Source organism: Pipistrellus hanaki (assembly GCF_964339955.1).
Source record: "Pipistrellus hanaki genome assembly, chromosome: 1".
NCBI lineage: Eukaryota > Metazoa > Chordata > Mammalia > Chiroptera > Vespertilionidae > Pipistrellus > Pipistrellus hanaki.
This window is the reverse complement of record NC_140503.1, coordinates 76,393,541-76,465,629: the sequence shown is the minus strand read 5'-3', so window position 1 is coordinate 76,465,629 and position 72,089 is coordinate 76,393,541.

Sequence of the window (72,089 nt, the reverse complement as noted above, 5' to 3'; positions counted from 1 at the left end):
AAGGCAGCTGCCCTAGCCTTCCAATAGAAAGTGCTAAGTATTGAAAGAAAATTAAATAGGTAAAATAAAAACAAAACAGTTTATAGAGATAAAGACAGGGAGGAAGCTAGCAAACACAAAGCTAAAATGTATATGGAAACTTTGAGTGTGCTTATTGACCCATGGACTGAACAGACTTAACTAGTTTAGAAGCTTAAAAAGAGTTTGTAGGAATTATGTAGCCAAAAGAAACTAAGAATGAATTTTTCCAAAATGCCTGTGGTTTTTCATACCTAAACAGTAACTAAAACAACAACAACAACAACAACAAAGCCTGACTATGTAAGCTGCAAGCACATGCACACCCCAATCAGGACATACTCTGCTGTGTTCATATAGAAAATGATCACAGATGATCAGAAAATAACAAATAAGACTCTAAAATGGTGAAGCCAAGGCCCTGTGGGAACAATGGATAGAGAGGATGTTTCTCTTAGAAGTCAAAATCAGAGTTAAGAAATTTGCCTCACAAATCTCCACCCTAAATGTAATCTTTATAAAGCATGCCTAACAAGATATAAAACACATGAAATGTATCTATAATGCTGTCTTTTAATTTCTATATTTTCTTTTGTTATCCTGGACCATCACCACCATCATTTTTTGATGTATCAAGGGCATATAACTGGTTTATTTTGTTATTCTGGACCATCTCCATCATCATTTTTGATGTATTAAGAGCACATTTCTGGTTTATTGACTGCTGGTTCAGGAGAATATGGCGGGACCTACAGAAGCGGCCACTGTATTATCAGTAAATCTTGAGGTAGAGGGAGTACTAGATAGAATCTTGTATTACCTTCCATGGTGAGTGTGTCCTACATTTGGAGGGGAGGTAAAACAGATATTGCTGACTAAAAGACTATGCTGAGACTTCTCATACTTTCACATAAGATTGAAATTCAGCTTAAGAATTATAAAACCTCAATATATTCTTTTGAAGCACATTATTTTTCTCTTTATTGATTAAAGTATTACATATGTGTCGTATCTCCCCATTGCCCTCCCCCACCCCACCCCTCATACCCTCACCCCTCTGGTATTGGATGTCCATTGGTTAGGTTTATATGCAAGCATACAAGTCCTTTGGTTGATCTCTCCCCCTTACCCTCACCCTCCCCTTCCTTCCCTTTGAAGTTTGACGGTCTGATTGATGCTTCTCTGTCTCTGGATCTGTTTCTGTTCATCAGTTTATGTTGTTCATCACATTCCATAAATGAGTGAGATCATGTGATATTTATCTTTCTCTGACTGCCTTATTTCCCTTATCATAATGCTTTCCAGTTCCATACATGCTGTTGCAAATGGTAAGAATTCCTTCTTTTTGAAGCACATTATTAAAGGTCAGCTAAAATAGGTTTTCAATTTGGTTCCTGTTAACTTATCTTGGAAAATGAGTTTAAGCAATCAGAGAAGTTGCTAGATACATTTTTTTTTTCCAGATAGAATTGAAAGTTATGGGAGAACATGAACTTATAAAAATAGGTAATATAACTTTAAAATAATAAATTTTAAATGAAAGTGGAAATTTATTCTAAAATAGACAATACAGTATATAAGAGATCAAATTTATTCTTCAACTATGACTAGTAAATCAAACTCTGATGGAAAATATAATGTATTCCTCTGTACAATTATCATTTGAAGTAAAAAACAGTAGCTTGTCTGAAGGTATTAGTTTATGGTTAATTATGTTTGGAATGTATTTGCTTGGAAAGCTTAAAGTGATGTCAGAGCAATGGCATTTTATATATTGTGACAGACTGAACAACCAGGAGGATACAGAATAAAACAATGCAGAAATCTGCTAACCAGTGAAAAGTCTATGGAAATAATTCTTTCTTTAAGAGTAATTCCCAGTTCCAATTTTTCTTTGCTTTTTAAAGTGAAAAGACATTGCACATCTTGCTCTTACCTTATCTGGTATAATAACAGTGCAGAAGATGCTCAGTGAAGTGCATCGTTGCTTGGAGAGTTTAAAATTCATAGAAAAGAATGTAACAGATAGTTGTCATTCCTCCATGAAATGTATTTGTACCACCAGTGAAGTGGAGAACTAGATGTTTTCTATATAATTATTAGAGACATTAAAGATGGGGTTTTAATTTTTAAATATTAGAAATTTAATCAGAGAAAACAGAATCACCCCAGACCTTAGGCTCTGTGAATATGAGTATACACATGTAAGTATAAATTTAAATTCTGTATCTTAAAAAATTCTGACATCCTTTAATTTATGTATGTATGTACACTAAACAGTTCAAAGATCTCTTATATTAATCAATAATAGTAAAGCTAATAAGTTTTGAAATAGATTCAGCAAGAGAATAATTTTTAAAATAACCTAATATAAATAAAACACAATTTCAAATGAGAAATACCAGAATATTAACTCTCTAAAGAGAACAAGAATTTATAACATAAATGAGCTTAATATTGCTTTCTGAAAATTATGTCTGATTTGAGAAATTTTAATTATTATTAAAGAAGCACAAATATTTAAAAGATTAATATCAATGCATCATTAACAAAAGGGAATGAACAAGAAAACCAAGTGCTAATGCCTTTTTTAAGTATTAGCAATAAAAGCCAAGTTTTTTAAAATTCTCTACTGATACAGATTTATTTAATGAATACCCACTACAATAATTATGATAGGATTGTATTTCTTAAATTTTTATGTTTTAATCTAGGCCACAAAGCCCTTTTTAAAAGAATGTTGTTTTATTTCATTAACATATATATAAAAATGCCCAGAAGGCTAACCTTTAATGTGTTTTATATGTCCTATTCACTGCATATAAGCCATAGAAATGAGAGCAGTATGTATATTAGAGTTGTTTTTAAAGTGTAGAACTCTATAAGTGTGTACAATATTTTAACACAGCTAACTCCTTTGATGAAGAAAAAAAAGCTGTAAACTAACAATTTTCATTAAATTTATCTTAGCCTCTTTTACCAGCAAATGGCCTTTGTTGTAGGTTCTTGGCATCTTTTCTGTCCCGAATAACCTTACACCGTTTTCTATCCTATTTATTTATTCTCTCTTGCTTAAAGCATAATCAGCATTAAGCCAGCTGTGCAATCTTGAATGAATACCATTTCAATAATACAATGATTTTTTAAAAAGCACGAGGCTATTAATTTTACTCGAAGCCCTCTCTCCTGGCTATTGCCTATACACAGTTTTAGAAGCTGTATCCATTTGCTGCCAAACAGTACTATACCTGGTACACTCATTACACCAATGGAGTCTCTCAGAATCTGACAATATGACTGGCCAGACAATTATTAATAGTCAGGGAAGACACCTTTAAAGGAGAAGGCACCCTTATTATTGTGAGTGATTGGACCTTAGAAAATCTTTCTCATGACATAAGAAACAGACCAATTTCTTGAAAAAGAGGGATTTTTTTTCAGGAAGCTATCTCTACTAGGATATAAGTAGTCCATATATTAAGATGACCTATATGTGAAGAAGTGACTGATAGAACGATGTTGATAATCATTCAATCAATAACAAAATGAAATTGCTGGCAGTAAAGGCCTTAAACACTCCAAAAATAAGAACATTAATCATGAACATGCAGTGTCTAGGTCTGAATCTTGGCCAGTGATGAAGCATAGGACTTACAGTAAATGAATTACATGGGTTTTGGCATAAATTCTAAATATCAAATTTCACCTTGGGTGACCCAAGCAGTTTTACAGAATTATGAAGTTCTAAAAAATGATTGTATGCCATCATTCTATCCCAGAGAGGATGTCATAAAATCATTGATTATTAGTGCTGGAAAGAACCTTGGTGATTCAATCCAATTCTTTAATTAACCAATAAAAAAGAAAACAAACTAGGGGAGCTCAAGTAAATTATCAAATATACAAAGCCTATTTCTTTCTGTAAATTTTTCTTATCACCATCATTTCTACTATTATTTTTAACTTTGAATAAAGTCATATATTGTCACATACTATATATATCCTACCAAATAAAAGAGTAATATGTAAATTAACCATCACTCAGCTACAACCTCAAATCATGCCCATCAACCACACCCACCTGCCGAGTATGCAAATTAACCCCAACCAAGATGGCTGCCGCCACAGAGAGCAGGAGGGAGGCTTGTGTTTCCCCACAATGGAGAAAGCCAAGCTTTCCACACACCCTGGCAGGCCCAGGCCTCCACTCAAGGATACAAAGTTTCAATAATAGAAGATAAATCCCAAGAAAAATTGTGGCAGCCACAGAGCTGGAGAGAGCAGTCTAGGATTGCCTCCGGTGATGGAGGAAGCCAAGCTTTCCACCTGCCCTGGCCAACCTAGGCCTCCACTCCAGGCTACAAAGTTTTAATTGTAAAAGATACATAAAAATCAGATACCAGTGCCGCAGCTTGGGTCACGGGGGGTTGGTGGGGGCATGGCTGGCCTGCAAACCACCACAGGCCACTTGCCTAGGCCACCCTACACCCCAAGGGAAAGCCCACCCTGATCTGGGACACCCTTCAGGGCAAACTACCCATGCACCAGGCCTCTATCCTATCTAATAAAAAAGTAATATGCAGATTGACCATCATTCCAACATACAAGATCAAGATAGCTGCCCGCATGTGGACACAAGATGGCCACCACAAGATGGCCAGCAGGGGAGGGCAGTTGGAGGCAACAAGCCTGCAGAGGAGGGCAGTTAGGGATGACCAGGCCAGCAGATGAGGAAAGTTGGGTGCAAATAGGCTGGCAGGAGAGCAGTTAGACATCAATCAGGCTGGCAGGGCAGTGGTTAGGGGGTGATTAGGCTGGCAGGCAGAAGTGGTTAGGGGCAATCAGGAAGGCAGGCAAGTGAGCAGTTGGGAGCCAGAAGTCCTAGATTGTGAGAAGGATATCCCACTGCCCTAAATGGGTAGTAGAACATCCCTCAAGGGATCCCAGATTGGAGATGGTGCAGGCTGGGCTGAGGGACAAACCCCTCCCATGCAGGAATTTCATGCACCAGGCCTCTAGTGTATATATATATATATATATATATATATATATATATATATATATATATATGTGTGTGTGTGTGTGTGTGTGTGTGTGTGTGTGTGTGTGTATTCATAGTATGCAGTATGGATCTCTATCAGCATAAATAATAGTGCCTTCTATAACCACTCCAAAATCTCTGTTCTTTAACACAGAATGGGTTTATTTTTCCTTATAAAAATCCAAATTTAGATTATTTCTTGTCAGATGGCAGAATTCACCCTGGTCAGTTGGGACCCAGGGTTTGTTCACCCTTTGAGATTTACTGTGGAGCCTGTCCTTGGCTGGATCCTCTGCAATAGGCAGTAAGCGAAGGGAGACAGTGTGGAGGATCACACAGAAGAACTGTTGAATCCATCCTGAGAAGTGGGTACCTCTATTGGTCAGAAAGCTGCACCTGCCTGTGAGAGTGGCAGAGCAGAGGGTGTGGTTTTGTTTTCTGGCCAGGAGTGTAGTAGAAGCTGTGGTGATCATTCCTATTCCCTTTCAGGGCGGATTTCTTCAGCTGCTTGGAGTACTAGTAGGAAATAATTTTCTGGAAATTGCTCTCAAGTGAAGATGCCTGAAAGCTAAATTCTTACCCTCACCCTAAGAGGCAGGCCATTTCCATGACCGGACAACGTGGACTGAAAAATGCCTGTCCCACTTGCCTCAAGACAGGACAGTTTGGAGGGGCCTTTCCAGTGCTAGTGCATCCAGTGGATGGCTGAGGCCTTTATGTTAATTCATACCCTCCCTTCACATAATCCTACTTCTGCCACTCCTGTGCAGAGGGGCAAAAACGCACCTGCAAATCTGCATTTCAGACTGTCTCTCAGGAATTGAATCTTAGACAGGAAGGCATAAGGAAAGCGGACTGCATCGCCTGACTTTTATTCAACAAATATCTATTCAAATAATATGAATACATGCACAACTATATTTGCAATGTGGATTTATATTTTTCTTCACCATGTAATTTTTTTTCAGCAAAATAATTATAAGGAAAATATAATTATAAAATAGCTTGTAGGTATTATTAAAATTAACAAAATATTTAGTGTGTAGTTAGGACACATACTGCTTCAAGGAAAAATAAAGATTCATAATTCAAAGTGACATATAACAATAAAAAATTAATTAACCTTATATGTCAAGAAGGCCAGGCATAGAAGATTCTAGACTTCATTAACTCAGCACTCAAAAAATATGGTAAAGATTCCAGGTTGTGTTCATCTCAAAATTCTAGGTATTTCCTCAAACTAGACAACTTTAGCAAATCTATTTGTCATTTCTAGAAATAAAGAATCAGAGGAATGTTTTTTTTATTTTTGTGTCTGGAAGCGTGCCAGACATGTCTCATCAGCTGGAGTGATACTATGTGCCTACAGCTAAACCAATCACTATCAAGAGAAAAGGGACACAAAGACACTCATGATTAGCTCAGACCAGTCAGAATCTACCACTAGAGCAAGGTATTGTGTCAGTCTCCCCTGAAGCACAAACTACGAGGAGAAAAAGGCATACTAAAAAAAAAAAAAAAGTCTCTTTTAGAACGGAGGAAATGGTCTGGAGGATTTAAATTAGGTAGGTAGTAGGCAATGTCAGAATTAGTTACTAAAAATGTAAGGTAGTGAGAAAAACTAGATAATGTTTTATTATTGATTTTTTTATTGTTTAAAGTATTACAAATAGTAGTACGTATGTCTCCTTTTATCTCCCCATTTACCTTCCCCTGCCTCCTCTACCTGCTGGTATATACCCTCCCCCTTCCCTCCAATGTCTTGCATCCATTGGTTATGCTTATATGCATGCATACAAGTCCTTAGGTTGATCTCTTATCTCCCCCATATCTCCCTACCCTCCCCACTGTAATTTGACAGTCTTTTTATTGCTTTACTGTCTCTGTATCTATCTTTTTGTTCATCAGTTTATAATGTTCTTTATTATTCATAAATGCGTGAGATCAGGTTGTGTTTTTCTTTCATTGACTGGCTTATTTCATTTAGCATAATGTTCTCCAATTCCATCCAGGTTGCTGCATGCTGGAAGATTTTTTTTATCGCTGTTTCAATTTCTTTGGTAGTTATCGGCCTATTCAGGTTTCTTGATTCTTCTTGGTTGAGTTTTGGGAGCTTGTATTTTTCTAAGAATATGTCCATTTCATCTAGGTTGTCTATTTTGTTGGAATAGAGTTGTCCATAGATTTTTTTTTTTTCATAATCATTTGTATTTCTGTGGTATCAGTTGTTACTTCACATCTTTCCTTTCTGATTTTGTTTATTTAGACCCTCTCTCTTTGATTCATGGTGAGCCTGGCAAAAGGTCCATCAATCTTGTTTATAACCTTATAAAGAACCAGCTCTTGGTTTTGTTGATCTTTTGTATTGTTTTTATGATCTCTATGTCATTTATCATCTGTGATCTTTATTATTTCCTTCTGTCTGCTTATGGTAGGCTTTTCTTGTTATTCTTGTGTTTTAGTGTTAGATAATTTATTACCATTGTTTGTTTGAGGTAGACCTGTAGAGCTATGAACTTCCCTCTCAAGACTGCTTTCACTGTGTCCCATAGATTTTGGGTGGTTGTGTTTTCATTGTCATTTGTTGCCGTGATTTTTTTTTAAATTTCTTCTTTGATCTCTTTGATAACCCAGCCATTGTTTAATAGCATGCTATTTAGCCTCAATGTGTTTGATTTTTTTAATTGTTTTTATTGTAGTTGATTTCTAGTTTTATGCCATGTTGATCTATGAAGATGCTTGATATGATTTCTATCTTCTTTAATTTGAAGAGACTTTGCCTGTAACCCAATATAAGGTCTATCTTTGAAAATGACCCATGTGCACTTGAGAAGAATGTATATTCTGTGGCTTTGGAGGAAATGTTCTGAAGATGTCAATTAATTCCATTAGTGTGTCATTTAGGATTAATCTTTATTTGTTGATTTTTTTTTGTTTAGATGATTTGTCCAGTGATGTTAGTGTGGTATTAACATCCCCTACTATGACTGTATTGCTGTCAATCTCTCCCTTACTATCCTCCAGAAGATTTTTTATGTATTTGGGTGCTCCTGTATTAGATCATATCTGTTTACCAGAGTTATATCTTCTTGTTTGATTGCTCCATTTAGTATTATGAAGTGGCCTTCTTATCTCTTGTTATGTCCTTCACTTTAGGATCTAATTTCTCAGATATAAGTATTGCTACCCCAGCTTTTTTTGTTTTTCATTTCAATTCACCTGAAAAAACGTTTTCCATCCCTTCACCATCAGTCTGTGTGAGTCCTCTTTTCCGAGGTGGGTTTCCTATAGACAGCAGATATGTGGCTCATGTTTTCTTATCCACTCAGCTATCCTATATATTTTGATTGGGGCATTTAATCCATTTACATTTAAAGTTATTATTGATAGGTACTTGTTTGTCACCATTTTTATTTTTTATGCCTTTTCCTTCTTTGCTTCCTATTTCTTCTTTTTACAGGAAACCCTTTAGCATTTCTTGCATTGCTGGTTTGGTGGTGATAAATTCAACTCCCTTAGTCCTTTTTTGTCTGTGAAGCCACTGATTTCACCCTCAATTTTGACTGATAGCCTTGTTAGCTACAGTATTCTTGGATTCAGACCCTTCTTTTGCATCACCCTAACCCTAACCCAATGTATTACATAATTTTCATTTGTAATTTGTATGAGACATTTATTACCCTTTAAAATGAAAAAAATAATATAGGCTTGATGTAAGAACAGGGTTGTGCAATAAGCAGGCTGGGCATGATAGTTAAGGGAAAATAAAGTCTATAAAATTATAAAAGTGTAAATAAATAAATTATTATTTTAAATAAATGGTCTTTCCTCAAATAGTGCATTTTATCTATGTTATATGACAAAGTTATGACAATGAAATACCTTTTGTCTTGGGGAAAATATAGATGATAGAAAGATAGGAAGATACACGAAATATATTCAAAAAAAAGCACTGAATGAAAAGGCTACAAAAAATGTGAAAATCTGAAATGACTTTAAAAAGAAAGGTGGGGATGAGTGCGTTAGAATAGATCAACCATGTCCCTGTATGCATAACCCATGGACAAAGACAAGAGGGTAGTGAAGGCGTGGGGCAAAGGGCATGGGGTGCTCTAAGGGGTCCATGGGAGAAAGAAAGGGGCATATGTAATACTTTCAACAATAAAGATTTAAAGTAATAATAATTATATATTCTTTATATGATTCCAAAATAAGGGATCTACTTTTTTCTTTATTTTTCTTTTCTTTTAATGTGCTAATGCACTACTAATCCATTTAGTTGAAATTAAATGTAATGTTCAATTAACATGTGTTTCTAGTAGTCAAAAATATTGTGAAAAGCATCATCACATAATACTAAAATCTCAATATATTCAAACAGGGAAATTATTAAACCACCATTACCGTTTATATTGTACCTTGTTCTAATACTAGTAAGTGCTGAGTCTTGCAGCAAATTACACAGATGTTATGAAACAGCAAAGAGCAATATTATATTTAGCAGAGAATCAAAAATAACATGTGTAATATCTATCTTTTATTAAACAACTAGAGGCCTGGTGCACAGATTTGTACAAATCTCAGCTCACGGACCCAGCCTCAAAGCCCCACAGCCTTGCCTGGCATCCTGTGTTGGCCTGTTGCTGCCCCCACACTTGCTCCACCATCATGCCATTGCCCAGCTCTCCTCGGGGCCCATGGGGGCCAGCAGTGCCTCCACTGCCATCCAATGCCAGCTGTGAGTTGCTGACACCTGCCATGGTATGTGCTGCCACCTGGTAGTCAGCACACGTCATAGCAAGTGATTGACTCCCAGTCAAACTTTTGGTTGAAAGACAGCCCTAGGGGGACAATTTGCATATTTGGCTTTTATTATATAGGATTTTTTACTGGCCCCAACCATTCAGTAGAGCCCACTACCCCAATTCCTTCATCCACCATGATTAATGGTTTTTCCCCCTATATAATCCATCCTGTGGGAGCCATTGGGGAGTCAAATCTTTGAGCACTATTAACCTGTGACTCCGGGCTTAGCACCATTTCTTCAACTAATAAATCCTTACTTTCTTAGCTACAAAAAATAAAGAAAATAAAGAAAAATTAATATTATGTAACACTAGTTTTATCATGGCAAAGGTGATTTCCAACAGTTCTAGTTTTATACTGGATAGAAGTAGTCTGTTATAGAAATATTACAACTTCTCTTACTAGAGTTAATCATTGTTAAAGAATGTACTATGTGCATGGTTCAGACCCCTTTGTTGATACTCTTTCTTTCTTTCCGAACTCATGACTATTTCAAACATTGTTAGCATATCCAATAAAATAAGTGAGTCAAAGTGAAAATAGGGCCTAATACAAATAAGTGATCAAAGAGAAAAGGACTGAAAACTTTACTTGAATATCAATTACTGATCATAGCAATATTATATTCAGCAGAGAACCAGTGCTGGCAGTGGGCGGCAGTGGAGGCACTACTGGTATCAGTAAGCCCCAATGAGAGTGGGGCCATGGCAGGATGGTGGAGCAGGAGAGTGGGCGGCGACAGGTACACACTGGGTGCCAGGCAGGACTGTGGGATTTTGAGGCTGTAGCCATGAGCTGGAGGTCACCCCAAGAGACCCCACACATGCACCAGGCCTCTAGTTCTTTAATATACGACAGGTATTATATGTGTTATTTTTGCTTCTCTGCTGAATATAATATTGCTTTTAACTATTGATGAAAACATTCAGAATGCATTACTAAAAGTGACATTTTAAATTATCAATAAACTGAAGCATAAATTATTTGAGTGGTGTATTTCCCTTGAAAATTTCAAAACATTTAAAGGAAGTATGAAGTAACAGAAACTCTACATTACAAGAAATCAGACGAGTCTCTTATAAAATTGATGTCGATTCTCAAATCAGTGTTCTATCATGTCATCCTACATTTTAAGACATTAAGAAAAAAAATATGTTGACTTCTAACAACTTTATTCAGATATAGTTGAGGTAAAATAAATTGTATATGATTAAGTTTTTGCATATCTATATCATGACCACAAACATAATAATGAACATATTCATCACCCCAAGTTCCATATGAATTTTAGAATCAACTTTTCCATTTCAGCAGCAAATCTATTAGAATTTTGACAGAAATTGGACTGAATCTATAAATAACTTTGGGGAAGTATGCCATTTTAACAACCTATAAGTCTTCTAATCTATGACTATAGGGTCTTTCCATTGATTTAGCTCTTCATTTTCTTTAGCAATGTGTTCTGGTTTCCAGTGTGCAATCTTATATCTTATAAATTTGGGTAAATTTATTTATAAGGATTTTATTATTTTTGATGTTGTATAAGTAACTGACTTTAAACTTTTGTCGCAGCTTGATCATTGCTATGTACAGGAATAGGACTAATCTTGTGTCCAGCAACTTTGTTAAACTTTCTCATTAATTCTGATAAGAATTTTTTTGTTGATTCCTTATAGGACTTTATATGTATAAGATCACGTTATTTGAAAATGCAAATATTATAGTTTTACACCTTCCCTTGCAATTTGGATGTTTTCTTTTTCTAGCCTAATAGCTCTAGATAGAAATTTCAGTATAATGTTGTAGATCAGAGGTGAAACTGGAAATCCTGTCTTTTTCCTGATCTCAAGGAGAAAGCTTTCAGTCTTTCATCATTGTGTAGCTGTAAGTTTTTCATAAAAACCTGTGTCATGTAGAGACAGGTTTTCTAGTTTTCTTAAATCATGAAAATCTGTTCAATTTTCTGAAATGCTTTTTCTGAATCAGTTGCAATGATGATGCCTCTTTTCCTTCTTTCATTTTATAATGTTGACTTCTTTTCACACCATGAACCACCTATGCACTCCTGGAAGAAGTCCAACTTAATCACAGTATATAACTTTTTAATGTGCTGATGGACTTGGTTTGCTAGTATTTTGTTTAGAATTCTTGCATCTATAGTTATAAGAGATATTAGTGTGTGGTTTTATTTTCTTGTATTGCTTTCAGTAATGGCTTCTTGTTATGGCTTCATTATCACAATAAATTAGGAAGTGTTACTTAATTCATCTCCTATTTTTTGGAAGATTTCAAGGTCTGTTGTTAATTCTTCAAATGTTTGGTAAAATTTAGCAGTGAAGCCACATCCTCTAAGTTTTTTCTTGGATGAGAGGTTTTTAATTGTTTATTCAATCACTTTTATTTTTATTCAGACTTGGTAATTTTTCTTGAGTCAGTTTCAATATTTTTTGTGCTTCTAGGAATAAGTCTCCTTCATATAGGTGATCTAATTTATTGGCATATAATCATTCACAATATTATTTACAAATCTTTTTTTAATGTATGTAATGTCCCCACTTTTATTTCTGATTTCAGTATCTTGAGTTTTATCTCTTTAATTCTTGGTCAGTCTGGATAGGATTGTCAATTTTATTGATCTTTTTGATCTTTTCTAAGAACCAACTTCTGGTTTATTTTCTCTATTGCTTTTATAATCTTTATGTAATTTGTCTCCATCTTTATTATTTCCCTTGTATTTACATTGTTCTTTTCTATTTCCTTTGTTTAGAAGATAGGCTATTGACTTCATATCGTCTTACTTTTTCTAATGTGAGCATTTACAACTGTACATTTTCCTCTAAGCAGTATTTTCACTGTAACCCTAAGTTTTGGTATATTGGGTTTTTGTTTCCATTCATCTTATCTAAAGTACCCTGTGATTTGTTTTTTGACTCATTTTAACATTTTTTTCATATATCTGTACACTTTTTAGGTTTGTTTCTGTTACTTTCTTTATGATTTCAATCTTTTAAGACTCATTCTGTAACCTAATGTATGGTCTATCCTGGATAATGTTTCATGAGCACTTGAGAATATATAATCTGCTGTTGTTTGGTAGAAGTTTTGTTTTTTAGTGTTGTTCAAGTTTCCTATTTTCTAGTTGCTATTCTATGTAGCTGTTCTAATCATTATTGACAGTGGGGTACTGAAGTCTCCAAATATTATTGTAAAATAAACTACCATTTTAAATCGCCCCTAACTGCTCCTCTGCCAGCCTGATCACCCCTAATCACCTCTGCCTTGGCCCCTGCTACCATGGCTTTGTCTGGAAGGAGGACAAGAAGACTAGAAGATGTCCAGTCGACCCAGCCTAATTAGCACATTACCCTTTTATTAGTATAGATACTGTCCATTGTCTCATGTAAAATTTTTAGTTTTAAATTTACAAATATATTTTGCCTATTTCTTTATGTCTTCTTTCTTTTCTTTTCTTTTTTTTTTTGCTGCTAGTTTCTTCTGTTAATTCTTTTGTTTGCTTGTTCAATTGCTTTTTCTATGTATACCATTTTAATTGCTTTCTCACTTCATTGAATATGTACATAGTCTTTAGTTATTTTCTTAGTGGTTATCCTGGGGATTATAGTTATCTTAAATTATTACTGTCATATTTGAATTAATACCAACATAGTTTCAATAGATAAAAATGTGTATATATAGCTTCATATCCACACCACTATATTGCTATTTTCAAAGATTACATCTTTATAAATCATGAACACTTTGATATAGATTTATGGTTATTGTTTTATGCATTTACCTTATAAATCACATAGGTAAAAAAGAGGAATTACAAACCAAACACATAATAATACTGGCTTTTATATTTACCTATGGAATACATTTTCTGGTATTCTTTGTTTTTCATATGACTTCAAATTACTCTCTACTGTTATTTCAGCCCGAAGAGAGATTCTCTATCTCTTTTTTTCTTTTTCCAGAGAAGTTATACCAACTTGTTTTATTTTATTGTTAAAATATTATAAATAGTAGTACATTATATCTCCTTTTTTTCACCATTGATCTCTCCCTGGCCTCCCCTACACCCTGTCACATACCCTTATGCCCTCCCCAGTGTCTTATGTCCAGTGGTTATGCTTATATATGTGTACACATCCTTAGGTTGAACTCTTGGCCCCCAAACCACCCCCCCACTGCCTTCCCACTTCATTATCACATAGACTATTTTGACAGTGTATTCAATGTTTCTTTGATTCTGTATCTATTTTTGTTCATCAATTTATAATGTTCTTTACATTCCACAAATGAGTAAGATAATGTTGTATTTATCACTGCTGGTGGGAATGCAGACTGGTGCAGCCACTGTGGAAAACAATATGGTATTTCCTCAAAAAATTAAAAATATAAATCCTATTTGACCCAGTAATCCCACTTCTAGGAATATATCCCAAGAAAAGAGAAACACCAATCAGAAAGGATATATGTACCCCTATGTTCATAGCAGCACAATTTACAATCCCTAAAATTTGGAAACAGCTTAAATACCTATATGTCCCTAACTGCTCCTCTGCCAGTCTGATCACCCCTAACCACCTCTGCCTCGGCCCCTGCTACCATGGCTTTGTCTGGAAGAAGGACAAAGATGAGTGGGTTAAAAAACTGTGGTTCATCTACACAATGGAGTACTATGCTGCTGTAAAGATGAAGGAATTTTACAGTGGTGCCTCACACAACGAACTTAATTCATTCCAGGAGCAAGTTTGTTATGCGAAAAGTTTGTTATGTGAAACGCGTTTTCCCATAACAATACATGTTAAAGAAAATAATTCGTTCTGTAGCATAAAATATGCTAAGATGACATTAAAAAAGATAAATTTTTTGTTATTATTTTTATTTAGATACATCTAAAGACCTATGTTTTTCATGAAATAGTTTTGATACTCCTTTGGCTACTTTGGCTGATTTGATTGCATCCTTATTTGTCAAAATGGTGAAAATGGTGGTCTTGCTGAGGCCAAACTCTTTGACAAGGTCACACTGTTTTACCCCACATTCACTCCTTCTAATTATTTCCTGTTTCATTTCAACAGAAATCACCTTCCTGCTTTTTTTAGAAGCCATGATATAAAAAAAATATTGAGTTTAACTTAAAAGGACGACTGCCGTGATATGTGCGTGATTTAATTCATAATGAAGAACGATTGCCGCGATACGTGCTTAAATTAAGCGCAGTGACTAACGACTGCCTGCAGTGCCTGCGTGGAAGGATGCAATACATCGGCAGCGATTGTGGAAGCTCGGGCGAAGCAGTCGTGGAAGCTCGGGCAAAGCGGTCGTGGAAGCTCGGGCGACTTTGTTGTGTGAAACGAAGTTCGTTGTAAGAATCATGAAATGAAGTTCGTTGTGTGCAGCGTTCGCTGTGCGAGGCGTTCTTTATGCGAGGCACCACTGTTTTATTTTATTTTACTTTATTGATTTTTTTACAGAGAGGAAGAGAGAGGGACAGAGAGTCAGAAACATCAATGAGAGAGAAACATCGATCAGTTGCCTCCTGCACAGCCCCTACTGGGGATGTGCCTGCAACCAAGTTACATGCCCTTGCCCGGAATCAAACCCTGGGTCCTTTCAGTCTGTAGGCCGACGCTCTATCCACTGAGCCAAGCTGGTTTTGACAAGATGAAGGAATTCTTACCAATTGCAACAGCATGTATAGAACTGGAGATAGATTCTCTTTAGCATTGCTCATATGGAAGGTTTACTAACAATGAGTTCTCACTAAAAATATTATAATTTCTCCTTCATTTTTGGAGGATAATTTTGCCAGATATAAAATTCACGTTTGATACTTGTTATTTGCCAGGACTTTAAATATGTTATCTAATATTTCTTAAAATATCATTTATGCTCCACTGTTCTCTCATCTGTCTTTCTGGGACTCAGACTATATATACACTGGGATACTTGATTGTGTACTACATGTTTCTAAGATTTTATTTATTTATTTATTTATTTATGTTATTAATCAAACTGAATATCCTCAATTGATCTTTCTTCAGTTGAGGTTATTCTTTCTTCTGTCTGCTCAGATTTAATATCAAAACACTCTAGTGAATTTTTTATTATATTTAAACTCTAGAAATTCTATTTTCTACAATTTCTATCTCTTTATTAAAACTGTCAATCTTGTGAAACATTGATTCTCCTGGTTTCCTATTGTTTTCAATATGATTTTCTTTATCCATTTTTGTATATTTAAAACAACTGATTTAACATACTAGTAGTTGTCCAGTAAAACCAATATATAAGTTTTCTCAGAGATAATTTTTAGTTAATTTATATTTTCTTATACATGGGTCATAGTTTCTTTTTTCTTTATATGTTTCTATTATTTTTATTGTTGATGTTAATATCTGGACATTTGAGTATTATAAAGAAAAAAAGATAACTCCCTCACCTTCAGTTACATTGTTGCTACAGTTTGTGGTAGTGGTTTAGTAAAATTTCTAGACTGCTTTTGTAAAGTCCAAGTTTTTGTCAGATGTTTCATAAGCTCAATGATTACCTAGTGATTTGTAAAAGGTTAAACACCTGGAACTAAAAGAGGCAATCAAACAAACAAAAAAAACTGCTCCAGTCTTTGCAGATTGGCTATGTGTCAAGACATTAAGTTTACAGCTCTGTCTTAGCCTTCACTTCAGGGGTCCTCAAACTTTTTAAAGTGGGGGCCAGATCACGGTCCCTCATAGAGCTGGAGGGCCGGACTATATGAACTACTAATTCCTACTGTAACACCTCGGCTGTGCTCACTGCCCAAAAAACCTGGCGGGCCGGATCAGACTCCTCTGCGAGCCGCATGTGGCCCGCGGGCCATAGTTTGAAGACCCCTGCTTCACTTTGTGCTTGTGTGGACAAAGAAACATAGGGCTTTCTCAGGTTCTTTCTAAGCACATACCCAGACCTGCTATATGCATGGCTTTCCAAATTCCACATAATATGCGGGAGGTTTTCAAAGCTCAATTCTTCTGTGTATCTCCTTCTCAAGCCTCTTCCTAATTTAGCTTTTTGTTTTGCCTAATGTTTGTCCCATTGTATCTCTAGTCTCCAATATCACTGGCTAATTTCATTTGTCTTTAAATGCTTTCAGGAGATGCTGCCCTGGAAGAGATCTCTGTTTTGAGGAAGGTCCAAGGCAGATAAAATAAAGGCAAACATTTCAGGGATCCACTGAACTGGTCACAGTTTTTGAAGAATAATATATGTTATCCCCTCTATCAACCTGCACCACACATGCAGGCTGCTATTTTCAGTGTTCCCCAGGTTGGGGAGTGAGGGACAGAAACAAGGTATGCTAAATTTCCATGAAACTCTATCAAAATTCAGCTGTTTTAACTTTTATTTATTAACCATTCTCTTGATTGTTGTAACTTTTAAATTAGAATCCAGAATTCAAAAGTAGTTCATTTTGACAGTTTTTGCCAGCTTGCTTATTGTATTTGTGAAGGCATGGATTTTTAGAAGTACCGACTAACATTTTCACTAATGTAACTATAATCATGCCAATTTTTAAAGATTGGCTGTTTTATTTCTTGCTTGTGAGTCCTCATGCTTATATTTGTTTTTCTTGTCTCATTGCAATGGTTATAACTTGCATTATAATGTGGTGTAAAAGTGATAAGAGTTATCATTATTTTGCAAACTAATAGAAAAAAAGTGTTTCATTTTTTTTAATATATATTTTATTGATTTTACACAGAGAGGAATTGAGAGGGACAGAAAGAAACATCGAAGAGAGAGAAACATCAACCAGCTGCCTCCTGCACACCCCCCACTGGGGATGTGCCGGCAACCAAGGTACATGCCCTTGACCGGAATCGAACCCGGGACCCTTCAGTCCGCAGGCCGACGCTCTATCCACTGAGCCAAATCGGTCACAGCAAAAGTGTTTCATTTTTAACAGCAGTATTTAAGACTAATTTTGATACAAAATCACATTCATGTTCAATTGTACAATTTAGTGACTTTTGTAAATTTTCAGAACTTTACAACTATATATAACCATTATGTGGTTATATATATATAACCACATAATGGTTATGTGGTTATAACCCATAACCACATAACCATTTCAACTATAGAATATTTCCAACCACAAAAGATCCTTCAAACCCATTTGCATTTACTCACAATTCCCATCCAAATCACTAATCTACATTATGTTATTACAGATTAACTTTGTTTGTACATTTCATATTCAAGGAATCATATCATATCTCATATTATGTAATTAACGTATTTCAGTTAGCATGTTTTTTGGAGTTTATCTTGTGAAATATATCAATATTTACTTTTATATTGTGAAATAACATCCCACTGAATTGATCACATTTTGTTTTCCCATTAACCAATTAATATACATTTAGATTGTTTCCAGTTTATGATGATGTGTGATGTTGCTATAAAAATTTATATACAAGACTTTATATTAGTGTATGCTTTCATTTCACTTGTATAAATATCTACATGTAGAATTTCAGGCTTATATGATAAAATTATGTTTACCATTTTTATGAAACTGTGAACTTAAGTGCTCTTAAGTGCTGACATACTAGAAGTTCCATTAAAGAAAGGATCAAAATTCTAGTTCTTCACAATCTGGCCAATATTTGTTTGTCAACTGGTATCTCATTGTGGCTTAAGTTTACATTTCCTTAATAACTAATGATGTAGAGCATTTTTTATGCCCTTATTTACCACTTGAGTAATTTTTCTGGTATAATATCTATTAAAATCTTTGACTTTATAAATCTTTAAATGTTTATATTGGGTTGTCATATTATTAAATTATAAGAGTTAATTAATTTTCTGTGAATACATAACTTTTATCAAATATATCAAATATGTGATTTTAAAACAGTTTCTCCATGTCTCTTGTCTCTTTTTTAGGTTTTTTTTTTTTTTTTAATCTATATTTACTGATTTCAGAGTGGAGGGGAGGGAGAAAGAAACATCAATGAGGAGAGAGAATCCTGGATAGGCTGCCTCCTGTACGCCCACTACTGGCGGTCAAGCCCACAACCCGGGCATGTGCCCTGACTAGGAATCAATCCCAGGACCTTTCAGTCCGCAGGCCTATGCTCTTTTCATTGTGTCAGTGTTATCTTTAAAATACAAAAGTTTTTAATTTTCATAAAGTCAAATTTACTTTTTTTTTTTACTTCTGAATTATAATTTTGTTGTTGGTATGTATTTGTTTACCTTCAGTTCACAAATTTTTACTATGTTTTCCTCTAATACTTTTATAGTTTTAGCTATATCTTTAGTTTGATTGTCATTTTAATTCATTTTTCTGTATAGTGTAGGGTAAGGGTGTGAATTCAACTTTCTGGATGTAAACATCTGATTGTCTTAGCTCCATTTCTTGAAAAGAAAACTTATTCTCTACCGAATAGCCTTAACATCTCTGGAAATTTGTCTTGGCATTATAGTTAAACAACTTTAACCACATTTAAAGCAATCAAGCACATGGTGTGGCTATGAATGTTGTTTTTAATAAAACTATTATTATTGTCACACTGTTACACAGAGCTTTTGTTAGAATGCAGCCTCCTACCTTACTTTACACAAATTCATAATGTTTCTATTTATAAAGCATAAAGCCATTCAAAAATCTAAGTAACCTACCCAATTTTTTTCCAGATCTAGAATTTGAGGTTTATAATTCTTTATAATAAAAAATACTCATATGATATGAACACTGTTCCCAAAATATTTAAACTAGTTTTTTACATTCAAGTTATAAATAGTAAAATAAGTGCCTGAACTGTACATATGTCTACACACACACACACACACACACACACACACACACACACCCCTTACCATGCTACTGTGCACCCTCATACTCTTTTAACTCAAAATTAAATTATGAATATTTTTCCATGTCACTGTTATTCAAGGACATTATTTTTGTGGCTTCATGAAGCTCTGTAAAGTGGAGTGCAATATAATTTTTATTAATTTTCTATTAGAGAGGATTTTTCTAGAATCGGTCTTTATATTCCACTCTTTTAAATGGATTTTTTTTCTCTAGTTGTCTGATATCTCTTCTGTCTTCTCTATAAATTGATATGGTCTAGAAATTTGAAAAAAAATGCTTTACGTTGGTATTATTTTATAATTGCTTTACCTATCTGAATATTCAATTATATTATCCTGTATTCAGACAAAATTAACCAAGCAATTACTTAAATTGTTAATTTATAACTCAGAAACAACTAAGTGAGCATCAGTCAGTTCATACTAATTGTATACATATTAAAATGGATATTTTTTCTTTTGGAGACTGAAAGTGATGTCCTAAAATATTAGCCGTAACTTGCATTAATATTGTTATAGCTATATTTCATTCAACAAGTTTTCAGAGTAAATTCTTACCTACTCTGTGTCTCAAGCTTTGACATATCTATACTAGTCAAAATAACTTGGTTACTACCTAGTCTCATAATGTTATATGCTACACATTATGAATCATGTGTGAAAATTTATACAATAAAAATTTGAATACTATAGCTTGTTGGATAATTGGGAAGTGTAGATCCAACCTCAACAAATATCTGTAGATCTAAATATTCTTTCAAATTTACTTATACAAAAAGAAATAAAAAGATATGTGTATATGCATGCTTGTGCATGTGTGTGTATGTATCATATATACATATACACAATAACCAAATAACCATGAGGAGCAGTAACCCTTTATTTCTTCAATACTACTCATTGAGTTTTAGAAAGGTGAGTCAGGTCAGCTGCTATTAGACATTTAAAAGCACTTTAAAGATGTTATTTTTAAGGAGCACTATAAAAGTGTCCACTTTGGAAGATGAGAAGAGGCTCATCACATTAAAGCTCTGATAACTGTGAAGAGCTGGGTAGTTTTCTATCCTAGTAACTACAAAAAGGAATGATTTTACAATTATAACACCCAGAGCACTGTAAGTAAAATCTTCATTTTATGTCAGTGTTTTCAATCTTCCTCTGTTCATTTTTGGTTGCCTTAGAAGAGAACAGTTATTCTTTGTCAGGTTGAGGGCATTCAAGTGAACCAAAAGGTCAATCTAATTAAAAAAAGGAAAGAACTTCAAGCCACAAGGGGAAAAAAAAGATCCAGCTAAATGCCAAGGAATTTATATTACTGAATACATGAGGTAAACAGTCAAACAATGAGATGAATGCACAAAGGTGTCAAAGAGGGGGGAAAGATAGAGTCTGTGACCTTTAAATTATTACTATTTTTTAATAAATTAAATTGTATTTACTCCTTAAAAGAGAAACATTGCACATTAGAAACATTTAAAATACAATTAATTTTTATCATGGCTTAGTTTTAGAAACTTTTATTATGTCTAGTGATTAACAAAAATATTTATATTCATAAACTATTGAATAGGACAACTCGATTAAAAGTGGTGTTTTCTCAAAATAATTCTCTGCAGGGGCACACTTCACAATTTTAAGTTTTATCTTTACAATAGCTATCCATCATTTGAAACTGCCCCCCCAAAAATGTTGTTCAGAATGCATTGTTGAAGTTTAATTAAACCATTTCAAAAACAGATTTCAAACTCTGCAGTATTTATGGGTTATAAAAGAAAACAGTTACAGCATATGATAGAAGTCTATCAAGAATCACTAGTTCACCAGGGACATTCATGTCATGGTGGATTGGGAATGAGACACTCCATTAATAACTATATTATCAATTATATTACCTTTTATTATAAGTACTGACCCACACATACAAAATGCTGGGCCAATCCTATCATTAACTTTTTTTTTTTTTAATGTCTATGCTTTTAAAAAATTCATAGGGGAAAAAAGTACAATGTCTCTGAAAATTTATCATCTCCAGTTTGATTTGGCTTATCAATAACCTAAAATGCCCTTTAACTGTTTCTTAACCAAAAAATTATTTTTAATTGAAAGAAGACTGAGGATCCCTTGTCCAGGAGCTAGCCTTAGGCTTGTGAAAAGATTCTTAGGCAAAGCTCTATTTTTTCTCTTGCTTTCATCCTTTCACAGTGGCTGTTCTGAATGCAAATGTCCCAACTCCCCAACTCATACCACAATTCCCCTCAATGAATAGCACTCAAGTCCTCATCCCTGCCAGAATACCTCATCCCTGCCAGAATCCCCAACTCATACCACACTTTCCCTCAATGAATAGCACTCAAGTCCTCATCCCTGCCAGAATACCTCATCCCTGCCAGAATCCCCAACTCATACCACAATTCCCCTCAATGAATAGCGCTCAAGTCCTCATCCCTGCCAGAATACCTCATCCCTGCCAGAATCCCCAACTCATACCACAATTCCCCTCAATGAATAGCGCTCAAGTCCTCATCCCTGACACTTGGTCAAACTCAGGCAAACTGGCTAGTTCTTACCAAGTCTCTTTTCCTTTGGTGGCTCTAGCATCCTCCATACCTGAATATTGTCCCACTGACTTTTAGAGTGGAAGGGAGACAGGATGGGAGGTTGCAACACATCAATCTAAGGTCAGGGATCAAACGTACAACCCAGGTATGTGCCCTTGACTTAGAATTAAACCTGCAATGCTTTGATGCATGGGTGGATACTCTAGCCATTGAGGAGTACTGGTCAGGGCTGCTCCTACTTCTTTTTATGTGAATATCTCTCAGATTCCTGACTGCTGCCCATCTAGTTGTTCAAATTTTAAAGAAGCATGGATATGTTTCTGTTTTGCCTCAAAGCCTGTATAAATCCAAAGGGTGTTTACAAAGCTTGCATTACACTGGAGCCCACCACAGGCATAATTCAGAGAGAGGCTCAATTCAGACCACCTCAATAAAGTGATTCTATAATAATAAAAAAAGTGTAATATGCCAATTAGACCAGTCAGCCAAACAATCTTCCAGACATGATTCCGGACATCCTTCTGGATGAAGTCCCAGCAGTGGGGCTGAGGCAGAGGCAGTTAGGGGCAATCAGGCAGGTAGGCAAGTGCTTAGGAGAAATCAGGCAGGCAGGCACAATGGTTAGGGGTTATCAGGCAGGCAGGCAGGCAGGCAGGCAAGCAGTCAGGAGCCAGCGCTCCTGGGTTGTGAGAGGGATGGCCCGAATTGTGAGAGGGTGCAGGCCAGGCTGCGGGACTCTCCTCCCCCATGCATCAGGCCTCTAGTATTGTAATCAAACAAATCACACATATATTTTTATTTTACAATGTATATAAAAGTTATGTTTACATTATACAGTAATCTACTAAGTGTACAATAGCATTTTATCTAATAAATATGCATACCTTAATTTAAAAATGCTAATTGCTAAAAAATGATAACCATCATCTGAACTTTCAGCTAGCTATAAAATCACTGTTGGTGAAGGGGTTTGCCTAAATGCAGAGGCTGGTTACTGATTCAGGGTGGAGATTGCTGAAGATCGGGGTGGTGGCTATGGCAATTTCTGAAAATAAGACAAAAATGAAATTTGTCCTTTCACAAGCCATTTCACAAGCAATGCTGTCTGACAGCATGCTACTCATGCACAATATATATATTAATGATTTCAGAGAGGAAGGAAGAGGGAGAAAGAAATAGAAACATCCATGATGAGAGAATCATGGATTAGCTGCCTCCTACAAGTCTTCCACTGGGGATCAAGAGCACAACCCGGGCATGTGTCCTTGACTGGAATTGAACAATGGGACCTTTCAGTTTGCAGGCCAATGCTTTGTCCACTGATCCAAACTGGCTAGGGCCAGAACTTCCTTAAAATTAGTCAATCCTCTAAAACCCTACCACTGCTTTACCAATTAAATTTATATAATGCTCTAAACCATTTGTTGTCATTTCAACAAACTTCACTAGAAATAGATTTCATCTTGAGAAACCACTTCCTTTGCTTATCCAAAAGAAGCAACTCCTCATTAAAGTTTTATCCTAAGATTGCAGCAATCAGTCACATCTTTAAGCTCCATTTCTAATTCAAGTTCTCTTATTTCCACCATATTTGCAGTGACTTCCTCACTGAATTCTTGAACCTCCCAAAGCCATCCATGAAGGTTGGAATCAACTTCTTATAAACTCCTTTTAATGTTGATCTTTTTTGTGTTTCTTCATGTTTTAAAGAAGTATTTTACTTACCTTTCTTCTTTTTGTACTTATTATTGACAGTATTACAGATATCTCCCATTTCAGAGAAATCACTACATATAGCAACTACAGCCTTTAAAAATGTATTTTTTTAAAAATATATATTTTTATTGATTTTTTACAGAGAGGAAGAGAGAGGGATAGAGAATTAGAAACATCGATGAGAGAGAATCATCGATCAGCTGCCTCTTGCACACCCCCTACTGGGGATGTGCCCTCAACCAAGGTATGTGCCCTTGATCCGAATCAAACCTGGGACCTTTCAGTCCTCAGGCCGACACTCAATCCATTGAGCCAAACCGGTTTCGGCCACCTTGTATTTTTTTTTTATAAATACAGCTTCTTTCCTTAAACTTCATAAACCAACCTCTGTTACCTTCAAACTTTTCTTTTGCAGCTTTCTCACATCTTAGCCCTCAAGTAATTGAAGATATTTGGGCCTTACCTTTGATTAGGCTTTTGGCTTAAGGAAATGTGATGGGCAGTTTTATCCAGACCACTAAAACTTTCTCCCTATCAGCAATAGGCTGTTTTATCATTTATGTATTCTGTGGAGTAGCTTTCAGTTTCCTCCAAGAATTTTTCCTTTGCATTCACAACTTGGCTATTTGGTGCAAGAGGCCTAACTTTTAGCTTATTTTGGCTTTCAACGTGCCTTTGTCACTAAGTTTAAACATGTCTAGCTCTTGATTTAAAGTGAGAGGTGTTTTGCTGGGGAGCACACAAGAATTCATTGGAAAGTTTGTAAGGAGGACATTATGAGAAAAGGGAAGTGTGTGGAAGGCTGCCTGACCTGTTTTTTGGAATTCTGACTTAGGGGAATGCTGAAGAGGGTGGTGCCTCTAATTATTCCTTGACCTTTCCAAACAAATCTGTGCATGAGCAGACCCCTGGGTGTTTCCTGGAATCCTTATGCTTAATATGTTGCATGTCCTTGCTTAAAAGACACTACAAACACATGTGTCCTCCCAAGATTACTTACTCTATTAATTGTATCTAAAAGATAAACTTTATCTCAAACTGCTGCCACAATAAAAGCTTACCTAACAAGGCAGGCAATGGAATCTGTCTGGTTCCTATAGCCAGGCAGCCCCTTAGCCTTCTCTTTCACAGCAAACAGTCGTATTGGAGTAATTCATTCATCCATTACTCAGGGTCTGCTGGTCAACCATGGCAGTGTGCAATAATTCTTTTCACTTGAACACTTACTGGCCATTCTAGAATTGTTAACTGGCCCAATTTCGATATGCTGTGGCTCAGAGAATTGAGAGGCTTGAGGAGAGGGAAGGAGGGGTACAAGGAAACTGCCATTAGGTGTAGCAGTCAGAGCACACACATTTATCAATTATGTTCACTGCTATGTGTGGGTACAATTCATGGTGCCCTAAAACAATGACAGTAGTAGGATCAAAGATTACTGATCACAGAACACCATAACAATCCTACCTAATAAAAGAGTAATATGCAAATTAACCATCATTCTGCTACACCCACAAGCCACATCCACCAGCCACGTCCACCAGCCAATCAGAGTGAGTATGCGATTTAACCCCAACTAAGATGGCTGCAGCCATAGAGAGCAGTTGAGAGGTTTGGGTTTCTCGGGCAATAGAGAAATCCAAGCTTTCCACATAACCTGGCCAGCCTACGCCTCCACTCAAGGATACAAAGTTTCAATTATAGAAAATAAATCCCAAGAAAAATGGTGGCAGCCATGGAGCTGGAGAAAACAGTCTAGGGTTGCCCCTGGCAATGGAGGAAGCCAAGCTTTCCACCTGCCCAGGCCAGCCTAGGCCTCCAATCAAGGTTACAAAGTTTCCTTATAGAAGGTAAACAAATCCAAACAGAAATGGCTGCAGCCATGGAGCAAGCAGGAGGCTTGGCTCCACTCCAGGCTACAAAGTTTCAATTGTAGAAGGTAAATAAATTCCAGATACCAGGACCTCTGCTTGGGTCACCAGGGGGTGTACAGGCCAGCCTGAAAACTATCAGAGGCCCCTTGCCCAGGCCACCCTACACCCCAAGAGAATCCCCACCCTGATCCAGGACACCCTTCATGGCAAACCAGTTGGCCCCGACCCATGTACCAGGCCTCTATCCTATCTAATAAAAGAGTAATATGCAGATTGATCATCACTCCAACACACAAGATGGCTGCCCCCATCTGGTCAAAGATCCTGCCCCCATGTGGACACAATACGGCCACCACAAAATGGCCAGCAGGGGAGGACAGTTGGGAAGCACCAGGCCAGCAGGGGAGGGCAGTTGGGAGGCACCAGGCCTGCAAGGGAGGGCAATTGAGAGGGACCAGGCCTGCAGTGGAGAGCAGTTGGAGGTGATCAACCCTGCAAGAAAGGGCAGTTAGGGGTGACCAGGCCAGCAGAGGAGGGAAGTTGAGGGCAAACAGGCTGGCAAGAGAGTAGTTAGATATCAATCAGGCTGGCATGAGAGTGGTTAGGGGGTGATCAGGCTGGCAGCAGAAGCAGTTAAGGGCGATCAGGAAGGCAGGCAGGCGAGCAGCTGGGACCCAGCAGTCCTGGATTGTGAGAGGGTGCAGGCTGGGCTGAGAGACACCCCTCCCTCCACCTCATGCATGGATTTTGTGCACCAGGCCTCTAGTAATTGTAATAATGAAGAAGTTTGAAATATTTGGAGAATTACCAAATGTAAAACAGAAATGAAGTGCTGGTGGAAACAAATGGTACTGATAGTCTTGTTCAGTACAGGGTTGTCACAAACCTTCCATTGTTGAAAAATGCACATCTGTGAAGCACAATAATACAAAGTGCAATAAAGCAAGGTATGCCTGCTCCTGAGAAATCAGAAACACCAATCAGAAAGGATATATCATCCCTATGTTCATAGCAGCACAATTTACAATAGCTAAGACTTAGAAACAGCCTAAGTGCTCACTAGTAGATGATTAAAAAACTGTGGTACTTCCACACAATGGAATACTATGCTATAAATAAGAAGGAACTTTTACCTTTTACAACAACGTGGATGGACCTGGAGAGCATTATGGTAAATGAAATAAGCCATTCAAAGAAAGATAAATATCACCTGATCTTACTCATTTGCGGAATATAATGAACAACATAAACTGATGAATAAAAATAGATCCAGAGACAGAGAAATGCCAAACAGACCATCAAATCTCAGAGGGAAGGCAGCAGGGTAGGGGGAGTAAGAGATCAGCCAAAGGACTTGTATGCATGCATATTAGCTAACTAATGGACACAGACACTGGGGCGCTGGGGGCTTGTCCTGGGGGGTGGAAGTGGCCAGGGAATGGTCGATGGGGAAAAAAGGAGACATGTGTAATACTTTAAACAAAGAAACAAAACAAGGTATACTATATATCTTTTAGTATTTGTGGCTTGGAGCTACTGATTGCACATAAGAACCAGCCTTCTTTGGTGGTATTAATTAGCCCGAAACTACTAGTAGTCACGTTTTTATTGAGTGTGTTTTGTCCTAGTCCTATCTACTGTAACACTTTCTCTTCTAGATTGGTAAGTATTGTCAAAGTACAATACTAATATTAGCATATATTCTTCTGATTATTCCAGTTTTAAAGGATAACCAACTGTCATTCTCACTAAAAATAGAAAATCAATCATAATGTGGTTAACTTTGTTTCTACATGTAGGCCTTGTCAGTTACTTTCTCCACTATAGACTTATATAAAAACATTTCGGAGAGGGCATTTTTCACAGAAAGTTACTTTTAAATGTCAACAAAATAAAAATCAAAGTATTAAAAATAATTTGACTAGTGATATAGTGCCTATGTTCATTCTTATTTGGGAATTAAATATCTTCATCTTTCATAACATATCCTATAGACAAAGATAGAACCATGTCTACAAAATATTATATGTAAGCTAATATAAACATGTACACATGATAAATTGGTTATGTTTCAGTAAATTTCTCAAAAACAATATTTTCTTTTAAATAAATCTATTGGTATTCACTTTTTACTCAAGTCCTCTGGAGAGCTTCTGGAGCTACCTCTTTGCTGTGAAAGTGCTGAGAAATTTAGAATTCCCCCTTGCAGGATTAAGTTATCCCAGGCCTCAAAACAAGTACAATAACAAGGAGGCAGAATCACAATAGGTCTAGTTGAGGTAACACAATATATTTTTTACTCCAGAGTAGCTGTGGTCAGATAGTGATTTTCTCTAAATCTTTATCAATGATCTAAATATTCATTGACTTTCAAACTGTAAAAGTATCCTAAAGAATTAAAAAGGCTTGATGACTTAGAACATAATATTACTTTTATCTCCACTCACTACAGATTTTCTTATGTTCCTTTCTTGCAGAAATGCTTACTGAATATAATGGAATACCCTGACTATAACAACAACACAAATAAAGATATGAATCCATGATAATACTGAAATATAGTTTTACTTTTCCAATAGATTCTAATATTTGGGCAGATACTATACATGAAGCAGTGACACAAAGATACAAAATAACTTCTCTTGAATATATTATTTCATCATATTTTATCTCTAATACCTCATACCCATATGCAGCCAATGTATATGTTATGTGTATATTTATTGATAATATTTTCAATGGGTCCATGAACTTAATGTTGTCAAGTTCCAAATTAGACTAGTCTTGAAAAGTTTATTCACTTTTATAGTATTACAGTTAGCAGGAGCATTTATGATAAAGGTAGTATGAAATTATTACTATTGTAATATTAATATTCCTTCACAGCATAGCCTGAATGATACATTAACTTTCTGTTTTTCCCTGGTTTATACTTTAAAAATCTATCTTCTAAAAGTGAAAGAATACTGACATTCTGTTTAGACAAGGCATTAAGAGAACCAAACTATAATTTGTCAATGTCTTGGTAACTATGGGCCAGAGTAGGGGGAATTGGCATTTTAATACACTAGACTTGCATACATCAATGACAATTGAAATAAATATTCCTAATGTCAGATATAATTAGCTCTTGGTATACAGAAATCCCAATCTTGCACAGTGGTTAAAAAGCATTCCCAAAGGCACCTCTTCCAATGTTTTTCTTTCTGTTTCTACACCATTATGCTTTTTATCTGATATAGATGTTCTTTCTTTAGAGGTATTTAACAACTTTAATAGAATTGTAAATAAAATCATGTTCTATCTGGTCTTGGCACATCTCCTAAGAAGGATGGTTCTTCCTGTGATTACCATTTTGTGTGTTTAGTTTAATTCATACTTCCATTACATTTATGGTCTTCCTAATACCCTGCTATCCTACATCTATAATTGTGTGTCTAAATATGTGTATTGTGAGGATATGATATCATGATTTCTCATCCCAGGAAATTACTTTTAAGATTACTATTAAGAAAATAGAAAAAAAAGTAACAAAAACGCCCTCCTTTTCTCATATCTGTCAAATAGGCAAGATGAGAATGTTTAATCCAGCAACATCTATTGCTGATGAAAACATTTCTTTCTATTGATAAAAAGCTATCATGTGACATTAAATATTTTTAAAAGAAGTTGTACATAAATAATTTCCTGACTTTCCTTTCAAAAAAAAAAAAATCACACATCTCAGGAAATTCAGTGTTTTTCTCACTTCTCAAGATCTAATTTTTCTTTACTATGTCTTTACATTTATGTGTCTACTATAAATTTTGTTACCACAGAGTGGGAGTTTTACATTTATATCCAAGACTGACATTTTATAAATGTAGAAACTGAGGCACAGTAGAACTGACAAACCTTTTGGGGTTGATGATTTGCCAATAGTGCATCAGAAACACATGTGCTTCTCCAAGATTTGGTTTATTAAACCAAATAAGAGTTCTATAATAGTAGTACTAATATATGCTCCAATTTCTAGAATGGCATACTAATTTTTCCTTTCTCAGCTTCTATCTAGTTCTCAACCTACAGAAATATTGAGGAAATGTCTTGATAAATAATTGTCACATATACTCCTAGACCCTTTATTTCTTTGGAATTCCTACTAATCTCCCAGACTTATTTCTTTTGCCAGTTCTATAAATAATAACAGCCAATCTGTGGCTTTACTTGTCATTTGCACTGACTTTAGAGTCTTTATGAAGGATACCACTTCAGATGTGCAGAATCTACAAAACAGAGATCACACTCTTTGGAAGTTCCAGATAAAATGACTGTAGATGCACATATCCCTTACTAATATGTGCCACAGCTCCTAAATCCACTTGCCAGTGTTTTAAAAGAGATGAGGAAAAGGCTGATTAAGGCTACTGCAAGGAGAGAGACAACATTGTATATTCCATGGGTCTATAAACCAGAATCCTAAATGTATATCCCTATTGTAGCAAATATAGTATACATTAAAACCAGCATACATCACATCACATATGAATAGGTAGTGTGAGATTATTACTACTGTAATAGTAATATCCCTTCACAGCATAATCTGAATGATATATTAACTTTCTAAAATCCTCTGAAAATGGTATAAATAACATGTAATTTTGAATTTTATATAAGAAACTTACTATACTGATATCAACATTTAAAGATCACACATAATTCCACAACTATAGGAAAATTTGAAAAGTAGACAAAAGTATATTTAATTAAAGAAATAGGGAGAAATATATATATAATCTTTTATTTCAAACTTGCATTATTTTTCTAAGCATGTTTTCTTTTAGAAAAGAAACATTGAAGATGAAAGTATCTAGAGCATTCTGAAATAATTTACTTTGAGTTAAAAATTAATGCTGGTATTGAGCTAATAAATATCATATCGTAGTACATATTTTGCTTTTGAAAGGATACTTTTTTTTAAAAAAAAAAGGGGGAAGATTTAGTACTTTCAACAATAAATTATTGTTTTTTAAATTAATTAATATTTTATTTTGAGATTTTAAGAAAGACAGCTATAGAACTAATTTGGAATAATGAAAAAACAAAGGTAATCAAATTTCTAGTGACATTTATAGGTAACAAAAATTAAGATAATAATATCATTAATGTTAATAATAAATTATGTTATTCTGGCTTTACAGAAAATAATAACAATATAAATTTTCACAATATTGCATTAAATCAGTGACTTAAAACATCTTAAAGGTTTCTGGGATTTGACATGATGAACTAAAGTTATGACTCCCCAATTTTTAGTCAAAATGTAGTAGAGGATAGTAAAAGGCAATCCAAAGTTCTGTACAATAATCAATTATTTCTACTAATCTATAGAACTCTTAAAACAATTTTATTTAGAAGCAAATTCCAACATAATCTCTTAAAAGTTCACAATATTCTATTTAACTGACTGAAAAAGTGGCTTTTAAAAATGCTTTTATGTTTCAATCAAAATGACAGAAAAATGTGATATAGTTGTAGACAAGGCATAAACAGTGAATTTTCAATTGTTTTTTAGATCATGAGACATTCAAGAGATTTCTATAACTAATGATTAACATAATTGGCAAGTTCCAGTTTCTCTGTTTGCAAAACAAACAGCTTGCATTTTGAATTAGTGATGTTGGTAGAGAAATAACAGTTTTGACTATGAAAACCTGCTAATGAAAGCTACTACTTCATGCTCAATGCATAGAAATTGCTTAACTACTGCACTAAATTGATATTTTCATACCACAGAGCTTCATAATGATACCAAAGAATGCAATTCATAGCTTAGCAATTTTTCTTAAACATCTAGTATTGAATGAAGAAAACAGCTGGACAAGATAACAGAATTTATGTTAGTGAATATGCATGATAAATATAAATATAAATATAAAACTAGGTGTTTTTCATTTCATTTATGATCCAAATTTCAGGTACATAAAGATTTGTTTTCCTAGGAACATCAATCCAACAGAAATATTAAAAAGTAAACCTGCACTAAATAAAAACAACATTAAGTATTAAATGATATATGGAAATGTTATTACCAAACTTTGGTTGGCATGAAACCATATACTAAACATCTATGCACTGTATTAAAAATTGCTTACAAAAATTAGGCACTAATAAATAAAATTAAAAATTGAAATAAGTCACTATTGAAAAACTGACATTACACAAATGCTAAACTGAAGTCTTCACACAGAAGACAAATAATCTCAGACTGAAGCACAGAAAGTAAAAAAAGAACAAAAGAATAATATTGAATGTAAATAACAAATATAATAATGTTTAAAATATATGCATAATTTAAATGCATGGAAAAAACAGCAAAAGAAAAAAGTTGGGTTGAAGGGAGTTAAAATGGTTCAAGGCCATAGCATTATCTTGGAAATGGTTATTACATTATTGTAAATTGCTGATGGAAACTATAAAATACTAGAGGCCCAGTGCACAAATTCGTGCATGGGTGGGGTCCCTCAGCCTGGCTACCCATAGAGGCTAATCAGGCCAATTGGGTTGGCTGGCAGGGGGTAGAGTGGGACTGAGGGAGGTTGGCCAGCTGGGATGGAGGGAACCGGGAGGTTGGCCAGCTGTGGGAGGTTGCCTGTGGGAGCACACTTGCCATCAAGGGGCAGCCCCTACATTGAGCATTTGCCCCCTGGTGGTCAGTGTGCATCATAGCTACTGGCTGGTCGACCGGTCACCCAGTCATAATGGATAATGGTAGCTTAGGCATATATATATATATATATATATATATATATATATATATATATATATATATATATTTGGGATAACTGCTGCAATACTCACTCTGCCAGAATATCATTAGCAAGTCCATCTTTTATACTCTAGATATAGCACAGTTTACTCAGCTTTAAAAGAAAGTAGATGACAACAGACTCAGGAGGCCAACATGGTAGCACTGACCATGTCTCTTCAAGTGGGAATTTATACCAAAATTTAGGGAGAATTTTTTGTCCTACCAAGTGAAAGTTTAGGTGTGAGAATAGAAGCCTTCTGCATAACTTCCAGGTCCCTGCAAAATCCCACACCACCCTTCACTCACCCTCATACCCAGCTTTATAAGTCATTATACACACAAGGGAAAATCAAAGCTATGTTTTCAAACCTGACATTTATAATTCATCCATGAAACATCACAGCCACTCCTGGTCCTGTTGTGGGGAGTTTATTAATTAGTATGACAATTGAAATATTGCTATTATCAGGCCTCTGCTAAATGAAACTGCTAAGTAAAATATTACAGAGTTCATAGAGAAGATAGCACAAAGAGATAAAAAATGGAGGGGGGGATATCCAATTGGACAAATAATAAACAAATCTTAACAAAGGAAATATAAACCTAAGTTAATAGTAATTGCACTAAATGTAAGTTCAATATTTAGGTAAAACCTATAGAGTGTGTTAGAAAATAATAATACTAGTCTGTTTCAGAGTTGGACACAGTTTGACACCAGGCCTGGTCAGGTTTTTAAGTCAGACCTAATTCAGCTTGGGCAATTTTCAAACTCAAGCAGTAAAAGAAGTGCTCTAAGAAATGTGAATGCCCATAATGCAGAAGCTGTGGAGATGAGACCTGGGTCCTAGAAGGATTTACCCTTGACCTCCACCTCCACAGGGCTGGAGAGCAACATTGCAGGGGCTGCGAATCCTACTGTCATCCATATAAAGCAAGGGTGAAGAACATCTGGCCTGTGAAATAATTTTCTCTGGCCTTGCAAAGGCACTGGGGGAAATTGTGGTCGAATAGACAGATATGTCATGCATCTCCTCACAGGGCCAGACTGGAACAGCAACTAACCCGAGAGCATCCACCCAAAATGAACAAATTAGACACAGCTGAGGAGACAATTTACAACAAGGAAGGGAAGAGGATGCCCGGAGAATGTTTTTCTATTTCCTTTCTCCCCCCACCCCTTTTAAAACTATATCTTGTTTATCTATTTTACTGATGTGTTATTCTAGTCTCTGTTGGTTTAGTCACATGTCTAACTTTCTCTTCCCTGCTGCTACTTTATTTCACCTTCTCTTTCCTTTCTCTTCACTATTCATTTGTTTTTCTTATTTTATCTGTTTTCTTCCAATTTTTTAACTTGTTTCACTTCCCAAATCTACGACTATCCGCCATCTCCTCAATTCTGCTCTCGCCTCTATTTTCCTTTAAAAAAAAAAGTTATTTTATTTTTATTTAATTTCTTCTTGTTGTCTTCTCATTTATTTTCTCCCTACTCTATGCTAAACCATGATTCTACCCTTATTCATCCAATTCCTCAACCTTACTTTCTCCATTTATGATCTGCATCTATAAATTCTGCCCCCCATTTTTTTCTGTGTGTTTTTGTTTGTGCTTTTTGTTTTGATTTGTTGTGTTTTCTTCCCATATTCGTTCTTATCTCCCCCCCATAACATTCTTGTTCCCTTTTTTCTTTCCCAATTCTCTTTTTTCTGGTAGTCACTTTTATTGGGGTTTTAGTTGTCTTGTGTACATTTGTTTCCTATTTGTTCCATGTTGTGTCTTGTGTTGTATATCATCCTGTTCAGTCAGCATCTCCACAATGGTTGGCACGACATGGTAGAGAGTGAGAAACATAATCAGACACTCAGAGAAGACTTCATCCATGAATAGGATTATAATATTCAAGATGCAAATACATCCAAAGAACACATATATCACAAGTAGGAAGCCTCTCTAGAACTCTCAGCCCAAGAAACCTGAGAGACTGCACCTCTGGAACCCAGAAAACATCTACCACATAAGACCAATTAAAAAAAAAAACAACACACAAAAAAAACATCAGTGGCATAGCAGTTTGAGTTAATACATAGAAACAATTACAAAGGAAAGTCAAAAATGGAGAGACAAAAAATAAATAAGTAAACCCAAATGAAATAAAAAGAGGAATCACCAGAAATGAATTAAATGATAAGGAGGCAAGCAATTTGTTGAGAAAGTATTCAAAGTAATGGTTATAAGCATGCTCAAATGTGTGGATATGAATTCAACATGTGTAAGAATCAAAAGGTAAATGAAGAATGACATAACTGCAATAAAGAACACAATGGAGGGTTTCAAGCAACCAAAGGACTTATATGCATGCATATAATCATAATCAATGGACACAGACAACAGAGGGGTGAGGGCCTGTGCTGGGAGGTGGGAGCGGGCTGGGAGAGGTCAATTGGGGAAAAAGAAGATATTAAGTAATACTTTCAACAGTAAGAAATTAAAAAATAAATAAATAAAAGAAAATAACAATACATATAATGCTTACTAAAATCACACCTTTAATGTTACAAAAGAATAAAAACAAAAGGGTGAAAATGTATACTATAAGTACACTTATAAAAAGAAGACTGTTAATAATATAAATTACCAGGAGCTTATGACCATTAAAAAAACTGTAATTGACAAATGAAACCTATTCAAATTAAATGAAATTAAAACTAAAATATAAAAGAAAAAAAAATCCAAACTACAGTAAGAAAATTTTCAGGGCACTTTCTCAATAATTTATAGAAACAAACACAAAATATGCAAATGTATAGTACTGAACAAAACAATTATAAAACTTGACCTATTTCACTCACAAATCTATATAATTAAAAAAAGACATACTTATTCTTTAAAGTATACATAAAAATGAGTATATAGTAGCCACAAGGCATATCTCTAAATGTAGAAAAAAATAAAAATAAAATGAAAAACACTTGAAATAAAAAAATTCCTAAAAGAAAGGACCAGCAATATTTTTAAATCAATCTGTGGATTACAAAATTCCAATATAAATTATAAGATATTATGAAAATAATAACAAAATATGATATATTAAAATTTACTTATTTAAACAAAGCTATAAGAATAATTTATAGTCTTAAAAAACACAATAGCAAAATATAAAAGGTTCAAAGATATTTTTATGAAACTAGAAAAAAATGTTCTTTCCATCATTTGCAATATTTCATGAGGATAAATCTATCCACTTACAACTACTCATTGTACAGTAGTAATTGCATGTTGTACTGTATGTTTTGTGTGTGTGTGTGTGTGTGTGTATATATATATATATATATATATATATATATATATATAGAGAGAGAGAGAGAGAGAGAGAGAGAGAGAAATGTCTAACCCCTTCTAATTTGTGTTCTGCATTATCTAATGTACATTTAATACATATTGTCCTGTTACCTGATACTTTAAGCAATAGTGTTACATGAAATAGAGGACTAAAACAGAAATATAGCAAAGGAAGCATATATATTAAGTTAAAACTGATTCATCAACCATGGATTCTCATTTTTAAGTAAAACATGACTAGACCATTCTATAGAAAAATGTCATGTTTGCAGCACCTTAAAAGCTCCTAGTCTAAAGAAGGAATGATGTACTATCAATGAAACTCATGATTTTAGGTTTTGTTTTTTTAACTTACTGTAATAGAACTGTACACATTTACACTGAGTTCTGAGAAAAGCATAGTATTATTCTCTCATTTTGCAAAAGCAATGAGAAATCTTCTCTGATTAATATAAAAACACATTGTGACTCAAAGGGATGCAAACATGAAATGGTCTGAGATGTGGCTCCAATACTGTCCTTACAGCATGGGACCATCTTTTGAGTTGATGAAGTACTTTGTCACTAATAGTTGGCAAGTCTCAAAAGTAAAATTGCTTTGAGTTTAGAAGAGATTTTATTCTTTATATGGATGGTTAAAATGAACTTCTAACCCACTATTTTAAAGTCATTCAAGTCTGAGAATGTGACCTTCCACATCTGAAAAGTGAGAGGATTGTAGACTCTAATATTCACCTCAATTCTACTTTTCTGAGTGTGTGTACATAAATAATTATAATTATAACATCTTATGATGATACACTGGAAGAACAGGCAGTTCAGAGAGAGAGATATGACCTCATATGGGGATGGTTTCACTGATGTAGGTCTTAAGAGAGATTTGAAAGCTACTTCTCATGGAAAGGCATTCTGAATACAAGGTAATGCAGGGTCACAAATTTGGATGAAAACTATGTTTGGGAGAGTATGAGAATTATCTTAGAAAGATAATTTATGTGGGATGAATATGTAATCCTAATCCATCAGGTACTAGAGGATAGTTGTAGGTTTTCATACCAATGACAATGATATATGACAGTGGTCTGCAAACTCATTAGTCAACAGAGCCAAATATCAACAGTACAATGATTAACATTTATTTGACAGTCAATTTTTAAAAAAAATTTAAACTTCTTCTAACGCCACTTCTTCAAAATATACTCGCCTAGGCAATGGTATTTTGTGGAAGAGCCACACTGAAGGAGCCAAAGAGCCACATGTGGCTCGCAAGCTGCAGTTTGCCAACCCCTGGTATATGAGAAAAGAAAATATGTAAACTTTTTCTGGAAATTACCTCAACATTGGCCCTGCTTATTTCATTCAACACACATGAAATACACATTCACAGTTGTAATTTATAAGATATAACCTTGCAAGCTGAGTGTTATAGGGCAGGAAAACAATTTTTCATAAATTGCAAGTAATTATGTCACCTAAATGAGTAGTGTAAACTTAGTAGGTGTTCAATTTATTTTATCATGTATTCAGTGATGAATATAGAATATGTATAAATAGAAGGGAAGAAATGATTATCAGTATTTAAGAAAAAGAAGAAAAAATATGGCTTTATTATTTAGTATTATCCATTTCCTTTAAAACATCCAAAAAAGCAAATGAATTTATGAAAATTTCCTCAAAATAGATATAAAAATTTTTACATAATCACACCTTAAATTATATAAAAGTTATGAAATATGACCCATGAAAACTTCTTTTTTCCAAAACTTACTTCACATGTATGGCAACAACAATTCAATTCAATTTAACAAATATTGTTGAACTACAGTCTCAAACATTTCAACTTTAAAACCATCAATATTAATAGAGTAGTATTCAAACCAACATAAATATGTTAAAACTAGAGGCCCGGTGCATGAAATTTGTGCCTGGGGTGGGATGTCCCTCAGGCCAGCCTGCACCTTTTCCAATCAGGGACCTCTTGAGGGATGTCTGACTGCCCCATCTTGGTAGGATCGGGCCTAAACAGGCAGTCAGACATCCCTCTCACAATCTAAGATTGCTGGCTCCCAAATGCTCGCTTGCCTGCCTGACTTCCTGATTGCCCCAAACTACTTGTGCCTGACAGCCTGATCACCCCCTAACCATTCCCCTGTCAGTTTGATTGATGGCTAACTGCTCCCCTGCCAGCCTGATTCCCCCTAACTGCCCTTTCCTGCAGGCCTGGGTCCCCCTCAATTGTCCTTCCCTGAAGGCCCGGTCACCCCCAACTTCCCTCTTCTGCCAGCCTGGTCACCCCTAACTGCCCTCCCCTGCAGGCTTGATGGCACCCAACTGCCCTCCCCTGCAGGCCTGGTGCCTCCCAACTGCCCTCCCCTGCAGGCCTGGTGCCTCCCAACTGCCCTCCCCTGCTGGCCATCTGTGGTAGCCATCTTGTGTCCACATAGGGGCAGCCATCTTATGTGTTAGAGTGACAGTCAATTTGCATATTACTCTTTTATTAGATAGGATGCTAATTACCTACATGGCATTTATTTAAAATATTGAAAGCAATGCTAAGAATGTGTTATGTAATAAAGATCATCTTTTTCTCAACTTTAAATTCATGTTTATATGTTGAGATACCCGATTATTTTATTTTCATTCAAATGTATTTTGGCACAAAGCAAAACAAAATATGATACAAATTGAGATGTTATCAAACATAAAACAGTATATTTTATTAAATTACATTTACAAATCATTACATATATGTAGATATACAGTACACAGTAATTTTATATTTGCTCTGAATTCATTTTATTTCCATCATATTACACAATGTCAAATGTAATGTATATGGTAGCATGCAATCAGACAATATTTCTAATATTCATAAAGCCAACATTTTCTGGTTCAGTGGTGCAGTGAATTAATTGAAATTGAGTGTATCTCAACATAAATTTTAAAATGCCTTAGCTATGTTCCTCCTGTTAAAACTTGCATGAATTAAAAATTCATTAGATACTAAGTGAATTACTATACATTTTCTTAAACCTCTCAGTTTTTGGGTGTGTAGTTTTATGTTCATTCACCTTGATTTATAAAAATTATTGGTATGTGAGAATTAATGAGGCATCACATCCTATATAAGATCATATCTTCCCTCATTCTATTATTCCTTTATGTTTAAAACATTAGTCTGAAAGATGAGAAATATTGCTGGTAGTGTGGACGATGATGTATACATCTTAAGTCAAGAGGATGTCAAGACATTTCATTGTACTGCCAAGAGAGTTAAAGACATAAAAAGGCCAAATAGAAGCAAACTAATCAAATTATTTTTGTATTCCTTTAAGAATTAATTTAATTTTACCTTTATGCATTTTAGTTTCAAATTTCCTCCTTAATCATGTTTTTATACTAACATAGTTTTAGTTTTTCCATGATAAAATATTTTTTTAATTTATAACCAAATGGTCAATATCTATTTCCTGTCTATCTAGCTATTAATCCAAATGAACTAATACCCCTAAGTGCTTAATTATAATACTAAAAAACACCGTATTCTGTTTTGTTTTGTTTATGTATTTTTTTTCTTTTTCATGTGTAAATCTGCCATATTTTCTGAGAAACACTGCACTATTTCCTGGGAGATACTAAAAATCACACCTAATCTGATTCATAATTTTTAAATTTTATTTAAATGATTTTACTTTAGCTGAAGCTGAAGAAGAAGGAGGAGGAGGAGGAGGAGTAGGAGGAGAAGGAGGAAGAGGAGGAGGAGGAGGAGGATGAGGAGGAGGAGGAGGATGAGGAGGAGGAGGAGGAGGGCATTTGCGTTGGTTGTGGGCGGCTGGTCATATATTCACTTTTATTTTTTTTTTAATCCTCACCAGAGGATATTTTTCCATTGACTTTTTTTTAAGAGAGTAGAAGGAAGGAGAGAGATACATCAATGAGAGAGACACACATCGATTGGTTGCCTCCCACATGCACTGGGACCAGGGCTTGAACCTGCAACCCAGGTAAGTGGCTTTGACCAGGAAACAAATCTCTGAGAGCCCATGCTCTAACCACTGAGAAAGACTGGCCAGGGCAAATTTTTTACTTTTTGATAAACTGAAATAGAAAAATTAGAAATTAATTTTATTTTGCTTTTACTACTTGTGATTAATATCTAATTAAGATGACATTATTTTATGTTAATTACATATATTATGTTTATGTTCACTCACCATTTATCTCAATTGCTTTGACTTATAGATGTAACAATGTTTAAAAACTCAGCCTCTTAAATTTTCAACAGGCAACTCAAATTCAAAGAGTTCAAATTTGAATCCTTAATCCTAATTAAGAATCCTACTTAAGTGATCCATGTCCCCATTAAAGTCATTATCTTCCACCCAATTTACCACGTAGAGTCTTATAATCTTTTAACCTCATTCCCTTCAATTCCCTTAGCTATTCAACTAGCAGTCCTATGAAGTCAAATCTTAATTATTTCTTTAATTCAGAGTTTCCTCCATCTTCATTGCTCATATCTAATCTATGTGCTATTATTTTTGTGTTGTTTATTTGGAAAAGATTCAACGCATGTCCTAGCACCATTCTAAAAATTGAATATTCATCTTTTTACACTACTGTTAGAATGATCCTCAAGCATGAGTATTTTATCCATAGGCTTAACAACGTTTATGTCTGACATTGCTCTTGATGTAAGGACCACAAGCAAGCTTTCCTCATCCATTTCCTGAAATGGTTTTCTCCACTTACCTCTAGGCACTTCAACCACATGGCCACTGTTTCCTTGCTAACACAAGCTGTTTTTTGTTTGTTTGTTTGTTTCTAGGATTTTGCACTTATTGTTCCCACTATCTAAAATGCTGTCTATGAAGTGGTCTCCTTAATAATTTTTAAAGAACCACAGGTATCAAGGTTTATTGCTGATGACAGGAACTTCTCTAGGTATCCACCATATTTTTCTATGTATAAGATGCTATTCTTTTCTAAAATCGAGGGGCGTCTTATACACAGAAGTCAGCCAAGGAGGGAGCCATATGGGTACACAGCTGCCCAACCTTATCAAACAGGTTTACTTTAATCTCAGCCTTATTGTTACTGACATCAGCTGATGCCATAATTGGAGGTGGAGGTGGAGAGTGTGCAGATGCAACAGGGACTAGAGCATTCTGAGCCCATAAATATGATGTCAGAAATAAAAAGATAAATACCAGTAAGCGACTGTCTTACTTTGAAAATTCAAACTGAAAGTAAACAGCTATGCAAAAGAGCATGGAAATAGAGCTGCAGAGAGACAATTTGGACCTCCTCCCACTGAGTGTATGATCAAACAATGGAGAAAACAAGAACAACAACTCCTTAAGATGCCAAAAAAGAAGAAGCGTTAAGATGAAAACCAGAAAAATGTTTAAAATAATGATTTCTTAATTTTTGGTTGGTAAAAGTGTGTGTGTGGGGGGCAGTATCTTATACACGGGAAAATATGGTACGTCAAGGAATTAAGTACCAGCAAAAGCAGCTGGAAGGGAATGGAAGAAACCTTCCCAAAGTAAAACAGAATCAACCCATTAAGAAAACTATTACCTCTAAAGGCCTTCGTGGAAGAATAGAAGTCTTTAGAATTAGTTTAGTTTTTACGTCAGGTGCCCAGAATGTAGAATCGAGGTACTGCAATTATTGCCTCTACCACAAATGACTTGACTGTCAAGAAACTAAATAGTGGAAAATAAAATACCTTTCAAATCTTATATGAATTCGAATGAAAGGTACAGTGAATTTGCATCTAAACCCATGTTAAAGTCCATGGAATATAAATTGGCTTTATTATTATTATTATTATTATTATTGAACAAGACCCTACAAGGAGGGTAGAATTTGGGTTGGGCAATCTCATCCACAGTCATTTTTCAGAGATCCAAAATATCTCTCACTCAAGGAAGACTTACTTGACTTCTTCAAATTGGTCAGACCTTCAATGGGATGTGAGAGCAGAGTACTAGTATGATCAAAATTACAGTTGAATGAATACTTGAATACTTAATCATTAAATATCTGGCTTCCTCCCTAGATTGGATATAATGTAACTTCCTCAAAGGCAGGAAAGAGGTCTGTTTTTGTTTGTTTGTTTGTTTGTTTAAAAATCTTTTTTATTGATTTTTTACAGAGAGGAAGGGAGAGAGATAGAGAGCCAGAAACGTCGATGAGAGAGAAACATCGACCAGCCGCCTCCTGCACATCCCCCACCGAGGTCTGTTTTGTTCTCATTGCTGCATCTACACATCAAATAAACCACTCTGGGGGTGACAAACACTCCAGATATATTTTATTGAATCAATGACCATTAGATTACCAATATGCATTATATTTGTTTTTCATGAATATAAAGAATTTTCTCAAGTACTGTATCAAAACTTTGATTAAACCAACTTTGTATAATAAGGGCAGTTATTGCTATATCATGGTAACTTTTAAAGAAAACCCAATTGAACCCAATTGCCTTATTTTAACCTAACTACTTTAGCACTGCAAATAAACCAGAAGCAGAAATAAGTGAGCAAAAAAACTAAATAACATTGGTAATTTCTACATATATCTTTAAGATTCTACTTAATGTTAAAAAAAGAAAAGTCTGGGTTCCAAAATGAAGTATAATAGGCACAATAAGATTAGTAATAAAAGCATAAAAATGTCTTTGAATTATATCTACATGGAATGCATAAAATTGACTGCAGATCCCAAAAAAGGCCTTGATCCTAAGGAAAATATGTCATACACTAACTTAGAAATTGATTCTTTAATTACTTTTAAAAAAAACAGTGGGTTTGTATTGCTTCTTGACGTGCAATCCCCTCTCCTTTCTAGCAATTCCTGGTCAGTTATTGTCTCACATAAAAATAAGCTACTTGTATAAGAAAAATATATACAAATAGAAAATCTCCAAAAAGAAAACCCTAATAGACAACACAACAAAAAAAGAGAATTGAGAAAAGTAAACATAATTTACTAATCCTTCCTCTCCTGAATCTGACTATGCCTATATATATATATATATATATATATATATATATATATATATATAAATTATTCATTACATAATATAGAACTAATTTTAGTATCGATTTCAAGATGGCCACTATCTAGCACATAAGTTTCACTTTCTTTTTCAGTGTTTTTATTAGGAGAGGCAATGACAAATTGGATTTAAATTGAGATTGAGGTAAGGCTCATCTACTGTAAACATAATTAGTACATTTAGCATTCACAAAAATTTCAAACTAGATACCAAAATTTGTGTTTTCTAGGGACATAGATATATTTTACTTAATAAAGACATTTAGACCAATTAGTCAGGCTGGAATGCCCCTTATGCTCTGATAGGTCACCTTTTATGAATATAATTTTGCTGTAAGGACCTAATATAACAAAACTGATGAGACTGAACTATAGTAAAATATCAAAATATATAATTAAATATATTTTGGTAATTAAACATGATATCTGGTAGGCTAAATTGGAGAATTTGGAAACTGCCTGCCAAACAGTGGCAGGGACAATGCATAAGCTAAGTTTTAGATTGTAGAGGTCTGAACACTACAGTTATTGGAGTGGGTTTGTATTGCTTCTTGACGTGCAATCCCCTCTCCTTTCTAGCAATTCCTGGTCAGTTATTGTCTCACATAAAAATTGAAATGTTGACACAATAAATGGATACTGCATTATGAAGAAAACAACACTGAGAAATAGTGGAAGCAGCAAGATGTTAACGTTGAATATACTAGTAATACTGTAAGCCATTCATTTTAAGCAGCTCTAATTCTCATATATCTCATAAAAATGATACTAATGATGTGTACTGTGTATGGTTGCTGGTAAATTAAAATTAGTTAAATGACCAATGAACGGTAACCATGATTATTTCAATCAGGGGAGCATATCACTGAAACACAAATACTAGCATTAAAGAGAATTAATTTGTGGCCAGTTAATCTGGTTCTTGTTGGCTGGTAAAATGCAATGCCAGATCAGATGTACCTCCCAAGAACCACCATATTTCAACCAAAGCTCTAGATATACACAATTTATCTTTAAAATTAATCTATAAATAATAACATAAAACCTAGATAAACTTAAAGTTCTAGAATGTGATCTCCCTTTTTCTAGGTTCATATGAAAGCAGGGGTGGGGGGAAGAGGAGGAGAAGGAAGGAGAGGAAGTGAAGTCATCTCATTTAGATTGCCCAAAAATTGTAGCTAATGCTAATGCTAACTTAAATCAAGCCCCCAAAATCCAATGCTGTTAAAAATACATGAAATTATTGTGCAGAAATCATATCCCAAGTGTAAAGCAAAGATTATTTGCAAGTATGAGTCTGGCATAATTTTAGTCTTTAGTTCCCTGAGTATAAAAAGAAAATGTTTTGCTTGTAGTTTTGATCAGTACCCAAAGCCCGTTCAGCAAACAAAATAATACATTATACTTTTATCACTCAAGGCTTTTTCAGATTATAGTCCTTCAAAGTTGTGGTCCTTACATGTCTCATCCTGTGAAAATATCATTTTACTCAAGCCTATAAAAAGGTTTTCACCAAATTTTTGTCATGAAAGGCCTAAAATACTGGAGGAATGAGTATATATTATTATTAAAAATCCCTAGGAGTCATTGCATGAGAGATGATCTCATGCACTGCCTCCTGGATTATACCTTACTATGATAGTATACTTCAAAGTGTCAAGGTCAAAAAAACAAAACAAAAACCCAACAAGGAAAGACCAAAAAACAATAACAGATTGAAGGAGATTAAGAAGATACACCACTGTGGAGAACAGTGTGGAGTTTCCTCAAAAAACTGAAAATGGAACTCTCATTTGACCCAGTAATCCCACTTCTAGGAATATATCCCAAGAATCTAGAAACACCAATCAGAAAGGATATATGCACCCCTATGTTCATAGCAGCACAATCTACAATAGCCAGAATTTGGAAACAGCCTAGGTGCCCATCAGCAGATGATTGGATCCAAAAACTATGGTACATCTACACAATGGAATACTATGCTGTCATAAAAAAGAAGGAATTCTCATCATTTGCAGCAACCTGGATGGAATTGGAGAACATCATGCTGAGTGAAATAAGCCAATCAATGAAAGAGAAACACCACATGACCTCACTCATTTGTGGATGATAAAGAACATTATAAATTGATGAACCAAGAGACAGATATAGAGACAGTAAAACAACAGGCAGATTGTCGAATTACAGTGGGGAGGGGAGGAAGATCTGGGGGAGATAGTAGATCAACCGAAGAACTTGTGTACATCCATATAGGTTCAACCAATGGACATGGAACTCTGGGGAGGGAGGGTATGTACAGGAGGGAGGGAGGGGGGGCAAAAAAAAATCAATAAAATAAAATATTAAAAAAAAAAAAAGGAAAAAAAAAGAAAAAAGAAGATACAATGAGCCGAAACCAGTTTGGCCCAGTGGATAGAGCGTTGGTCTGCGGACTAAAAGGTCCCAGGTTCGATTCCGGTAAAGGGCACGTACATTGGTTGCGCCGATAGGTGGTGTGCAGGAGGCAGCTGGTCGATGATTCTCTCCCATCGATGTTTCTGGCTATCTATCCCTTTCCCTTCCTCTCTGTGAAAAATCAATAAAATATATTTTTTTTTAAAAAAAGAAGAAGAAGAAGATACAATGACCAAATGAATCATGGTATTGTGTCTTGAATCCTGCCTCAGAAAAATGGTATTAGTGAAATCACTTGTGAAATACAAGTCTGTTATCTAGTAGTACTGCACAAATGTTAATTTCTTATTTTGATAAATATGACAAACCATATGAATAGTTCACATTAGGGATAGCTGAAAGCAGGGCATATGCAAACTCTCTGTACTATCTTGTCAACTCTTAAATAACTTTAATTTTTTTTTCAAAATAAAAAGTAAAAACACAAGAACAAAGACAAGTTCCTCTTTATCACTTATTGTTATCTGAGGCTCAACTTACTTCTTCATTTTCTGCCCTCCTTATTTCATATTGTTCCAACTTTTCTAGAATATAACTACATTTGACAAACCTTTCCTTTAGTTTTCTATATAAGACTTCTGACTTTTAAAAATTGACTGGCAAAGTTCAAAAAAACTTATTCCCTGATCATTTCTTTATGCTGCCAATGTCACTCATATCCAAGATCTTTGACCTACAATTTCTACAAAACTAAATTTCTACAGTATTGACTGTCATTCAGAAGAAACATAAATAATATCCTCTGGGAATTGTATGTGCTGTGTGAACAGAAATGCTACTTTCAAGTGATTCAGTTTGTTTTAAATTTAAAACAAATCATATGGAAAAACAGTCTTAAATTCAGGCTGAGATAATACATTTATTTCATTGATACAAACCACACTTATGACCCCATCATTTAGTGTTCATTTTCCATAGAGCAGCAGACATCATGCAGCTGAACTGTTAAAGGTTAGATTATGCATAAGTACCACTGCAGCTTTAACATGCCATGAGTCTATACATCCTGTCACAGGTTGATTTCCAGAAACTATACCAAATGACACTTTTGAGAGCCCCTGACAATTAATGCTAGTTGCCTTCAATGACTGATTGGGGCATTGAAAAGAATGAGAATAGGTGTTGGTTTCATATAGCTACGTTTCTCCCATGCTTACTCTTATCCCTGATCTACACACCAAGCATCTAAATGAGTCCCTTAGACAATTCCATCCAAATGTTCACTCATAGACTCCATTTACATACAAAAAAAGTTGCCAATGAAGTGAACTGGCATTATAAACTTATCCAGAATGACTGTATATTAATTCTACTTTGGTGATTCTTTACTATTCATATTATCTAAGAGTGGGGTATATTTCTGGGTCAGAAGCAGTGTTAAGAATAAAAGGATGAAATCAGAACCAGAAGAATCAATAAAGATATAGGTACAGGTAAGAGGTAGTAGTAAATGGCAAATCAGTAGGACAGTATAGATTAGGAAGTCTGAAAAAAAAAAGCAGAGGTCAAGAAAAAAAAATATTGCTCAAAAACATCTAGCAATCAGATATCAGAAAGTGTTCCCAAGCTGGAGATCAATCTGGTCAGAGTCACATAAGGTTTTGAGACAGAAAATCAGATATAGCACACAGGAGATTAGAGGACTTTTGGTTCACGTAAAAACTGACTTCAGACAGGTACAGAATGTTCACTATATCCTACTGGAATAGGATTCACTGAGTATGGCTAGTCAGGGTAAGAAAAGTCCAGACTGCTAAATTAAAATAATTTTAAAGTATTTCTTTTTTCCAAACTAATATTCTGAAATATATAAATTTATGCTCATTATGTTCATCCACAAAATGTCTATCTGTGATTTTAACATTTTTTGTCTTTGATAAACACACACACACACACACACACACACACACACACACATATATATATATATATATATATATATATATATATATATATCCAACCATCTGTACTTAAATCCACAAAATTATTTTTAAATTCTCTTATCCTTCCATGATAAGCTGATAAGGGCATCTACCCACAAACATCTTTGGCATTCATTCACTTCCCTTTTATGTTATTGATTTAGCTTCACCTCTCATCATTTTACACAAGAAATTTCAATAACCTTTTAAATGTTTTCCTTGTTAAACGTCCTTTACAAATTTAATTAATTTCCTCAAAACCTGGCATGAGATCAACCAAAGCCCAAGAACTGTTGACTGCCTTAGAATAAAACTGCAGGTTCTCCCTGAACAGGCTATAATACATACTTCCAGAAAATTTGTCTACTCAGTCAGACTTTGGTGACTTATATTGTATCACTTAAACTTCCCAAGCCTCTCAACATTGTCCTTACCCACAAAATTAACTACATTGCACTGCTTTAAGTAATTCTCCCCCTCCACTTATGAACATCCTCACCATTCCTTACAGTTCAGCTTAAATGCCACTATGCTTATCAATAATTTAATAGCTTCTATCAAATATTTTCTCAGCCTGTATTTTGCCATACAAGATATTTGCATTCTTACACAACACTAATCATAGTCACTTCATCAGCCATTGAGGTGAGGAGCTCTCTCTGGTTCAACTTTGTATAACTCAACAACTATATGAATTGAATGATTGCTTAATTAGGTTGAGCAATTTGGTAAGTCAATGCAATTTGGATAGAGGATTATAAGAAAAACAGGATAAGGGGTGAATGTAACATAAGATTTAAAAACAAACAAAAGGAGAGAACGAGGGACACAGAGAGAAAAAACAGAATAGTGTCAACCAAACCAATTTCATTCCTGTGTATTTGACTTACTGTGGTTGCTGAGCTATAATGCCAATGCTAAACACAAAGTGGTTGCTTTAATTTTCACCATAATAGATTCAAATCTAAAAATTTAAAGAGAAAAATTTTTAAGAAAAATAATAGGAAAAAAAATATCAGCCAATTTAGGGGGAAAAGAAGAAAAAAAAAGCATTTTCTGAAAACTTTTACCTTTAGGAGGGTGAAGCTATATGGGATATTTCAATTTCTGCTTCTTTTACTGTAATCCATATCCCTACAGAATCTCAACATCTATCTATCTATCTATCTATCTATCTATCTATCTATCTATCTATCTATCTATCCATCCATCTATCCATCCATCTATCCATCCATCTATCCATCTATCTATCCATCCATCTATCCATCTATCCATCTATCCATCTATCCATCTATCCATCTATCTATCTATCTAATCTATCATCTATTTTTTTTTCTTCTTCTACTTTCCTTCTTTCATTTCTCTCTCTCCCACATCTTAAGGGCAGATAAATCTGTCCCTTTAGTTCAGTTACTGTGACAGAGACACTACTGTCAACCACATATTCCAATGTGTTTAACTACATTACCCAACCTCCCTGAAATTATGTGAAGACTTGTAAATAGTTCTAATAAATGGGTTATGATTAATAGACACCCATTCTGAAAAATAGTGGTACTAAGCTCTCTTTGTGATTTCTTCTCTCATCACAATGCCTGAGGAGGCAACAAGACAGAAGTGATAAGTATCACTCAATCATCGTATGGCATCTTGGAAAGGTCCTGGAAATATCAGTGGATTTTGCACCAGTTAGAAATGAACTGCTGTGTTCAGATGTATAGATATCAGTTTGTTTGTTACAGCAGAGTCTTGTCAGCTACTCTTATCTGATACAGTTAAAGTATGAACATTCAGACAATAGTGAGACTCAACAGACTGTTGGCATTTATGTGCTTGACATGTACTAATCAATATTAACATATACTAATCAATATTTTAGAAAATCTACTTTAGAATTAGAGGGCACATCAGAACTTTTATGAAAGGTTCTTTCCATATAACATTGTGTATACATTCATTTACACATGCAATGAGTCCCCATCCTGGGAATTAAATTATATATGCAAGTCTCTTAATTTACATCAGTTAAATAAGTATTTCTGGGCTTGTGCCTGAGAATTTTGATTTTTCAATGCTTGCATGATTCTCATGCATAATGATGAAGAACCACTGCTATATGATGTAAAGCTATATGTTGTTTGTTTGCTTTTGTATAAATAGACATTTGCCATATGTAAAAATGTAAGGAACTTTTACAATACAAGTTTAATAATCTATATATACAAGAGTCTAAGTGACTGTTATGACTGGTCTACAAAACCACCAATCCACTGAATGACTGATCAACTGGTCACTATGACACACACTGACCACCAGGGGCCAGATGTTCAATGCAGGAGCTTCCCCCTGGTGGTTAGTATGCTCCACAGCCAACCGCCCATGGCCAGCCAACCTCCTGTGGTCCCTCTTCCGGGCAAGAAGGCCCTGATCAGCCCAATTGTTGGCCAGGCTACGGGACCCCACCCATAAACAAATCCGTGCACTGGGCCTAAAGTATAGGAATAAACATCAACTCCTCTTTATTTATGACATATCATCTCATAGTTTTAGAGAGAGAGAAAAGTCCAGTAAACATGTAAATTAGTAAAAAGAACAAATTTGGAGCTATATATATATATATATATATATATATATATATATACACACATACATATGTGTGTGTGTGTGTATATATATATATGTATATATATCCTATATAATAAAGAGTTAATATGCTAATTAGACTGAAAAAGCAGAACAACCTTCCAGACAAAATCCCAGGCTACAAGGGCTGAGCCCCTTGCATGAATTTTGTGCATGTATCAGACCTCTAGGGTTCTAATATGAGTCCTTCACTTACTGTGTGGCCTCAGGCAAATTCTTTAGTCTATTTGATGTCAGTTTCTTCTTCTGGAAGCTTGAGTAATGCCTAGTGTTGTGTTAGGGCTACATGGAATAATTTGCATAAAGCAATAAATACACTATCTTAAAGTTGCTCAACAAAATTAGGTAGCTTTATTTAAAATTGAGGATGTCAAATTGGTATTATGACTCACTAGTTCTCAATGCTGAACTTCCAAAATTGAAGGCCTATTCTTTTGTTTAAGGATATACTCCCTACTTAAATTTCACATACACTTTAGAATGATAACGCATTATTCCTTATCAAGAGTATATTTCCTTCTCCTAGTGTTCCCATGTTTCTGGTGTATCTTTAAGGATATTATCTTGAGAACAATCCTTGAGAGAAAAATAATGTTAAGAAAAGCGGGGGCCAATGGCCTTCAAAAAAAAAAAAGAAGATAAAAATGGCACTGAAGCAAAGAAATTACTTAGAAAAAGGCAAGCATTATCTTTGTTTTTAAAATTACATTTCTAGAAATTTGGCCCACATGAAACTGTCCTCAATGTAATGTGAGCATTTTGGCATTATTCATCACCGTTAAGCTCTTGCCTCTTTTTGGCAAACCACCATTCCATCTGAGACCCAAGTTCTAAAACTAAATTGGATTTGAAAAAAGACACTGCCTTCAGAGAGTTTACACTACAGTTGGTGGGGAGGGTCAATAGAAAACTAATTAATGATAAGAATATGATAGGAATACAAAGGAATATGAATCAATGTCTCAATATCAGCAATACACTATGGGAGAAGAAAATCTGATAATCATCAATCAATAAAAGAAGTTCCCATCAAATAATTCTTATTTCATTCTTTGACACAACAAAACAGTAAAGAAGTATTTAGGTAGGAATAAAGTGATGAGAAATAAGGATTGGGAGAGAAATATTCCTTTTACAATAGGCCTGGTGCACAAGATTTATGCAAGAGTGTGGTCCCTAGGACTAGCCAGTGATGGAAGCTTGAGTATCTGGCATGAAAGGGCATGTCCCAGCTGACCTCTGGGCCCCTGGGCCCCCACATTACCCCTTTGCCTGAGTCACAGAGCTCGAGTCCCCAAGCAGAGATGTGGTGAGTACAGCCAGACGCCATAGGCCAGGACGTAGTGTGGGTCTCTGGGCTCCCGAGTGGTGCCGCATAGAAGCTGAGCGGGCAGTGCCCTCTCCCCCAGCTGGCCTTGTAGACTGGCTCCTTACCAAACCCACAGGAAGCCCGACTGGCCCCTGAAGTCCTGGCGGCTGTGACCTGGATCACCCAGATGAGGCCACACAGGTAAAGGGCAGGCTCCTCATGGGCACCCAGCACCTGAGCACAGGGGATTCCCTGGCGCGTGAGCCCTGGCATCCTGGGGTTGGATAGCAGAGGGAATGAGAGCCAGCTCCGCAGACACCTCATATTCTCATTGCATCTTCATCACCAACACCCCCACCCCCAAGGTAGCCAGCTAGAGGTTGCAGTGCATTGCTGAAGCCCGCCATGTTCTACGCTGCCCCCCGGTGGTCAGCATAGGTCATAGTGAGGGGCTGAACTCCTAATCTGCTGGTCAAACTCCTACTGGAAAGATGGCCTGAGAGGACAATTTGCATATTAGGTTTTTATTATATAGGATTGCTCCAGATTCTTTTTAAAATATATATATATATTGATTTTTTTCAGAGAGGAAGAGAGAGGGATAGAGAGCTAGAAACATCGATCAGCTGCCTCTTGCACACCCCCTAATGGGGAGTGCTCACAACCCAGGTACATGCCCCTGACCAGAATCGAACCTGAGACCTTTCAGTCCGCAGGCCAATGCTCTATCCACTGAGCCAAGCCAGTTTCGGCTGCTCCAGATTCTTAATGTCAATAACATGAGATAATTAACTCCAGCAGATCATGCAAATATCCAAACCACTTGCTATATTAATGGCAAATATTAAAAATTTCAAAAGAATGATCAGTGAGTAAATGAGTATTCTGAGTCAACCAGCACTAAATCTATCAGTTTCCTTATATTAGCCGCTAAATCTTTGGTAGTTTTATGACTCTATGAATTGCTTAATTAAATTTGTCAGAATCTGGAATACTGACTCTGAAAACAACCTATGAAAATAATATTCTAAAATAAGAACACTAGGGAAAAAATTTTTTTTAGAAATATAGCAAAAATAACAAGGGCAAATGTAAGTCTCAAATAGGTGGTAACAAAAATTCACACATACACACCACACACACACACACACACACACACATACACTCGTGCACACGAATCAAAATTGAGCAAATGGCTACAAACATTTAAGAAAATAGTTAATCATATTTTTAAAAATTAATTAAAATAAGTTTTTCTACTCATTTTCAATCTTTTGAAAAAATCACCACACCCACTGCAGAACACAGTACGAAAGTAACATTACATTTAATGTATTTATAAAGTACCCACTGGCTTCAAGAGCAGTACTAAATGCAAATTGAATTGGATATGTTACTTATTCTGTTTGTCTGGTGCACACTTCTTCAGGGGAAAGAAGCATTAGGAGTGAAGAGATATTTAGGTTGTTACATTTATATTCATTTAATTTTTGTATAGGAAACTTTTCTCTAAGAAACTCAAACTGTTCCTTTTTGAGGAAGTCAAGTGATTAAAAGCCTAATGAGGAAAAGAATCAATGGCCCAGAAGAACTGAAATTAGAATTAAGAATTAATTGATTTTAAAAAATCAGATTCAAAGGGAATATTAAATGCAATTTCTCCAGAACCATTAAGCTTATTAGTAATAAAATGAGTGAGTATTGCTTCTAAAGTAGAATATTTTAATTAGATAAGTTTTAAATTTCAAGAGGTTGGTTTTGAAGAAAGTTTCTCTGAGAGACATCAATAAAGTCTTCCTTCATTAGTGAAAATAACATGTAGCCAATGAGGGAAAGTTCTTCCCCTGGAAGAAAAGCAAACTCATGATTTGATATAATCACTATTTTCATACAAAAGTATGCATTTTGTCCTGTGTTATAGGAACATATATGTTCTAATTATAAATGTAAAATTATTAATTTAGCCTTTCAAGCTTCTTCCCATCTTATCTTGCTTTGACATGTAAATTAGATTTTAATATTTTGCTTTTGCATTAAGAATCAATCAGTAATATATCACTCTTAAAAGACTGAAACAAAGAGTAGACTGTTCAGCAAATACTTTCAATTTATTTCCTACTGGTAAGTATAACCTTGCTATGGTGCTTGCAATCTGAGAACATCCACAATTAATGTTGTTGGGAAATTAGCCACCTATTATAACTATCTTTATTGTTCATGAAGTATCTTTGGTGAACAGATGTGTTTATGCAATTTGGTTTGATAATTTACAGAAAATACAAAACTCTATACAAGTGTTAAAAATAACAGGTGCTGCAAAGAAGGACTCTAAAAAAGGCTTATTGAATTTTATAGATTTATCATTTCAAAAACAAGACTACATAATAGGATAAAATATAAGCATTGCCCTGGCTTGTGTGGGCCAATTGCTTGAGTGTCATCCCATGTACTGAAATGTGGTGAGTCTGAGTCCTGGTCAGAGCACATACCCAGGTTGAAGTTTGATTCCTGGTCAGGGATCAGGTTCTGTGTGGGAGGCAACTGATCTATGTTTCTCTCCCATGACAATGTTTCTCTCTCTCATTCCTCCTTCCTGTCTAAAATTAACAAAAATATATTTTTAAAAATTATAGGCATCAATAAATATTAAGAGGCTTAATGAACTCACATTGAAAAGAGAAAAAATAATCTATTTAGATAAGACTGCATTCTATTGGTCTCTCTCTCATATATGTAGACACAGGCATGCAGAATAGGTTCTTGAATAATGTCAATTAATTCAATGACATTGCATTATAACATTGATAACATGCTGTAAGAACTTAACTTTTGTTTATATCAATTAACCTATATTATAATAATTTGGCTTTGTTAGTGTCAATTAGCTTAAAGTTGCAGAGACTATTAATAATGTTTAATGAGAACTGTGTGTATGCATGTGTGGGTACATGCATATAATTGGCTGTGACACAGACTAGCTGAGTTCATGGTTTTTACATCTAAACAAAATCACTCATGGTATTCAATAAAGCCAATATAATATTTAATAATAAAAGTGTAATATGCTAATTAGACTGGACAGCCAAACGACCTTCCAGACATCCTCTGAGAGGACCTTCCAGATGAAGCCAGGGCTGTGAGCGCCAAGTCCCTTGCACAAATTTTGTGCATCGGGCCCCAATAGTTCATAAAAATTAAATCACTATATAGTTCAAATATAGTTAATACATTTTCAAATTATATAGGATAATCAAATCTTAAAGGTATTTAGAGTGCAACTCAAGGCTACTATTTCTTTGAAAACCTCATCTGAACTTTCCATATCTACATTATTTACATGAACAGTATCCACTTTGCTGTATGATAGTTAGAAATTAGTAGTAATATGAAGGGCTTTTCTTCTCCACTCAAATAAGTCTCTTACCTTCTCCAAAACAACAACAAACTAAAGTTAACTTACTATGTCTAGAAATGGTATGTTTAAAATATTAAATGGTGTTTATTATAAATCTTATGCAAATGCAAATATAAACCAGTTTTTTAAAACTAAAACATCATATTGCTAAACTACAAAATCATTTCTAAAGGCTTAAATATAGCTTTATAATACTTTGTCTCAGAGTTATCAACATAATAGGTCAGTTTTCATGGATTTGGAGTCCTGTATAAAGGAAGCCCCTAGCACCATTTTTGTCATATTGAATCAGTAAGTGTATGATGGATTTTCCCAGATAATTTTGAGAAAGAAAAAAATGTCAAAGTATTTGGTAAGAAAAATAACTAGAAATTTTGAAAAGGTATATAGTGTCTTCAAAAAAAAGTGCATACACACTTTAACAGCTGATAGCTCAATTTTGAAAAGTATTTTAATAAACATTGCCTATATAATTACTTAAATTATGTGTATACATTTTGGAACACCCTATTTATGTGCATATTTGTGTCATGACTAGATTATAGATTTATTTTGAGCAGTGACTGTAATTTATATTTTATAGGCATTACTCTTTGTGACAGTTCTGCCATGGGAAGGATAGAAAATAATATCATCTTAGTACTCTTCCTGATATCACTGTGGCTATGGTGGAGCAGAATAATTTGAATAATTGGCAATAATAATAACTATAGTTTTCTTTCCACTAAAATGTGAAAAATAAGTATTCCAGGTATTTAGAGTATTTTATTTAAATAAATAAAATTTTTACTATAAGGCAGACAGCTTGTGTATTAAAATCAGGTTAGCAAAATGGATATCTGTCACTCTAAAACTAAAACATTGCCTACCTAGATATTAGAAAATCAGCACACATAGGAAAATTTTCTTTCTGAAGTTACCATCCATATTTAGATAAAGAGAATCAAAGCCTGAGGGTGTTTTTTGTTTGTTTGCTAAAGTTGTTATCAGAGCAAGAGTCTCTTTTTCTTTGAAAATTTAGATGTACAAGAGACTTAAGTTAAAAATATAGGCTATAATTCCGAATATACCAACTGAGACTGAAGGCTATGCTTCAAAAAGAATGTAAAGTTTTTATTTTCCATACCCTAGTTATAGCACTTAATGTCTAAATATATTATTGAAGAAATTAAGAACAGACTTCCTCTTTTTTCAAACCAGCACAAACATATAAATTATTTGGCATCTCTGAAATGCATCTACATTAAGACTTGAGTTTAAAAAGCAAACATTTATTGGAAGTGTTAGATTCATGGCTCACATATATTGTAGAGCAATTTTACATTTGCCCCCAGAGGACAATTGGCTTTGTAACCAACATGATCTATCATAGAATGACAAGATGGGCATGAGCTTGAAATTCCATAAACTCTAATTTTCTTTCTCCAAATAGAATCTAGACTAATTTATCTGAAGCACTATTTTAAAGTAACCAAAAGGTTGTAACATGGACTAGTACCCTGTGGACTGCACTATAGTGCTGTTAGAGAATGAGCTGGTCACTGATGCCATGACATGAAAACTGGTTAGTATAAGAATCCCTTCCTGGAAAGGTAAGATTATACTCAAGACACCCATCACTGGGGTGATATGATGCATCAGCTGTTCAATTCAAAGCAATAAGAACTATTTATACACTGGAAATCAAAAGTTGAAACAAAATTAACATTGGCTTCAATGAGCAAAATAAAGTCTCATAGAATCCATTATTTCACCAAATTGTCAACCCATTTTCTGCTCAGACTCCATTCAGGAACTTACTCTTTTTACCAAAGCAAACAATGGAAAAAAAATAGAACTCTCTATTGCTGCATCACCATGCATAAATATAGAATATAGCATGCACAGGTCAAAGGGGATTAGTAAAAAGCAGCAATAAAAATATGTGCCAAGCTCCGGCCAAAGAGCATTACATATTTTAACTCATTTAAATCAATTCCTTGCAAAGAGATAGAAAATGCATTCTTTATAAATGAGCGCTTAATGACATGCATTTTGCAGAAGTTAGCAAAGACACAAAATTCCTTGAAAATATTAGATACAAAAAATGTTATTCAATAATGTGGTAATTATGGATCTATTGATTGAGAAAATGCTACTTTCAAAGTATAAAGTAGCACCCACTTCCCAATTTGAATTTGTTAAATATTTACTGAGTTCTATATTCCAGGTTTCCTATCAATACCTAGGACTCAACCATGAACCATATAAGTAGTGCCCTGCCTTCATGAATAGCTCAGAACTCACAAAAGTTGATGAGCAGAACACAGAAGACCTAACCTAAAGAAATCCCAGTTCCATGCTACCCCTATGTTAGTGTTTTAAATAATGTATGTAAAATGATATAAAACTAAAAATTCATTTAAGAATATATATATATATATATATATATATAAAATTTTAGCATTTGAGTATAATTTGGTTATATAAAATATATAAAATATATGTAATATTATTATTGTGTATTATAGTTTGAGCCTTCAACATTTTTTAAAAATTGACAAACTATATTTCTTTATATTTTGTAGAATTTTCCTTATAACTATGCATCATGTGTATCATAAGAAAACTTCTAATGCAATAAATATTAACATCTTCAGAAATTCTCCTTTCTTAAATATTTTCCACTAACTTCTTAATGCTTTTATCTCCAGCTTCAAAAATATTATAGAGTTGTGGCCATCCTGCATGTCTCAGTGGTTGAGTGTCAATCTATGAACCAGGAGGTCAAGGTTTGATTCCCTGTCAGAATATATGTGGGGCATGCAGCCAATCAATGGTTCTCTTTCATCAATGATGTTTCTATCTCTCTCTCCCTCTCTTTCCCTCTATGAAATCAATAAAAATTATTTTTTTTATATACTAGAGTTGTGCTTTGACTTATCAGAGCACATTCAACTCTCAATTTTTAAAGTAATTAATTATAATAAAATATTTAATACTATTAACTGAATGTGTTAAATTTTATGACATCATTTTATCTAATCTATGGGCTATGAATCAGGAAAGAGAGCATCATTAGGTGGTGCTTCTACCTGAGCCATGAGCATTAGCATAGAGGTTGAACTGGCCTAGAAATCCCAAGATGGCTTCTTCCATCGTCAGGGCAACTCAAGCCACCTGCTCACTCAGTGGCCACAGCCATCTTGATAGGGTTAATTTGCATACTTGCTCCTGATTGGCTGGTGGGCATAGCAGAGATACTGTCAATTTACATGTTTCTCTTTTATTAGTATAGATACTGTTTGGTTATGTGTTAATATAGACAGAAGAAGTATAATAAACTTTTTCTCATAGGATCTAAGATTTCAACTCTTTATTTGGAACAATTTATAATAACACTAGAGGCCCAGTGAACAGATTCGTGCATTGGTGGGGGTCCCTTGGCCTGGCCTGCAGGGATCAGGCCAAAATTGGCTCTGAGACATCCCCAAAGAGGTCCTGGATTGTGAGAGGGCACAAGCCAGGCTGAGGGACACCACTGGTGCATGATCAGGACCAGGGAGGGACCACAGAGGTTGGCCAGCCACGGAGGGACTGCAGGAGGGCTCCAGGGCATGTCTGGCCCATCTTGCCCATTTCTGATCAGCCAGACCCCAGCAACAAGCTAACCTACTGGCAAGAATGTCTGCCTCCTGGTGGTCTGTGCTCATCATAGCGACTGGTCAAACAATCAGACACTTAGCATGTAAAGCTTTTATTATAAAGGCTTTTTTTTTTTTCAACTAAAGGTCACAATTTTTAATTCCATAATTACCAAGAAAAACCTGATGAATAGATACCTTGAGACCTTAATTTTTATTCAGTCACCTAACTTCCATTGATTGTTGTTTGCAAAGACCTTCATCTCTGTCATGCTAATATGTAACCACTTTGCCTGCTTTCAAGAAAAGTCAGTACTTGCCAAGAAAGAGTTTACTAAATTTAATTTTGAAAATAGCGTTTCAAATGTAACAGTGTTCTTATTGCTGACTCTGTTTCTAGACAAATTGGCATCTCCCTATTCAACTCACTGACCAACACAGACTTATAAAGTATGAGAAATACTAGCAGGATGATGTTCAAATTTTTGGCCTTATCTTTATGTTGTCAAATACAAAAATTACAATGCTTATTCTGAAAATATTCTCATGTGAATTATTTTTGCTTTAACATCTTATCTACAAAATGTAATTATCTTTCTATTTAATGCATACATTGATTTGAAGAAGAACATAGCACTACATTCATGGAAAATTATAATCATGTTTGCATTTTGACATTATTTCATTAATGACCACTCATGATACTGGGTGTCAAATGCCTTTGCATATGCTTTCTCCTAAAACCCTGAACCAGCTACCCAAATTAACAGATTCAATGTGACATGTATGGTTATTTTTGAAAACACGGAATTTTATGACTAAGTATTAAAAGTAAACTAAATATTATCTATTAAATATTTGTATATCATTAAAATAACTAGATTTCAATAACTTGTTTTTAAATAAATTTTAAATAGAAATTTACTTTTCAGGTTTGGCATCAATATTTACTTTAAATATTATTATTTTAAATCTATGTGCTTATTCCACTTAAAAACTCATAGAATCAACAATGTGATTCTGCATACACATGAACAAATTTTCCAAAATACAGGTATTAAAGCCTAAAGGAGATTTCATTTTCCTTCTTAGATATCTTGTAGACAATAAGATTGTTTTTGTCTATATGAATGAAAGGAAGAAAAATCAAAGAATAATGTCTATTGTGATATATAAATATTTAAATGATAAGAAAGTATTCACAATGACTTCATGTACTTTCAAATTAGATTGAGAATCTAGAAGTAGAACTAAGTAGTATCCTGAGAGAGCTTTCAACTTAGAACTGCTTTACTTCTGAATGTTTTGCTTTCATTGTGATGAATGGCCAACTAGAGCGAAAATTCAAAAATTGAACTTAAAGTTAACTAGCCAATGAAGATTCTCAGTGATGCCATCATATTTCATGACTAAAGTCAATTCCTAATTTATAATATAGTTATGGGAAGGAGCCCTTTGCTCATATCAACTAATCTGAAATATTTTAAGGAGCAATCAACATGTCCTGCAATTAGTGTTATTTTTAATAAAGTAATAATAATGAGATAGAATTTGTTGACACACTTACCTATAATAATGCTTTTTTATTTTTTAATATATTTTATTGATTTTTTTACAGAGAGGAAGGGAGAGGGAAAGAGAGCTAGAAATATCAATGATAAAAAAAAAAAAAATAGACCAGATGCCTCCTGCACAGCCCTGCACTGAGCAAAACTGGTTTTGGCTAATAATGCTTAATTAATAAGCCTTGAATCAACCTACTCTATTTGCAACTGCTAAACTTTCCATTTTAGTTTTACATTGCATATAGGACAAGACAACTCTACATGACCTAGGCCACTCTAAAAGGTCCCTGAAGTATCAAAATGCATGTAGTTCTACCATACAATGCTCTGGTTACTTCAATACTATATTTCCCATAGTGCTCCTTCATTGTTTAGTTTCTTGTTTACTTGATTAATTCTTAGTCATATGCAGCCAAAACCCTCCCTGGAGTAAACCCTCCCTGATAATTCTAAACTGAAGTAGTCAAACAGGTTTTATCTTCTTGCCAGCCATAGAACCTAGGCATATTTCTAACCTGGTATTTTAATTTAATCTTTATTCACAGTATATCATGAATTAATTGAAAATATAAATAATTCATTTTCCTTATTGATTCTATATACAGGGTGCCCTCCTAAATGTATTCCAAGTTTGTGTACATATATTTTAGGAGGATATCCTGTATATATAATGGTTTTATATATTTTTATATACACAGTGGTTATATATGTAAATGTATGTGTGTGTATATATGTGTGTGTATGTGTGCACGTGTGTATGTATATATGTGTATATATACAGATATATACATATATACACATATACGTGCGTGTATACATGTATATATACATGTATACACACACACACACACACACACACATATATATATTGTATATATAAGCCCGGTGCACAAAATTTGTGCACAGGGGTAGGGAGTGGTCCCTCAGCAAGGCTTGCATCCTCTCACAATTCAGAACCCCTCGGGGGATGTCAGGCCTAAACTGGCAACCAGACATCCCTCTCTCAATCCAGAACACTACATGCACCAGTGACCATACTTTTCATACAGTTCAAAGGCATCTTGCTGTTGTATGGGCAGCTACAATTTTTTGCCCTAATTATAAAAAGAAGTACATTACATGGTCCTTCTGAGGCAGTCGTACCATTTTCCTCATCTTATGGGAGAAATAACTGAAGCAGAGATAAATTAAGTAATTGGCTTTGTCACACAGTTATAAATGTCAGATTCAGGGCTGACCACAAAATGTGCAAGCCAGAGTCTATCCATGTCATCACTGCATAATCCTGTTTTTTCAGTGTTAGAGTAGCCTTGCCAGGCTTTAATTTTTTAATCTAAGAGACTTCTCCCAATATATAGGGTAGGGTCCCTAGGCTTGGCAGGCTATCAGTGCTATCTGTGGGGCATCTGGCTGGTGGGGCAATCTGAGAGCTCCCGCTAGCACCTGACTTGGATGGTGGCCTGGTGCTGCCCCCTGGCTGGCCCTGTTGCTCACTGTCTGGCCCCAACCCCTCCTGGCTGGCCCTGGCCCCGATCACCACACTAGTCACCTCTCTCTTGGGGGAAAGTTCCTGTCATAGGGACCAGTCACTCTGACGTTGGGTCAATTTGAAAAATAAGAATTTTATTATATAGCACTAGAGGCCCAGTGCACGAAATTTGTGCACAAGGAGGTGTCCCCCAGCCTAGCCTGCACCTCTCCAAACTGGGACCCCTTGAGGGAGGCCTGACTGCCCATTGGGATCAGGCCTAAACGGGAAGTCGGACATCCCTCTCACAATCCAGAACTGTTGGCTCCAAACCTCTCCCCTGCCTGCCTGATTGCCCCTAACTGCTTCTGCCTGCCAGCCTGATAACCCCTAATACTCCCCTGCCAGCCTGATCAAAACCTAACTACTCCCCTGCCAGCCCGTTTGCCCCTAACTGACCTCCACTGCAGGCCTGGTCACTGCCACTTGTACTCCCCTGGAGGTCTGGTTCCCCGCAACGGCCCTCCCCTGCTCACTTGGTCCCTCCCAACTGCCCTCCCCTGCTGCCTGATCGCCCACAAATGCCCTCCCCTGCTGACCATCTTGAGGTGGCCATCTTGTGTCCACATCGTGGCAGCCATCTTTGACTACATGGGGGCAGCCATCTTTGTGTTGGAGTGATGGTCAATTTACATATTACTTTTTTTTTTTTAGATAGGATATTTATAAACCAGCTATGTTAATCAGGAAAACAGAAATCCTTCCACTGAAAAACTTTGAGAGTAAGGTATTTCCAAAAATGTTGAAAGTCTGGAAAAATGAAAATCAGGATGGTTAACCCGCAGGTTTTATTGAAATTCAGTAGTTTTAGGAATAACAGGAAAACTACCAGTTGTCTCACAGAACTAAGGCAGGCAACTTTCAGGAAAGCCCTACAGAATGAGTATCTGGCAATGCTCATGAGCACACCAACCACTGCTGAAGGCTACACTTGTAGGATGTTTGCTTCTGTTCTTCCTTCCAAATCTCAAATGAACATATGGCAGAAACCAACCCAGATTCTTACTAGCAAGGACTCTGAAAACATAGTTCCCAACCTTTCATTTCTTGTGATAATGAAGAGAGTACAATTAGAGAGTACATTCACATAACTTTCATTACAGCATATTGTTATGTGTCCTAATTTATTATTAGGTATTATTGTTAATCTATTACTATGCCTAATTTATAAATTAAACTTTATCATACTTTGCATGTATAGGAAAGAACAGTGTAAATAGGTTTTGATTCATTCACTAGGGTTCTTGGAACAGTTCCCCTGCAGATAAGGGAGATTACTGTATCTATTAAACAAATGAAAACAAACTTACCCTTGACAACCCCAAATTAAATAGTGCATTAACCTGTGGTTCTGTAGCAATTGAGCTATTGCCATATTTGTATTTAAAAGGACAAAAGATTAAAGTTAAGTTCACCTGCTTCCATAGAAGCAATGACTTTTAATACTGGGAAATAGGCAATCCTAAAGGGAGAACTCTGGGACACAAATATCCTGACTTCACTCTCTCCCTCCTTCACATATTTTCCCAGAATTCCTCTATTAGCTGAAACCAACTAGAAATAAAAGATTATCGATATGTTCAATACCATTCCTTATCCCAGAACAGAGTGAAGAGTGGATATAGTCAAGAGTAGATCAGGAGGAACAAATGAAGATATGCTTTTAAAAAATCTAAGGTTAATCACTAATGCAAATATTGGAGTACTGGAATAGATTGTACCCCCAAAATGGTTCAATGTCATAAGGAATTGGGTAACAATTTTCAGCATGAAGTTTGGTGAAAACATTGTTTATCTCAGAGGACATGTTTTTCTTTGAAACAGAATTTTGTAGACCAACGATATTTGATCCTGTGGGAATTGGAACCAACACTGAAATTGTGTTATAATTAGAATCAATAAATAGAGAGCTACTCCCATGTTTAGCCTTGGTTCCAGTCATACAGGAGAATGAAACCACTTATCTACTGCTGGCTCAGAGCACATACTTCATTTTTTTAGTATATTCCTCAGTAAGCATATTAATAAAATCTTTAATAAACCAATCCACCATCCCATAAAGTGAACAAATTCTGCATGATAGGCATATGTTGATAAAACCTCTGAAATTTATAGAGTAAAACAATTACCTCATGAGTTTTGGTAATTACTTTCTTAGTTGGGAGTATTATAGTATAGAATACTATTATTTTCTGTCTTTAACCTAAGCTTATTTTATAGAAAACAATGAACCTTTTTAAGATATAAACATGTATAATAACACATGAGATTTACTGGGTCCCAGGCTCTTCAGAGGAATAATAAAAATATGGTGTAATGTCTAGTTTATATAACAGGTCAGTGAATCATCTGTCAATGTGTGTGTGTGTGCCGCCAAGATAAAAATTAAATTATTTCAGTCTCAGGATACCTATTCAGACTCTTACCATGAGAGAGAACAGTTTTATGATTAAGCACACCGTTTTTCAGGCCTACCAACAGTGTATTGGCTTCTGTACAGAACTCTAGAGAATATCTCACTGAGAGAAAACTTGTCACTGCATGGTGGTTTATGGGTAACTAGCTGAAGGACTTATCAGTCCTCACGATATGCCTGCTTCTTTCCCCAAATAGCTAAATATAATGGACAGAATAAAACTAAACACATTTTGTCACCCAAGTACACACCATTAAAAATAATACTAATTTATTATAATCTAAAATGAAAAAAAAAAAGTACTTTAACTCCTCTGGAGAGTTAAATTTTGGTACTGGTTAATATTCTGAAATATCAGTATATCCTTTTATTAGAGTGAAGTAAAAAAAAAAAAAAGAAAGAAAAAAAGAAAATCCATGCTCTGCCTGGTGTGCCTCAGTTGGTTGAGCATTTTCCCATACACTGAGAGGTCACTGGTTTGATTCCTGGTCAGGGCACATGCCCAGATTGCAGGCTCTATCCCCAGTAGAAGTTGTGCAGGAGACAACCAATCAATGATTCTCTCTCATTGATATTTCTCTCCTTCTCCCTTCCTAACTCTCTAAAATCAATTAGAAATATATATATTTTTAATTGGAAAATTCAGCTTTAGTGTATCTTTAATATTCTCTGAAAGTAAGACTATTCTTAGAAAAAAGCTGAGATGCAAAGATAACCCAAAATTAAACAACTCATTAATTATTATAGCAGAGTCAATAAATTATTAATATACAGCCTTCACTATACAAATTTAGATTATACCCAGATGATAACCAAGGTGAGCAACAAATATTTTATTTTAAAAATTAAGAAAAAATATGTAATGCTACAAATGGTACCAAAAGTTGTCTCTTTTTATCTTTAATCCTATCTAATAAAGAGGGAATATGCTAATGACTGTCAGATGCTCACAAAGATGGTGACACCCATAGCCAATAAGGAGGGAATATGCTAGTTGACTGCCACGCCCTCTAAGAAAGTGGTGCCCACAGCCACAAGATGGTGGCACCTAGTCCCCTCAGCCCCTCTGGGGTGGCAGGCATGCAGCATGACTAGGCCTGCCCCCAGGTGGGTTTGGCTGCTCTGCAGGCCTGCCTCAGAGTCCCCTAGTTCTCATAGCCCCCCACTTGATGCCTGCATATGCAAATCAGCTTGCCTTCTATGTTGGGTTAATTTGCATACTCACTCCTGATTGGCTGGTGGGCACCACAGAGGTACGGTCAATTAGCAGGTTACTCTTTTTATTAGTGTAGACTGTTTTGACTAATTGGGTACTTCAGGTTTAAACCTATCTAATAAAAGAGAAACATGCAAATTGACTGTACCTCCACTAAGCCCACAAATCATGCCCACCAGCCAATTAGGATTGAGTATGCAAATTCACCCAACCAATATGGTGGTTAATTTGCATATCCAGATGCAGATCAAAGACTGAAGACAGCATAGAAGGAAGCCAAGTGCCGCAGAAGAGAGTGAAGCTGCAAAGAAACAAGCAGGGAGGTGGCAAAGGGTGGGAAGCAGGCGGGGCTGCAGAGAAGGAAAGGAAGCAGACAGGGCGGTGGAGAAGGCCACAGGAAGCCTTATTCTTGCAGGAATCTTCCTGCAATGGGCCTCTAGTTTTTAATAAAACTAATCAGTCTAACGGTTCTAAGATATAAAATTAAGCAGTTTTGAACAGATTAGCAATAAAGCACACAAATTAAGCTTTTCTCAGAAGTTTCCTCCCTGATGTCCTTTGTTCACAATGCACATGCCCTGTGTGTCTCTGGTGTACCCATCTCTCTTCGATGCAGAAATAAATATGCCTTTCACTAGCCTCATGGCTCCATGATTAGTGGGACATGCTCCATGTTATGAGTATTCTCATAACCAACCTGGGTGGGCGGAGAAAGAAGAGGGTATAGAGGGGATAAATGGTGGTGGAAAGAGACTTGATTTGGGGTGGTAAATACACAATACAATATAAGAATGATATTTTATAGAATTGTACACCTGACACCTATATAATTCATTAATCAATGTCACCCCAATAAATAATTTTTTAAAAAAAGGCTTTAACATGATACTTGCTGAGCCTCCAGCCTTGAATAAATCTCTCTGTTAGGACCCTGTTAGAGAAGGTCATCGAGAGGATGTGACTGCCACTTGATCCAAGAGTTGGACTTGGCCAATCAGAGACTCCTTTATTCCTTCCCCTGTCCTTGGAATTTACTTTATCTACTTCAAGGATGCAGCCTTGAGAGAGTGCGTTAGTGAGACCATTTGGACTCTGTATGTGACTGAACCCCATTAGACCACTATCTAAACTCGTAAGATTCTGGTGGGTGGGTGAGGAGATCTACTCATCTTGCAGCTACCAAGACAAGCCTTATGTGTAAGTTCCCTTGCTTATTAAAACTGCCACCTGCTAATCCTGAGCAACTGCCCTCCCTCTTTTTTCCCTCTCTCCTTGCCTTCTATGTAAGGGGTTCAGTTTCAAATCTCACCTCGGAATGTGTGAGATTGGGAACCAACATTTGGGGACTAAAACAATGGATATTGGGGAAAAGGCATCTGAGGGGGAAATCCCAGGTTGGCCATAAACCTCTATGTGGGAAGGGGTAGCCAATATGTTGGATGTTTGTGGACTCCTGTGTGAGTACATTTGTTTAAAGAGTTGCACTTAGCAAGCACACTGTGGCAAAAAAAAAAAAAAAAAAAAAAAAAAAAAAGGAAAGGAATAGCTTTCACAGTGCTCCGACCTCTACTGTGGGGCAGTTTTTCTGGCCACCAATTCCCAACTAGAGGATGAAACTTGAGTCAGAAAACTTGAAGAGCCAAGGCTAGAGAAGGATGTGCAATTATTCACTTCCCTGCTGCCTGTGGAGCTAGCTGTACATGTGAGAGAGCAGGATAAGAAATTGGAGACCTTAGTATGCCATTTTGAAAAAAGTTAGAAGGATGCAAACTGCCATGGATTATTGGAATGCTAAGACATGTAATCTCTGAAAAAGTGAGAAGAAGAGGATGTTGTGATGATTGACAGTGAAACAGACAAATCACCCTATGCTATCTGACCCCTCATACAAAGGAAATCAAAAGCCCAGCAACAACCCAGCTAGTGGGGGCAGCCACAATTCAGGAAATGTTCATGATGAGAGAATATACACCCTCTGAGCTTATTGATTCAGCTGCCAGGTAGTAAGATAAGGGAAAGGAAAGCAAAGTATCAGGTACTGGCTAGTGAGGCTATGAAGTACAGGAGGTGATGAGATTTCTCTGGTCAGGAAACAGAGAAAATGAACAACATCACCACACACTTTCCCCTCCAGCAGCACCTGCATGACGTCCTAGAGAGACACTCCCTTATAGAAAGGCTTATTCTAGCCTGAAGGGAGGCTCATTCCAGTGAGGAGGATCTCCCGGAGCACATGGGACCCAGGAAATCTATGAAGAAGATATGAAAAATTTTTAGGGAGTTGGGAATGAGACAGCCTATCTATGCCACTGTCTTTGAAAGCCTTGATTAAACCATATCCATTGAAGAAATAAAAGCCAATACTCTAGTCCATCCCCAGTAATGAGAATGGGATCCTGAGGAGAGAAAGAGAGACAGGGAGAGAGACAGAGAGAGAGTGAGTGAGTGAGAGAGATAAGAGAGAGAGAGAGAGAGAGAGAGAGAGAGAGAGAGAGAGAGAGAGAGAGAGAGAGAGAAAGAATCAAAAAGCTAAAAGACACCCAGCTATTGTGGCTCAGAGGTTGAGCATTAACTTTTAAAGCAGGAGGTCACAGTTCGATTCCTGGTCAAGACACATGCCCGGGTTGGGGCTCAATCCCAAGAGGGGGCATGCAGGAGGCAGCCAATTAATGGTTCTCATCATTGATGCTCTCTCTCTCTCTCCGTCACCCTTCCTCTCTCTGAAACCAAGGAAACATAGAAGAAGAAGAAGAAGAAGAAGGAGGAGGAGGAGGAGGAGGAGGAGGAGGAGGAGGAGGAGGAGGAGGAGGAAGAGGAGGAGGCAACAGCGGCAAAAGACTGTCCCAACCAGTTGTAAAATGTCCAGTAAAAGGAACTTGAAAGCAAATGTGGTTTGTCCTCATTGCTGCTGTCAAGATATACCTGAAAAGATTGACAGGCAACCAATGATGGGTTGGTGGGCCTGTGGAAAACCTTTTAACCTGAACAACAGTTCAGACCTGCCTCTACCTATTATATCTACTACTCCTAGTGCCCCACTGCTTCAGTAGAGGCCTTAGGGATACAGTCCTATTGGGGGGTCCCTTTCACACCCCGGGTATATGATCTAGGCCAAGATCACCTGGAGGTCTCTGGGGGTGATTAGAAGCTTCATGTTGAGCTCACTATTCCCTGGTACCATAGAAATAAACTAAGTGTGATGGCTCTGGTTAATACTAGAGATGAATGTACTCTAACACATGATAACCTTCAGAATGAGATACAAATAAATCAATCTCACATGCATAATTTTGGCTGAGAAAGGCAAGACACATAAGAATGATTGCAGTTTGACACAGTTTACAAAAGCTAGCCAAAACTAAAATATGTCATTCATTGATACATAAGAAGTAGCAAAATTATAAAGATCCAATCTAATAAAGAGGGAATATGCTAATTGAGCCTCACACTATTGAAAAGATGGTGGTGCCCATAGCCAATAAGGAGGAAACATACTAATTGACTGTCCTGCCCTCAAAGATGGTATCACCCACAGCCAATAAGAAGGAAATATTCTAATTGACTGCCCTCAAAGATGGAGGTGCCCACAGTCACAGATGGCAGCACCCAGTCCCCTCAGCCCCACCAGGGTGGCAGGTGAGCAACAACTCAATTTGTTACATTGAAAAACTCTGTGCGCCTGCCTCCAGAGTTCCCCAGTCTCCTCACTGCCGCCGCGCCCCCCCCCCCCATCCCCCGCTGCCCAGGGCTGGCCAAGACTTGTGCTGCTGGCAGTGGCAGCAGCAGTGGTGTGGTGGAGCATTGCCATCAACTGATTACCAGGTTGCCTCCCACCCCTGTGGGCTCCTGGACTGTGAGAGGGGACAAGCCAGGCTGAGGGACCCCCCTCCAGTGCATGAATTTTCATGCACTGGGCCTCTAGAATGCAAATAAGTATCTACTATAAAAATCAAGACAGTCATTACCATTTAGGCAACACAGACATTTTGTATCAAGAATGATACACAAGTAGATTATATCCTTTTGGCAATATTCTAATTCTTTTTTATTAATCCTCTCCCAAGTATATGTTTATTGATTTCAGAGAGAGAAGAGGAGGTTATGATGGAGAGAGAGGAACATCTATTGGTTGCCTCCTATATACGCCCTCCCCTCCCCCCCCCCTCCCCAGACCAGAGATTAAAGTCACAACCCAGGTATGTGCCCTAACTCGGAATCGAAAACCCACAACTTTTTGGTGTATGTGATGATGCTCCAACCAAGTGATCCACCTGGGTAGGGCAGCAATGTTTTAATTCTTGATCCTCCCATAGTTGGCAACATTATCCTCTGTGGTCTTCCATTGTGACTAACACTTTCCAATAGAAAACGGGTGTCTGTGACTGCTCAGAGAAGTAGTACAGGAAGTTAACTAGGCCATAAATAAGATAAGCTTCTATATATTTACCCTTGGAACCCAATTTCCATGGTGTGAGGATGTCTTAGAAAAGAGACCTTATGGAGAGACTGCATGGAGAGAACCGAGGCCTTCAGCCAACTGCCAACACTAATCACTAACCTCATGAGTGAATAAGCCTTCCAGTTTTCAGGCTGAGGGATCTATAACTCAAAGAGAAATTTACTTCTATTTAAAAATTTGGTGCCATCATAGGCGCTTGCTAAATATATCTTAAATTGAAGTGACTCAGACCAAATCTCCTTAAGCCCTGCCTCTATATCAATCTTGGATAGAGGGCTGGTAAGTCATAAATTCTAGGGAGGCTTTTGCACAAAGCTCAACAGAGATCCCTCCCTTGTATACTCGATAAAAATGAATATTTATAATGCTAGGTCTTATTATGTCACTCTTAATTCAAATCTTTCTTGACACCCACTGCCTATCATATCTATTAAAAACACTTAATGATCTTTTTTGGTTAAGTTGTAAACTTCTTTCAAACCCTTAATTTTAATAATTTTAAAATGTACATTTACACTCAATAACTATTAGTGAAATGTATGATTTAATAAGTTAATGAAGAACTTTGGAATAGGAGATCTAAGCCTTTTAGTTCAAGCAGCCATTGATATGCTACAGAGAAAGCACCTGGAAGTTGAAGTTCATTTCACTTTATTAAAAAAAAAAAAAAAAAGTCCATAAAAGAGAAATAAAATTTCTGCCACCCACATTCAATAGGATACTACAAAGATTAATGAGGTAATGCAATAAGAAGTGCTTCGAACTATTCATATGAATGGTGCTTTACAGAGGTACTTTATTGTAATTATTCTCTGCATTTACCTTTACTACCATATCTACAAAATTTGGACTAGAAAAGAGAGTAACTTTCTAGTATATAAAAGTTGTTTCAAAGTCATCTGTTCTGATTTTGACTGCTGGTATTTTTTTAAAAATATAATTAAAATCCTCACCTTATACAATTTGTATTTCTGATGAACGTAGTGAGTTGAACTAATATATTTAAAGTGACTGGTTCTTGGTAAGACCCTAGTAAATGCTTGCTCTTTTTACTGTTTATAATCAAAATAGTCACAGTAGAAAATTTTTTAAAAGTTATAATAGTGCAACTTACAGGAGTCTCTGGAAAAAAGAGGGCAGATCAAGGAAGCCAATTAAAGTTAGAATGTTTACATGTAATATACTATCCAGAGTAGGGAAACATTATATTCTTGAATGATAGTGACTGAACATTTTTTAGTTACCTACTGTCCAATCACATCACAGTTAAAAATTGAACTTTCAAAAACAGTTAAAATAAAATTGCTCAAGAATCTCATCACTAAGTGATCATTATTGAAACATTTTCATTTTTGGAACATGTGAGGTATAACCTCAAAACATATCTAATTTTTTCAAATAGTAATGAACTAGATAGGTTAATAGTCCATGTTAATAGTCATAATATGTTGACTGTTAAGTCCTGGTAGTAAATCTATATTTATCACACTAAGTCTATAAGCATCATGTTTTCTAATTTCAAAATATATTATAAAGCTACAGTAATCAAAAGTTTGGTAACTGGTATCTATATAATAAAGGTGTAATATGTTAATTAGACCAGATAGCTGAACAACCTTCTGGATGTCCTTCCAGACGACCATCCGGACGAAGCCAGGGCTGCAAGGACCCAAGCAAGCCACCCCAGCTGTGAGGGCTGAGCCATTTGCATGAATTTCGTGCATTGGGTCTTTAGTAAAATCATACATATTGATCAGAGGAAGAAAGAGAGTCCGGATATAAACCCATACATATATTGTCAACTGATCTTCAGCAGGGTAGCAAAAGGCCCTATATCCCATTTCCTATCCTTGAACCATCTACTACAGTAATGTGCTTTTCTCCTTAAAATGTCTGAAAAGATGTAAAATGACCCTGTGCTTATAGAATTTTAAAATTTTCATTTTAAGGAATCAAAATAAATTTGTTCTATGAGCAAGTTTTTAAATGTGGCTTAAGGTAGCTCTGACTCAGGGAACAAGCAATCTCCTTCCAACTCGCTCTTCCAACCTGTCTCTTGGTCCAATGTGAACCAATGAACTCAGGACCCAAAATATTGTGTCTTAGAAATCCATTTAGAAAACAATTGCTCCATTCAAAGTTCATTTCCTTCTCTTATCAGAAATTGCTTGAAATGTAATTTTGCAGCAAGCACTTCATATCTTGTCTTGAAAAAGACTGAGCTAAATGTAAAGTCAATGATTAGATAAATGTAATGTCTTGGGTTGATGCCACAATGCAATATTCCATGGTGTGGTCAGTACTGATGGATGTTTTGTATAGTTACTCAGCTGTATAATGGGACAGATTCCCATGACTCTAAAATGCCTTGTGGCTTTTCTCAATTAATATTACCAAAAGTACTTTGGCACAAATACAAAGAGCATGAGGAATTAGTGCTGAGCATGCAGGTGCAG